Below are 69,414 nucleotides of genomic sequence, written 5' to 3' on the forward strand. Positions count from 1 at the left end.
TCCAACACTAGCAGATTCCAGGGCCGGAATTCTTTTGCCTCGTAGGAGAGCAGATAAGGGTTTTTGTTGTAGGGAGCTGCTTGCCCGTTCCCAATTTGTAGGAGGAGGGCTCACTTATTCGTTCCCAGCTGCCCAGCTAGTTTAGAACCAAAATAGTCACAAAGAGCTGTATTAATTAAAACACTGCTTGGCCCACTAGCTCTAACTTCTTATTGGCTAACTTTTACATCTTAATTTAACCCATTTCTAGTCATCTGTATATCACCACAAGGTCACGGCCTACCAGCAAAGTTTCAGCATGTCTATCTCCAGCAGTGGCTCCATAGTGTCCCTTGACTCCGCCCTTCTTTCTCCCAGCATTCAGTTCAGTCCTCCTGCTACCTGAGTTCTGCCCTATCAACAGGCCAAGGCAGTTTCTTTATTCATTAATGATAATCACAGCCCACAGAGGGGACTCCCACATCAGGTTTTCACACACACACACACACACACACACACACACACACACACACACACACAGATCCATGGGAGTGGCTAGTACATGTCCAGTGAAATCCTTAATGGAGAAAGTTAGTTAAAGGAATTAAATCATCAGGGAATTCTAGAGGGGAAGGTTAGTGTGCTACACTTCATTTTTAGGTGGTTAGAAAGGTTTATTTTCAGCAAAATTATGAATAGGGCATGGATTGTATTTTAAATCAGTGTGCCACATTTTTCCTCTCCCAGCATGCCTAGAATCTGGTAACCAAGCAACCTACATAAACAGTCAGGGAGAAGCCAGGAAGAAGCTCTTGATCAGATAGTGTGTACACTGGCTGCTGCAGTTTCTATGGGCCTAAATCTGGAGTTTTGCTCTAGGCAGTAGAAACAAGGAAGGGATCCAGGCCTCTGAATTGTCAGTTCTGGGGTGCGTTGTTATCAGATGTTCTGATAGTGGTCAGTCTGAGTCTGTGGCCAGTGTCTCTTCTGCTGTCCTTGAGAGTAAAACACAAGCAGTAAATTTCCTGAACTAAAATCATCAGTAAATTGAGGAGAAAGTGAGCATAAGGAGTTAAGAATTCTTTAAGTGGGGTAAAACCAGAGCAGCAGCGTGGGCAGGTAGTAATTCTATGTCCTTGGATATCTGGAATATCTTAGATGGGATGTTCTAGCCTGGACCCTAAGCACTGACTAAATGCCTGCTGATAAAGATAGTTGCAGGAAGGCAGATCTCTGCATTTACATAGGAGAGAGGAACAAGCCCTGGCACTGGGAAACAGCTTTCACATAGCTAAGGACAAACAATACAGAACTGTGGAAATTATCCCCCCCCCCCCCGCAAAAAAAACCCTGTCTCAAAAAACAAAAAGACTCTCAAATCTCAAAAAAAAAAAAAAAAAAAGAGCAAAAAAGCAATAAGAATTGAATTCACCATGTAAAAGGTAAGGCAAAAGAATGTCAAAAGCATTATTTAAAGACGGCTCAGCTATTATGCACGAATGGCTCTTCAAGAGAACCTGAATTTTATACCTAGCACTCACAACTTCTGTTAACTAAACTCTGTGGGACCTTACTCCCTCTTCTGGCCTGTGCAAGTACTGCATCATGTTGCACAACTCACACCCAAGGCACTTATATATACACATAGTAATTAAAAAGAAAAATCTTAGCCAGGCATAGTTGCAATGATTCAGCTACACAACATGGCTAACACTTCCAGGTTCCAGGACCACGCATGTGCAGATAAGCCCTCAGGCAGAAGTGCCTAATGGCTCCGGGAATCTTAAAGGACCTCACATGACCCATGTGCAGCACGGCTACATCATCTGCATATGATGTAGCTGCGTGACACCTTGCACGCATGTGTGAGCTCCATCATCTGTGTATGACATAACCATGCCATCCCCTTGTGCACATGTGCTAGGCGGCCCTTAAAAGCTGGAGGCACCATCTTCAGCCTTCTCTCTCTCTCTCTCTGCACACCGACCTTCACCAGGCCTGTACACGCCCCCCAGTAAACTCCTAAGTGGGTTTGTTGCGTGCTCCGTGTTTCCTTCTCACTTGCACCAGGTAATTTCAGTGGTGGTGCACACTGTTAGTCCCAGCACTCAGGAGGCAGAGGCAGGTGGATCTCTGAGTTCAAGGCCAGCCTGGTCTGCAAGGAGAGTTACAAGACAGACAGGGCTACACAGAGAAACCTTGCTACATACACACACACACTCCACAAATGTTAAGGAAAAAGGTATTTGGGCAAGGTAGTCATAAATGGAGGCTCAAGGAGTAGGTGGAAGTCTGCAGAAAACCAAAATAGCAAATAATGTTAAAGTGTGTCCAGGCAAGACATCTTATTAAAAAAATGGGCGGGGGTCTTTTTTTTTTCTTTTTTTCTTTCTTTCTCTCTCTTTCTTTCTTTCTTTCTTTCTTCCGAGACAGAGTTTCTCTGTAGCTTTTAGAGCCTGTCCCGGAACTAGCTCCTGTAGACCAGGCTGGCCTCGAACTCACAGAGATCCTCCTGCCTCTACCTCCCAAGTGCTGGGATTAAAGGCCTCCATCACCACCACCCGGATTTTTTTTTCTTTTTGGCATTTTTAGACAGGGTTTCACTGCGTGTCCCTGCTTGTCCTGAAACTCACAGAGATCCGCCTGCCTCTGCCTCCCAAGTGATGGGATTAAAGGTGTGCGCCACTACTGCTGGGCTTAGGTTGATTTTCAATAACTAGAAATAAACAAGTCTAGACTGGAACTCACTGAAAAGAAGATTGCTCTGAACTCCAGTCTTTGGGAATTGGTTTAACTTGTATGTGGGCTTGAAATAAGAAAAAAATGCTTATTTTTATTTTCTGTGTATGGACGTTTTGCCTGCATATGTTCAGTGTGTGCATGCAGAGCCAGAGGAGACAAAAAGAGGGCGTTGGATCCTCCTGATTTGGCATTACAGACAGTTTTGAGACACCATATGGTTTCTGGGACCAGAACCCAGGTCCTCTGTGAGAGCAGCCAGTGTTCTTTGTCACCAAGTTAGGAGCAGTGGGACATGGGAGAATCGAATAGATAAATGGGGCAGACTAAAGTCTCATGCAAGGGGCTGGAGAGATGGCTCAGTGGTTAAGAGCATTGCCTGCTGCTCTTCCAAAGGTCCTGAGTTCAATTTCCGGCAACCACATGGTGGCTCACAACCATCTGTAAAGAGGTCTGGTGCCCTCTTCTGGCCTGCAGGCATACACACAGACAGAATATTGTATACATAATAAATAAATAAAATAAATATTAAAAAAATAAAGTCTCATGCAATAGCCAACTTTATTCAGAGCCCCAGACAATTCATACCCTGAGGGGCCAGAATGGCCACTTGAGTAAAGTTCTCATGGATTCAGGCTATATACAACTACAAGGACAAGCTGCACGTGGCAAAAACGTGGCAAAAAAAGGATAGTCTAAACATTTGCTTGAAGAACACCAGCAAGCAATAAGGAGCAATCGGAAGTAAACTTCCTATTTGCTGCACCTGGAGGAGCACGGAAACACATTCCAAGAACAAGTCGTGTTTTGAAGAAACCGAGGTCACAAGACTCTTGTCTTGTTTTCTTGGAGTGTTCTCACAAGCACTCAGGATTCTCACCTGACTCCATTCCAGGACCATATTCTGTTTTTTGTTTGTTTGTTTGTTTTTGTTTTGTTTTTTAATGTACATTGGTGTTTTGCCATGGGTGTCGGGTCCCCTGGAACTGGAAGATCCAGACAGTTGTGAGGTTGTGAGCTGCCATGTGGTTGTAGGAATTGAAACTGGGTCCTCTGGAAGAGCAGTCAGTGCTCTTAACCACTGAGCCATCCCTCCAGGCCCTTGGCCATCGATTTTTATCAATGTTCAACTGTCTTGTTCTTCAGAACTATCCCCTAGGGCCTCAGTGGTCTTCCAAGGGAATCTCTGCATGGACGAAACCCCTGAAGGGACTTGGCAGAGCATGAACAAGTGACCACATGGACACAGGAGATCTTGGACTTATTCTTGGAACATCTTTAAGTTTGAGGTTCTCTGCAAGGGCAAAGCTAAAGAGAGGTGGAATAAAAATCACACTCTGGTGTAGATTTTAGAGCTTCACAGGACACATTAAGAATAGCTGCTCAGAGACTGTGTTATTGACACTATGGAGTTGGGAACCTGGGAAGGATGGGTGTTAGGTTATGAAGGCAGGAACTCAAGGCTGTACCCAGACTTCTTGACCCACCCCTTCTGAGTGCAGGAGGGGAGATGGCTCTTTCCCTTCCCTCCTTCCTACTTTTTTTCTTTTTTTCTTCTGTATAATTTTTATTCCATGTATGTATGTATGTGGTTTCATACATCACAGCACACATGTGGAGGTTAGAGGACAACTTTCAGGACTGGGATTTCTTCTGTTTGGGTACTGGGGATCCAGCTCAGGTCATCAGGCCTGGTGGCCATCATCTTTACCAGCTGAGCTCCTCCTTTTCTTCCTTTCTCTTCCTCTCCTTCCTTCCACCCCTTCCTTCCCTCCACTTCCTCCCCACTCCTCTGTCTGTTTGTTTATTTTTTTTTTAAAAAAAAACACGCTATTTTTATTTTATGTGTCTGGGTGTTTCCCCTGCCTGTCATCTGTGCAGCACACTCAGTGCCCCCAGAGGCTGGAAGAGGATGTTGGCTTCCCTGGAACTGGAGTTACAGATGGCTGTGAGCCACCATGTAGGTGCTGGGAACTGAATTTGGGTCCTTTGGATAAGCAGCCTGTGCTGTTAACCACTGAGCTGTCTCTCCAGTGCCATCCTGCCCCCGCCCCCATTTCTTGAGACGAAGTCTCACTATGCAGCCCTGACTGACCTGGGAGTAGTGTGCAATCCTTGTGCCTCTGCCTCCAGAGTTCGGGTTTTACAGGCACATGCCACTAAGCTCGTCCTCTCTCCCTCCTCCTCACCTCTCCTTTTCCTCCCTCTCTCCCCCTCCTTTCCCTTTAAAATAAATGATTTCTTTTATTTCTAATTGTTTGCATGCTTTTGTGTGTGTGTGTGTGTGTGTGTGTGTGCGTGTGTACATGTGCGTACAGGTCCCCTGAAGAGCCAGAAGGGGTGTCAGATTCTTGAGCTTCATTATAGAGTTTGTGTGTGTGTGTGTGTGTGTGTGCGTGTGTATGTGTGTGTGTGTATGTGCGTGTGTATGTGTGTGTGTGCGTATGTGTGTGTTTGTGTGCGTGTGTGTGTGTGCGTGTGTGTGTACATGTGTGCGTACAGGCCCCCTGAAGAACCAGAAGGGGTGTCAGATTCTTGAGCTTCATTATAGAGTTTTGGGAGCTGCTGGACTGGATTTTGGGAGCCAAGATAGGGGTCTTCTGAAGAGCAGCAATCATCCCTTCTGAACCTTCTCTCTGTCCCACCCCACCGTTTTCTCTTGGCTCGATTCCAGGTAGCCAAGGATGACCTTGAACTTGAACTTTTTGCATCGTTTTGTTTTCTTTTTTCTTTTTCTTTTCTTTTTTTTTTTTTTGGTTTTTTCGAGACAGGGTTTCTCTGTAGCTTTGGAGCCTGTCCTGGAACTAGCTCTGTAGACCAGGCTGGTCTCGAACTCACAGAGATCCGCCTGCCTCTGCCTCCTGAGTGCTGGGATTACAGGCATACGCCACCACCGCCCGGCCATCGTTTTGTTTTCAAAAAAAGGGGCTTTATTAAGTAGTTTTGACTGGCCTGCTACTGCTGTGTAGACCAGGTTGGCTTGAAGTTTACCTTCCTCTGCCTGAGTGCTGGCATTAAAGGCTCAGGCCTTGTCTTGTGCTGACCTTGAACTTCTGAACTTCTGATCCTCTGGCATTCACCTCCTAAGTATCAGGTTGATAGAGCTTGTGCCCATGTTTTCTTTCTTTTTCTAAACTTAATTGCATCTATCTATCTATCTATCTATCTATCTATCTATTTTTATCATCTATTTTGGTTGTGATACTAGCCTTTAACAGCTGAGCCATCTCTCCATCTATGTATGTATGTATGTATCTATCATCTATTTATGGTGTGTGTGATGGATGTGTAGACGTGTGCCATTGCATGTGTAGAGGTCCAGCTACAACCTTTGGGCATTGGTTCTCTTATTTCACTATGTTGGTTCCTGGGACAAACTCAGCTCATCAGGGTTGGCAGCATAAGCCTCTACCGACAGAACCATCTCCCTGGCCTTCCTGCTGCTTCTTACTCAACAACAACATCTTGAAGTATCCCTTTCAGGCATGCGGGTCACAAAAAAGCCATCTTCATTATTTTCCTCCTGATGACTTTCAATGTTCGCCTCTTGTTTTCTTCCTCTCACTCTGTACCAAGGACATACAGTTGGGTGCCCATAAGTTAAATATATGTATGCCACAACACTCTTGCATTATTAGATGAAGAAAAGCAGGTTACAGAGCAGCCTATATATAGGAAGACTGCTTTGTGGGGGGGAAATGTATTTGCATGAGGAAAATTCTGGAAGGAAGCATAAAAATGCAAATGGAACTTGACTGGCTGATGCTCACTTGGCCCTCCCCTCGCTTCCCTGGCTCTCATCTGTTCCTCTCACAATCACCACCATTGTCAGGGCACATTTGGCTGCCAGGAATGGGAGCCCAATCAAGAGAGGCTTGTGGGAGAATTCAGGAACTTCCGAGGGCCATTTACTCCTCGAGAACAGGGACTTATTTGTGCTGCTCACTCCATTTTGTTGAATAAATCTTCGGGTTGGCACAACAAAAATATGAATCCAAGCTGGCTCCTTTGAGTCCCCAGGGAGGGCTAGCTGACTGTTGCCTTTCCTTCATACCATCCCTGCCCCTTCCGTACTTTTCCCCAACAGTCCAGTCCATATTCCTTCTCTTCCTCCTTCCCCCATTTCCTCTCCTGTCATTTCTGGGTCTTGCTATGTAGCCGTGGCTAGACTGGTATTCACTATGCATGTGTACATACATTTATGTGTGTGTGTAGCATGCACATGTGTTCATGTGTGTGTGTGTGTTTGTGTGGAAACCAGATCTCAACCCCACAGTGTCCTTCCTCAGGAGCTGTCCACTGGAGCTTGGGGATTAAGCTAGTCCCCACCTTTCCAGTGTCCCCGTCCCTGGCTCTGTGTATACATGTAGGAGATTCAGCTCATGATCCAAGCTTGGGAGTGGAACACTTTACTGACGGTGCTGTGTTCTCGGTCAACTTTATTATATGTTTGTTTATTTATTTATCTATTTGTTTATTTTTTGTTTTGTTTTTGTCTTTTTGAGACAGGATTTGTCTGTGTAGTTCTGGCACCCGTCCTGGAACTTGCTCTGTAGAACAGGCTGGCCTTGAACTCACAGAGATCCCCTTGCCTCTTCCTCCTGAATGCTGGTATTAAATTACATTTTAATTAAAATCGGCTCTCATGTAGCATAGGCTAGTGTTGAATCCCTGATCTTTCCATCTCTGCTTCATAAATACTGAAGTCGCCGGGCGGTGGTGGTGCTCGCCTTTTTTTTTTTCCTCGAGACAGGGTTTCTCTGTAGCTTTGGTGCCCGTCCCGGAACTAGCTCTTGTAGACCAGGCTGGCCTCGAACTCCCAGAGATCCGCCTGCCTCTGCCTCCTGAGTGCTGAGATTAAAGGCGTGCGCCACCACCGCCCGGCTTTCTTTTGTTTTTGTTTTTAATATTTATTTATTTATTTATTTATTAGGTATACATTATTCTGTTTGCTTGTATGCCTGCAGGCCAGAAGAGGGCACCAGACCTCATTACAGATGGTTGTGAGCCACCATGTGGTTGCTGGGAATTGAACTCAGGACCTTTGGAAGGGCAGGCAATGCTATTAACCACTGAGCCATCTCTCCAGCCCGGTGGCACATGCCTTTAATCCCAGCAGAGGCAGGCGGATCTCTGTGAGTTCAAGGCTAGCTAGTTCCAGGACAGGCTCCAAAGCCACAGAGAAACCTGTCTCGAAAAACAAACAAATAAATAAATAAAACACTGAAGTTAAAGGCACATGCCACACTTGTCTTGGCTTTCCCTTTTGATCCCGAGTGCTGGGATTACAGGCATATATTTGCCCCAGCCCATCTCTACTCTTCTTTCCCTCCATCTCGGCTTGCAGGAGGATTTGCACATTCAAACTTTGAGGTGAAAGCTTACATTGCAGAGATAGACACATAGTGATGCCTTTAAATTTTTACATCTATTTATTTACTACTATTTCTTTATTTACTGAGTTTTATGTGATGTATTGCCTTCATGTATGTGTGTGAAGGTACCAGATGCCCTGGAACTGAAGTTACAAAGAAATGTGAACTGCTATGTGGGTGCTGGGAATTGAACCCAGGTACTCTGGAAGAGCAGCCAGTGCTCTTTTTTTTTTAAATTTATTTTATTTAAATACCTTTTAAAATTTAATTTACATACCGACTTCAGTTTCCTCTCCCTCCTCTCTTCTCAGCTCCACCTTCCCACCTACCCCCTTCCCTTCTACTCCTCCACCTTCTCCCTTCAGGCCTCCCGTGGGCCTGAACAAAGCTTGGCACTTCAAGTTGAGGTAGGACTGAGCTCCTGCCAGTGCTTCAAAGCTGGGCAAGGTAATCCAGCATGGGGGAACAGGTCCCCAAAGGCAACTGAGCGCCAGGGACAGGTCCTGCTCTCACTGCTAGGAACTGTCACTCACATGCAGAGAGCCTAGGTTGGTCCCATGAGGTCAGGTCAGCTGTTTCTGTGGATCCTCCAACCCCCTTCTCCCCCCTCATCATGACCCCCCCCCCCCCCGCAGCCAGTGCTCGTAACCGCTGAGCCATCTCCCTATCTCCCTATCTATCTATCTATTTATCTATCTACCTATCTATCTATCTATCTATCTATCTATCTATCTATCTGTGTGTGTGCGCGCACAAGTGTGTATCACTCATACAGGTGAATAATGGACACCCGAGGACCATTTGCAAATGTTGGTTCTCTCCTTCCACCTTGTGGCTCCCAGGGATTGAACTCAGGTCAGCGGCTTGACTGCAAGTGTTTTTACTTGCCCAGCTACCTCACAGGTCCCAAAGCTTTCTCAGAGTTCACAAGTAGATTCACGAAGGCACCTCCCCCAACAGAGAAATAATTGTGTCCATTGCCACACACCGCTTTGTCCTGGTTAGCTTCAGCTGTCGTCTTGACATCCTTGGAAAGGCAAATCCTCAGCTGAGGGATTGCCTCAGTGGGACTGGCCTGGGGCCGTGTCTGTGAGGCATTCTCTTTCTTTTTAATTTACTATTTTTTATTACAGTTTTTTCATTTATTTTACATACCAACCACAGTTTCCCTTCCTCCTTTCCTCTCATTTCCCTCCCCCATGTCTACCTGCACCGCATTCCCTCCTCCTTCATTCCGGAAGGGGCGGGCCTCTTGTAGCCAGGTAACAAGGAGCACCCTAAGAGGGACTATGGGTTTCCCTGGGAAGGGAAAGTAGATGAGATCTCCTGGGTAAACTGGGGCCAGGGCGGGGTGGGGTGGGGAATTGGAACATGAGGCATTTTCTGTGGTGATATTTTGTTTGTGTTTTAACAAATGAAACTTGCCTGAAAATCAGAGTGCGGAGCTAAGCCACTAGAGGCCAGGCAGTGGTGGCACACACCTTTAGTCCCAGGACTCGGGAGACAGAGGCTGGTGGATCTCTGTTAGTTCAAGGCCACCCTAGGCTACGCGAAATTGATTCAGTCTAAAAGAGAAACAGAGCACACAAAAGTGATCCCAGCACTTGGATCATATGCCTTTAATCCCAGCACTAGGGAGGTGGAGACAGGAGTCCTATGGCTGTGTGGAGAGAGGAAGATAAGGCAGGAGGAGACAGGAGCTCAGTACAATCGGGAAGAGGCAGTCTGAGGACAGGGTCACCCCTTTGGTCTGAGCATTGGTAGAGGTAATAACTCTAGTGACTGGCTGCTCTGCTTCTCCGAGCCTTCAGCTTTTACCCCTTGATAGCTGACTCTGGGTTTTTATTAAGACCAAAAAGAATTATATATATATATATATATATAATATATATATTAAGGTTTATTACTTATTATGTCTACAGTGTTCTGTCTGTATGTGTGTCTGCTTGCCAGAAGAGGGCACCAGATCTCATTACAGATCTCATTACCTCTGGCCCATCTTTCCAGCCTCTTATTTGGTTTTTTGAGACAGGGTTTCTCTGCAGCTTTAGAGCCTGTCCTGGAACTCACTCTGTAGACCAGGCTGACCTTGAACTAACAGAGATCTGCCTGTCTCTGCCTTCCGAGTGCTGGGATTAAAGGTGTCTGTCACCACTGCATGCCCCCCCCCCCCCAAAAAAAAAAAACTCTTAAAAAAAAAGAAAAGAAAAATGTGGAAATACAGCTCACTGGTACAATGCCCGTTTAGTATGCATGAGGCCCTACATTCAGCCCTTACTATTACACACACATACACGCGGTAGATAAATATAGTATTAAAAACTAAAGGAACTGGAGAGGTGAAGTAGTTGTTAAGAGCACTAGTTGATCTTGCAGAGGACCAAGTATGATACCAAGCATCACATGATGGCTCATGCCTATCTGTAACTCCAGTTCCAGGGGACCTGACACCCTCATCTGAACTTTGAGGGTACCAAATACATACATGCTACACAAACATGCATGCAGGCAAAATAACCATATATGTATATATAGATGGTGGTATGTATGTAATTATATACTTTTATATTTCACCTTATATATTTTTATTATATGTATATTATATATCATATATAATAAAAATTTAATAGAAGAAACAAAGCAAAACCATGAGTAAATAGCACATTAAAATGCCCCTTTCAGCTGGGCAGTGGTGGCACACACCTTTAATCCCAGCACTCAGGAGGCAGAGGCAGGCTGATCTATGAGTTCAGGGTCAGCCTGCTCTACAAAGTGAGTTCCAAGACAGCAGAAACCCTGTCTCAGAAAAGAAAAGAAACAACAGCAGCAGCAGCAGCAGCAACAACAACAACAACAAAAATAACTCCCCTTCTTTCTCTGACTCCTCAGCTTCATGGGACACAAGGCGATGGGCATCTCTGAGCTTTCTGGAAACACCTTTAGAAGGTGCCTTTAGAAGTTTCTCCCTTGACAAATATCATTTTGCCTTTGGCCAAGCCTCTATCTACTACAAAAGGGGAGGAGGTCCCCAATTTCCCAGTGAAAACCTGGAGACTGGAGATCAGGAAAAACAGCTGTTTATTCCAAAACAAAAACCACCCCCCACTGAGCGCCAGCTCTTCTCGCTGTCCTCACCAGGAAGTCGAAGGTGGGTTCAGCACAGGAAGGAAGAGTAGGGGACGGGAGAGAGGCTGGGATTCAGAGGTGTGGAGGGTCCTCCGGTGGAGCACTTCAATCTGACATCCCCTCTGCAAGCCCCAGTCAGAAGGGGAAGCTGCTTTCCTGCACGGCTGTGCATGCCCCGTTCATGTGTGTTTGTGTGTTTACTGGGGAACAGTGGGGAAGACTCAGAAGGCCAGGTCCCAGCTCTGGAAGCATCGTGGTGCTAGTGGGGTGGGGGGGGTGAGACCTCTCCCCACTATGGCTTTATTGAGATAAGAGGTCAAGGCTCCTGGGTCAGGAGGGTGAATGGAGGGTTAGAGGCTGGGGGGCGGGGAAGGCAGATCCCAGGAAGGAATCCAAGTTAGGAAGGATGGAGAGAGAGACTGAGAGAAGGGGGCAAACAAAAGCCGAAAGCTCCCGCACCCCTGCGATGCTGGGGGCTGAAGAAAGCTGTGTGTTCAGTGGGAGTGTTAAGCGCGCTTGAAGGGAGGCCCTAGAATGGAAGGGGAGCCCACGGAACTTCTATTAGCCGGGAGACTGAAAACCTGGCGCTGGAGTTTAGGAGGATTGGTGGTGACATCCTACCTTCCTCGATGGTGAGACCCTGGCACCATCTATCCCATCCAGGCTCTTGGCGAGATAGGATGAGCACAGAGGCCAATATTTGGTGGGGTAAGAGGGTATAAGAGGGAGAGGGCGGCCTAGAGGAGGGAGAAGAGCCCCCTCCTCGCCTTGGGGGCTGGGAGGGGGACATGTAGCCCTTTAAGAGTGGGGAATGGCCGCCCCCCTGAAGCATGGCTATATGTACAGAGAACTGTGTGGAGGGTCAAATTGTGCACTGGGTGTTAGGGACTCCCTGGTGTGTTACGGGAAGGGGTGAAGGAGCACCCTTCTTGGCCTTTGCAGGTGAAGGTAGCAGTGGCCAATGCTCTCAGGTATCCCCACCCCGGGAACTGGCCAAACTGGTGGTTTGCCAGCTGTGGCATCTTCCCACAGACCAAGATTCTAAAGAGAGTTTGGCCCGAGCTAGTGAGTTCTGATCTGGTGGTGGGGTCCAATTAACAGGGTTTGAGTGGGGTAGGGCAGTGATGCCGCCCAAGGGCTGGGAAGCCCCACCTCTGCTACTGCTGTGAAGTCACTGGGTTGACCCTGTCACCGATCTGATGGCTGGGTGAGGGACAATGGTGACACAAGGAAGAGTTTGGATGCACTCACCAGTGGGTGAAGGAGGCTGGACCCAGGTATGTATTCTGATAGGAGCGAGGCAGTGACATAATCAAGAAGGGCCAGAGTGGGGGAGGGGGACACTATCTGAAGGAGATAGCTGGCTCCACCCTAGTCCTGCGGAAGGAATGGGAAATGGCCTGTTGTGCTGGTTCCCCTGAAGGGAGGAACTGTAAATGCCATGAGACCCCAGAGGACCCTAAGATGGTGGATCCTGGCAGATGGCACACAAGTGCCATGGGTCCTGGAAGATGAGGACACAGTTTTAACGTGGATTCTGGGAGGCAGCGACACCATGACTGAAGTGAACTTGGGAAATGATGGCATTATTTGTTGTCATGGATCCAGGAGGTGATGACACCATGGTTATGGGAGGCCCCAAGGATAATGATATCACTGGGTCTCAGGGACCCTAGGTCACGGAGACACTGGGGTTCGAGTGGGTCCTGGGAGATGAAGACACCATTGGCAATTATGGCTGATTGGAGGTGATGCACCATGGTTACAGTGACTCCTGATGAGTCATGACAGGACACGTTTGGAGTGGGGCCTGGAGGTGGTGACACCATGGCTCTCGTGGATTCCTGTGGATTATGACTGTGACACTCAGATGGATCCGGGATGTGGCGATGCATGGCTGCATGAATCCAAGGACACCACAGTTGCCGTGGATCTTATGAAGTGGTGACATCATAGCTCTGGTGTCTGAGACATGAGACGTGGTGGAAGTAGATTGTGGGAGATGGCAACACTGTGATGATGAGAAACATCGGCACTATCCGTCCTAACAAGTCCTCTTGGAGAGTGCCACCACGAGGCATAATGGATTTTGGAAGATAAGGACATCATTGGTCATGGCACAACTAGGGAGACAAGAACATCATGGTTGTAGTGGCTCCTGAGAGATGAGGACAGCATGGTTCTGATGGCTCCTGGGAGATGATGGGGACCGTATGGCTGTAGTGAATGCTGGGGGATGATGGGGACCTATGGCTGTAGTGAGTGCTGGGAGATGATGGGGACAGCATGGTTCTGATGGCTCCTGGGAGATGATGGGGACCTATGGCTGTAGTGAGTGCTGGGAGATGATGGGGACAGCATGGTTCTGATGGCTCCTGGGAGATGATGGGGACCATATGGCTGTAGTGAATGCTGGGAGATGATGGGGACCGCATGGCTGTAGTGAATGCTGGGAGATGATGGGGACTGTATGGCTGTAGTGAATGCTGGGAGATGATGGGGACCGCATGGCTGTAGTGAATGCTGGGAGATGATGGGGACCGCATGGCTGTAGTGAATGCTGGGAGATGATGGGGACAGCATGGTTCTGATGGCTCCTGGGAGATGATGGGGACCATATGGCTGTAGTGAATGCTGGGAGATGATGGGGACCGCATGGCTGTAGTGAATGCTGGGAGATGATGGGGACCGCATGGCTGTAGTGAATGCTGGGAGATGATGGGGACAGCATGGTTCTGATGGCTCCTGGGAGATGATGGGGACCATATGGCTGTAGTGAATGCTGGGAGATGATGGGGACCGCATGGCTGTAGTGAATGCTGGGAGATGATGGGGACCGCATGGCTGTAGTGAATGCTGGGAGATGATGGGGACAGCATGGTTCTGATGGCTCCTGGGAGATGATGGGGACCATATGGCTGTAGTGAATGCTGGGAGATGATGGGGACCGCATGGCTGTAGTGAATGCTGGGAGATGATGGGGACCGTATGGCTGTAGTGAATGCTGGGAGATGATGGGGATCTATGGCTGTAGTGAATGCTGGGAGATGATGGGGACAGCATGGTTCTGATGGCTCCTGGGAGATGATGAGGTGAGCATATTGTGATGGATTCTGGGAGGTGATGAGAACATGCTGTGGCGGCTCATAGGAGATGGTGATGATGGCATGTTATGTGGATCCTGGGAGGTGGTGACATCTTGGTTGAGAGGAATGTTGGGAGACAGTGGTGACATCATTAGTGGTGACAATTCCTGGTATATGATGATGTGCTAGTTGAGGTGAGTCTTATGGAATCCTGGGAAATGACATGATTAATACTGGATCCCAACTGCTATGCCATCATGAAATGAGTACACTGGGTAGCATTGATGGTATCATTGGCAAGGTCAGCAGCACACACACTCCAACCCTCTCCCTCCAATAGGAGATGGGGGCTCTGTTGACAGAGCTGATGTCTTTAGATATGGCAGAAAGAAGTAATGCCAGCCTTTGGCCCACCTATGAGTCCCAGGATTTAGAAGCCTCATGGATCAAAGTGGCCTCCTTGGAGCTGAAGCTCATCCATGGGTGCCATCCCCAAGGACTCACTGCACAGGCCCAACCTCCCTTTAGAGGCGCTGGTAGACATCCTGTTGGCCATGTCCTTGGGGTCATGGGAAGAAGCCATGGAGCTAAGTTATAGGGAAGCAAGACAAGGACTCTGATGACAATCACTACTGGTGGCCATTGAGAGTGGGGACTGTCTCAGAAGGAAATCCTTTATGATGATGTCCAGGCGATGGAGGGCATCATCGCCAGCCTCCTACAGACAGGTCACTGTCTTGGCATCCCCAGTGCCGACACCCTCATAGTACATCTCAGGAAAAGCTGCTTTCTCTGGCATCTTCCCAAAATGATCTTGGGCTGGACACGCCCAACTTTATCACAACCCAGCACAACAACAGAGGTGTCCCCGGGTGTCATTTCCAAGCAGGTGGTAACTGGTGGTCACACCACATCAGGGCCTCCTCCTGGAGAGGTCCCTGGGACAGGTGGTCATTACTGGTAATGACATCGCTTGAAGAGGCACGGTCCCTGTGATGGCGCCATCGGGCAAGGCACCTATTCTGGTGATGGCATCACAGGAGGGAGGCAAAATCCTGTGACAGCACTGTGGGAAGGAGGCCTAATCTTTAGTGAGGACACATGACAGGGCACGGTCCCCTGCAGTGTGTCCCAGGAAAATGGCTTAGTCTGTAGTCATGGCATTGTGGGGCAGAGGCATCTTCTCCACAGCAGAGAAACATCTGGACAGTTTCAAGAGGCCTTGGTGCTCAGGATGATATCAAGAAGTCTCAAGAAGCGGGAGACTTGTCTCTGCAGTGACATCACAGAAGAAATCTTTGTTTCTAGGGATGATGGGATGGGACAAGGCATTGTCTGTGGTGACATCACAGGGAAGGAGTCTCTGGTGATGTCATGCAAAATGGACAGCCTCTAGTGATGACCTCACGGGCAGGCCTCTTCCTCTGTGGTGACCTCATAGGAAGGTTTAGTTCCTGCAATGACGTCATAGAACACAGACATATTTGCTAGCGATGACCTCATGTACAGGCCTCTTCCTCTGCGATGACATCATGGGAAGGAGGCCTTGGTTCAAACAGTGACAAAGTAGGAGGAGAGATCTCATCTACTGTGACATCCCAAAACGAGGCGTGGTCTCCGATCCAAGGGCCCATCTGGTCTCAGACCCTTGGTGTGTATGATAAGCCTGTGATGGAGATCTGGGCTGGGAGGAGGGGGCCTCAGAAGCCGCAGCCCCCAGCGCTCTACCCTGGCCTCAGACAGTCACTTCATTCTTGCTGGCAGTGCGCAGGTGCTGTGGCAGGTGGTGCCCAGGAATGAACTGAAGCTGCTCCAGGGTTCCCTGGCGCTGGAAGGGTGGCCGGCGGGCCAGTGTGCCCCCACCCCCACCTGCATCGGACATCCAGGCTGGCTGAGGAGAGCCATGAAGGGCGTGGTGATGGTGGGCATGCAGGCCTGATGGAGGCAACCCATGCAGTGGTGTGGGAGGCCCCCCAGGCCCCAGCAGCAGGTTGGAGTGTGACGCAGCCAGGCTGGCCCGGGTGGTGGGGTCTGGAGGCAGTGCAGGACTTCGTGGTGGTGACAGCAGGTGCTCTCGACTCTGGCGGAGGGCCTCTGGTGAGGACAGCAGCAGGTGTTCCTGAGACACCAGCCGCGCTCGAGGCAATGTGAACTCATAGCGGGAAGCTCGGCCATCACCCAGCAGATGCTCCTGGGACATAACTCTCCGGGGGTTGGGTGCCGGTGCCAGGCCCAGCTCCTCAGGACCACCCCAGCCATCCATGCGGTAGCCACCTCCAGTACCAGGCCGCCGCAGTGCATGCAAAGGCAGGGTTCCACGGGGCATCTCTAGATGTCTGCGCTTCAGGTAGGCTTCATCTAGATCTTTCTCAGCTGGAGGAGAAGAAAAGACAGATCCCATGACAACCCAGAGCATCCTTCCTCAACCGTATCGCACTCCACCCAGGAGGTTCTGCCTGCATGTATGCCTGCAGGCCAGAAGAGGGCACCAGATCTCATTAGAGATGGCTGTGATGGTTGCTGGAAATTGAACTCAGGACCTCTGGAAGAGCAGCCAATGCTCTTAACCTCTGAACCATCTCTCCAGTCACGGCACCCAGGAGGCCTTAATGTCTGAGCAACAAGAGTCAGCAAGCTAAGCGGGGCATGGTGGTTCATATCTGCAATCCCAACTCTAGGGAAGCTGGGTTTGAGGTCAGCCTGTGCTACACAGTGTGTTCCAGGACAAAGTGGGTTACAAGGCGAAGACTCAGTCTCAGAACAATAAATTAAATACAAATAAACAAAAACCCAACCCAAAATATTTCAGGTAAAACTAGGAAAAAACTAGGTAGGAAGGTTGGAACTTTTTGAGCTCCCCACCACCCCACTGCTGTCCTTGGAACTCAACACACCTTCCCACCCCACCCCCACCATAGGCTAAGTTCCCCTTCCTCAAACTCACCCAATCTCTTGAGAGAGGAGTAGCGATTCAGTTCTGATTTCACAGCAGCCTCATAGGATGGGGGAAGATGCGAGAGGTTGTGGAAGGATCGAGAGCAGGACAGCGTGGAGTAGTGCAGGGAGGGGCTGGGTGGTGGCATGGCTCGCCAGTCTGTGGCGGGGGAAGACCAGGTTAGTGCAGCCCTTCTTCCTCAGAGCCAGGTTCCAGAGCCTCACCCTCCTTCCCTCAGACCCAGGGACCCAGCGCCCAGCCCTCTTCCCTCAGACCCAGGTTCCCAAAGCCAAACCCTCCCTCAGAACCAAGAGTCCAGAGACCAACCCTCCTCCCCCAGGCCCGGGAGTCCAGACCCCAGTCCTCCTCCCTCAAGCCCAAAGGCCAGATTCCATCCCTCCCTCTGATATAGGAATCCAGGTCTTACCCCTCCTCCCTGAGACCCAGGGTCCAGTAGCTCTTTGCCCTCCTCCTTTAGACCCAGGAGATCCCGCCACCCCTGCCCCGCGCAGACTCAAGAGTCTGAGGAAGGAATCCAACCCTTCTCCCTTAGACCTAGGATTTCAGACCCCAGCCCGCCTTTCTCAGACCCAGGGGTCCATGCTCTAACCATTCTCCCTCGGACCCAAGATTAAAGGCTCCAGCCTTCCTCCTTCAGAGGTCTGGGGCTTGGGAGGTGAGAGATCTGGGGTTCTAGCCTGCGAGAGCTCCAACCTTTAGGAGCCCCTCGTTTCCCACCACAGTGGACAGGGTTGTGGTTGAGGATGAAATCACATTCCAGGTTGGGGACCGCTGGCATTTGTCAGCACCCACTGAATCCTGGCCCCAGCTGGGGATGCATTCCACGCATCTTCCCAAAACTTGACGGGAAGGAGATCACCACTTCCGGTGTCCTCTCGAGGACACTGCAGCTGCCTTGGTGGCCAGCCCCACGTGAGCATCGGCTCACGGGGGTCTTACTGGGGCTCCACCCAGCACCAGGCTGGGGCTGCCCACAATGAGGGTTTGAAGGACCCCGACTCCCAGGGCGCCTCGGCCCTCTGCGTACCCAGTGTGGCAGCGCGGTGCTTGGGACTGTTGACGTTGTAGTGCAGGTTATCTGAGGGACCGAGAAGGGAGGTGACGTCACTGCCATCGCCATCCCAATTGTCACTTGCCCGGAAGTGTGTCACTTCTGGCTCCCAGTTCCATGCCGCTCCCACCCCCTCATTAGAGCCCCACAGGTTGACTTATTCTATCGGTCCAATAGAGGAAACAGAGAATGGGGGCTCAGGATTATGGCTGAGGATGAGATGTCCCTCTTTTTCACCCCGATACCCAGGCCAGAACTCTGTTGGTCTCCGTATTACCTCTTGGTCTCTAACCACTCAGACCTGGTGGCCGCTCCTGACTCCGCATCTGTGCCTTGACAGACACCCTCTCTCTGAATCATCAGAAGTGCTAGTTTGAGGTGGGAAGCCCCGTAGCGGCTATCCCTCGGGCACTCAGATGCCTTCTGTGGTTCACCATCCCCCCAACAGGAAAAGTGGACCATGTGGGCGGTGCCCGAGGCTTGCCACAGGGCTGTTGCACATTCTGTAATACTGGTCTCAAGGCTTCGAATCTCTTCCTTCCCCTCTTTGCCTGAAGAGTGAAACCTCCCTCAAGATCTAGCTCGAGCCTTCACAAAGTGGCTCATGACTGCAGCCCCAGTACATAGGAGGCTGAGACGGAAGAACTGCCATGAATTCAGGGTCGGCCCAGGCTACAGAAGCTCCCGACAGCCTGCGGTACAGTGTGATACCTTATATTAGGAAAAAAAATTAAACCTGATGCTGTAATCCTGTAATCCTAACATTTGAAAGACGTAGGAAGGAGGATCAGAAGTTCAAGTTCAGCCAGGTGGTGATAGCTCACGCCTTTAATCCCATTTAATTCCAGCACCCCAGAGGCAGAAGCAGGCAAATCTCTGTGAGTTTGAAGCCAGCTTTGTCTACAGAGTGAGTTCCAGGACAGCCAAGGTTACCCAGAGAAACCCTGTCTCGAAAAACCTATCTCCTCCTTGCACCCCTGACCGGGCCCAGACCCTCTTCTATCACTGCATGGGCTGTAACCCCAGCCTCCAGAGCCTCGTTCATCTCATTTCTTCCCTTAACATAGGTTGCAGATTCCAGAACATAGTTCTTTTACCTCATCTTTATTTTCTTTTTCTTTATTTCTTTTTTTCTTTTCCTCTTTTCAAGACAAGGTTTCTCTGTAATTTCAGAGCCTGTCCTGGAACTCACTCTGTAGACTACTCTGGCCTCGACCTCACAGAGATCTGCCTGCCTCTGCTTCCCAAGCACTGACATTAAAGGTGTGTGCCACCACCGCCTGGTATCATCTTTTTTTTTTTTTAAGGTTTCACTGTGTAACCCTGAGTGGTCTTGACCTCACAGAGATTCACCTTCTTCTGACACCTGAGTGCTGAGATCAAAAGCATGAACCACCAAACCTGACTTCCATTTTATGTTTTTCCAGGCTGGAGATGGGAGCCAGATTGCGTGCTAAGTAAACACTCTATCACTGAACTACATCCCCAAATCCCTTCCTTTTGGGTGCTAAGCAAGTGGTCTACCCATGGGTCCCACTTCCAGCTCCTCACTGGTCCATTCTACCCCTGAGCTGCATTCCTACCCCTTGGTTTTCTGGGATAGGTTCCTGCTATTTAATCCAGGCTGCTCTCCACCTCTTGATCCTTCTGTCTCAGCCCTCACTGAGAGTTCTGAGATTACAACTGACTTCTTACTTCTTTGTTTCCTGCTTGAAACACCTCAGTGATTTCCCACTGATTTCAGAGCAGGGTACCTGAGCTCAGCCTGACACCAAAGAAGCCATGATGTCTGCGGTCTCAGGCCTGAGAGCCCCATAAGTTCTGCTCCAGCCACCCGGAGTTCCTGCAGCTAAAGTTACTCTTCTCTCTGGGAAAAGCCCGCCCCACCACCCTCTCACCGCCCTCCCCCATTTTCCTGCTTCAAACAAGACTGGAATTTTTCTTGTCCACTATGGCCCCTGGGATTTCTCTTAGGATGAGTAGAATGGGCGGTGAAGGGAGAAACGAGAGGGCCAAGGCTTATGGATGGAGACCAGAGTGGGGCCAGGGAACCAAGCGGGAGAGGGGTGGCACGTGGGGAAGAAGGGCAGAACCACAGGGCTGAGGGCGTGACCAGAGATGAGATTGCTTCTGTCACTTGCACTCACCGAGGTTGGAGGGCTTCATAGTGTTGTAAAGGTTCTTGGGTGTCCTGGGAGGCATGCTTTCTGGGCCTCCTAGCCCTGGGGTCAGAGAGCTGCTTCGGGCCCGGTCTGGGCGGGTTGTAGGTCCTGCTTGATGCCTCAGAATGTCCACCAGAGCTCTGAAAATGGTGGATGGATGGATGGGTAGTCGGGGACTGGGGTGGGAGGGAGATGGAGAAGCCCAGGCTTCATTCCCCCTCCCTATTCTCTTCTGTAGGGAGTCTGCAGGGCAGAGATGTGGTCCATTTTTGACTAGGCACTTTTTTTTTTTTTTTTGGTTTTTCGAGACAAGGTTTCTCTGTAGCTTTGGAGCCTGTCCTGGAACTAGCTCTTGTAGACCAGGCTGGCCTCAAACTCACAGAGACCTGCCTGCCTCTGCCTCCTGAGTGCTGGGATTAAAGGCGTGAGCCACCACCATCTGGCTAAGCCTTCTAAGGTCCACCTTTCTCAGCCACACTTCCTGACTGACATATTCCTCCTAGAACTCTTTCTGTGGTCCATCCACGTACATGTTCCCATGTTGTCTTGCCCCACCATGAACCTTATTACTGTTTCTAGGGTGGCCTTCCTGTTTGCAATAAAAGATGCCCTACTCTTTCACTTAGGCGGACCTCAAACCTTTTGGAACCTTTCCCCTTTCCAGTCCTCCAAAGTAGACCTCCACAATACATCGCCATCAGTTCACTGCTCAGCGCCTCTCCCACCCGGAAATCACGGTCGGCCCTCACACAGGATGTCTAGGTATTGCAATGGTCTCTGTCCACCTCTAGTGGCTCTTCATAGCACACAGAAGAAAAGCAGCCCCTTTCTGCTCCGCCTCAGACACCACGTGCACCCAGGACACCTCTGGAATGTGTCTGTGCCCTCTGCCTGGAACAACCTCACACAGTAGCTGCTTGACTCTTATCTCTAATTCCTTCAGGGTCCTGCTCAGACTCTTTCCAATCTTCAACTAAACAAACCTCTCCCTGAAACCAACACTCCTTCTCTTAACTCTTTACATTGTACATTGGTTTTGTTCCCCCATAGCGGTTGTCAACGTCTAGAGTTACGTGGCATATAGGCTTTCTGGGTCTACCACAAATATTTTATGAACACTTACTCAGCTAGGACTCTATATGAATCAGCTCAGTTATTCTTTAGAATCCGAACAAACGGAGGTCTGTTCTTAGCCCTACTGTCTATGCGAGGAACCCTAGGCACAGAGACCCCCACATCACATAGATCACAAGCAGAATGCTTGGGCTTGGGTCACAGGTTTATTCAGGAGGGCAGGGCTTTTGTCCCATTCTGTATCCCCAGCTACTGCTCCACAGAAAGTTTTTTTTTTTTTAAGGAAATATTGGTTGAATGAATGAACTCTCCCATCCCAATTCTTCTCTATAGCCAGGCCCCAGTTATTTCCCACCACTAACTTAGACCCCATCCATCCGTGTAGCCACACCTTAAAGCTTCCACCTCCCACAGCGCAGGCCCCGCCCCCAGGAGCCACCCCTATCGCCCAGGCCACACACCCCCCCCCCCCAGTCAGGTTGCAGGGTCTCTCGATGCCCAGCTTCACCTCCCAGCATTAAGGCACCGCCTACATCAGATTGCTTGGCCTCCCAGTGCCCTGGCTGCGTGCTCCCTCCTGTCCCTCCAGCCCCTCCGCATACCTACCTGGGCACGTTGATCTCCCGGTGCGCTCTGGGCGCACGCGACGCCTTGCTGAAGGCCACTTTGGCACCGACGCCCACCGCCAGGGCGAAGCTGATGACTCCGCACACTACGTAGGCTGTGCTGCCCCCGGGGCCCTCGCCCCCACGACCCCCAGCGCCCCCGGCCCGACCCCCTTCCAGCCACCCTGCCTGGCCCGGTCCCGGGCCCCCGCCCGCACCCCCAGCGCCCCCGGCGCCTCCGGCTAGAGGCGGAGGCGTGGTGGCCCAGCGTGGCGTGTCATAGTTGGAGCAAGAGGCCTGCGCCAGGCGCATGTGGCGGTGCTCGCAGCAAAAGCGGTAGTGGCAGGTGCCGCAGCAGAAGCGGTAAGAGCCGGTGCTGCAGTTGAAGGTGGCGTCGTACTGGCCCATGACATCGTAGTAGCCGTGGCAGAGCTCGGCCGGAGGGGGCGCCCGTGCCGCTGCACCCGCGCCACCCGTGGGGCTGGTCTTGGTGGCGTTAGCGCCGGTGCCCGCCGGGCTCCCGCCGCCCGACAGAGCCCCGGTTAGGCGCCGCAGGTGCGCGAGGAGCGCAGGCAGCGGGCCCGGGGCCACTGCGCTCGTATCGTTGGATGGGCGCGCCCTGGCTGGACCCGCGGCGGAGGCCAGCAGCGCGATGCTCCCGAGCAGCAGCAGGGCCCGCATGGTGTGCACCGGGACGCCAGGCTGCGGATCTCGGAGCTGAACTGCAGGGGTGGAAGGGGAGGGCAAAGAGAGCAATGAGAAGGGAGTGAAACGGGAGAAAAGAAAGGTCGTCAGGGATGGAGGAGGGGCTTGCAGAAGTTATAACGAAGGGAGCACTTGACAGAGAAGGAAGGTGTGAAGGCAGAAGGCGGAGGGGGAGTTGAGGAAGATGTGTGGGAAGGGGTGGTGAGCGGCAGCCAGGGACCCGCAGAGTCCAGGAAGGAGGGAAAGAAATAAGAGAGGGAAGGAAAGAGAAGGGAGGGCAGAAAGAGGGATAGGGAAGAGATGATGTGGGGCAGCAAGGCAGTAGAGGAAGCAGATGTGAGGAGGGGAGGAGGGAGGGAGAAAGAGAGAGAAGGAACGAGAATATGAAAATTAGTTCAGAGCCAAGCGACGAGCTAAGCCCTCAACATGGGTGCAGGAACATATAGTGAAGTGGGGAGTCATCATACAGTCTTGTCCTATGAACCTGTAGAACAGCAGACAGACATGCAGGTGATGTCCCTGTGTGACAACCTGAGATGCCTCCTGGTACTGGGGAAGAAAAAAAAAAGAGCCTGGTATGGTGACACATGCCTGTAACCCCAGCACTCTGGAGGCGGAGGCAGGAGGATTATCTGAAGTTTGAGGCCAACCTGAGCTATAGAGTTAAGTTTCAGGCCAACCAAAGAGACATACGGAGACAAACAAACCTACAAAGGAAAGTTGTCTTGGTAATGGGGATACAGTAGAGTTGGGAACTACTGGCTTACAGCTATTTGGTTCTCAATTCTCCATACATTCCCTAACTCTTTCACACACGCGCACACGCACGTGCATGCGCACGATTTCATATACAAAAGTGTCACTGCTGTTCACAGTTAGGGAAAAAACATATTCGATGTGGGGGTGATAAGAAGAGAAATGTAACTGGGGAGGTGGGTCAGAAGGGCAGGTCTTTTAGCTGTCTCCATGGCAACGGTCCAGGCAGGTCAGGAACAGACCAGAGTGGGCAGGAGAAGTTATGGGGGTGTAGAGACAGTCTGGCAGGGAGCTGGGAGAGCAGAGCTCTACCACAAGGCAGGATAAGCAGCTCAGAGCTGGGGCCGCAGGCAGAGGCAGGCTCTGGGTGGTTCCCCTCAGAATCTCCCCCTCTTCTCGAATGGCATCTTGACAAACCCCAGAGAGACCAGCTGCCCAGGAGCTTCCTTCCACAGACTCAGCAAGAAGGCTGTGCCTAGTGCGTGGGACAGGGACTCCTGGAAACAACCCTTGGATCCATGCCTGAGGATCCTGACCATCCTCCCCGAGCTGTCAGGAGCATCCAGGCTGGAGCCTCGAATAAAGCAAGCGCACAGTTTCCTGGGGGTCTAGGGTTGACCTTCCAGAGAGATGAGGGAGCGGCTAGACAGAACTGTCACGTGTGTTCAGACAACTGAGAAGAAACATTGAGAAGTGACAGACCCAGAGGGAACTAAAACAGCAGATGGGGGGATGTATTAAAGAAAAAATCATTAGGTGATTTTATAATGTGTTCTGTCCACTGTGCATGCCTGCATGCCTCTCTCTCTCTCTCTCTCTCTCTCTCTCTCTCTCTCTCGCTGTGTGTGTGTGTGTGTGTAACTACTGTCAACCAAAGCGCTAGACAGTTAGTATGGGAGATGGTTTTGGGGTACTGGGGTTTCCTAAGATTTGGCTCCAACTCTTCTATCACATGGAGTCTCAACTTTTCTTCTTTTAAACCACTGAGTCTCACTCTAATCCAGGCTGACCTGTAACTCACTATGTAGCCCAGGCTAGCTGAAAGCTGGAAACCAGTAAATCATTCTGCCTTAGCTTCCCAAGAATTGAGATTACAGGTGCATGAATGCATTCTCTCTCTCCCTCTCCCTCTCTCTCTCTCTCTCTCTCCCTCCCTTCCTCCTTTTTTCCTTCCATCTCTTCCACTCCTTCCAGCCACTTCCTCTGCCTTCCTGTCCTTCCTTCTTCTTACTTTTTGCTTGATTTTATTGTAATAAAGTCCATGGAGCCCATGCTGGCTTCAAGCTCACTATGTAACTAAGGCTAACATTGAACTCCAATCCTGCCTCTACCTCCTGAGTGCATGTCTGGCATCCAACTTAGCTTTAGGTTAGACCTCTTCCCTAAACTCTAGCCTAGAATATTTCACGGCTTACTGGGTGTTCTCATATGGGTGTTTATAGGTACTTTAGAAGTGGCTTGGTTCACTTGGTTGAAAAGTTTGGTGACGCATAAAAAAATTAAACAGATCTGGTGGCCATCCAGTCTGCTTGAGATGCTGAGGCAGAAAGTTTGCAAACTCAAGACCTGCCCGAGTACATAGTGAGTTCAAGGCTAGCCCAGTTTAGCAAGACCCTGACTCAAAAAGCGAGCTGGGCATATAGCTCAGTGATAGAGCACTTGCGTAGCATGCTGGAGGCTGGGGGTTTAATCCTAAATACCACACACATATTAATTGTAAGTTACCATAGAAACCAGCAATTCCACTTCTTTGTGTTCACCCCCAAAGAACTAAATACATATGAGTCTACAAAATGCATGCACCAAAGTCCATAGTATTTCTATGCATTATAAAGAGAAAGCAGAACTGACTCAGGGAAACAGACAGCTGGATAAACTGATATGATCCATCCATACAGTAGACTATTACTCAGCCTTCAAGAGGAGTTACACCCAGAATGACGGATGCTACAACACAGATGCATCTCAAAGCTGTGTGCTAAGGAAAAGTAGCCAGAAATGAAACGTTACACGGTATATAAGCTCACTTACATGAAATGCCAACAGTAGTCAAGCCCATGCAGATAGAAATCCTATTACTTATATATTATAGCTGGAAGGGAGGGCTTCATACACAGGGGGCTTCCTTTTGCAGTGGCGAGAATGTTCTGGAACTAGAGCAGGCAAGGTGACTCGGTGGGTAAAACTGCTTACTGTTAAGCTGGCAACCTTGATTGGATCCCCTGGGTTTCAGATGGAAGAAGGGGAAAAGGGGATTCCTAAAAGTTGTTCTCTGACCTCTGTATGTGAACCATGGTGCACATGCGTGCGTGTGCATGAGCACACACACACACAATTAAAATAAAATTGATCATCACACAACATAGGGAATATGCCAGATATTACTGAGTTGTACATTTTAAGGTGCTAAATGTAAATTTAAATTTTTTTCCAATTTTTAATTAACAATTAATTATTTTTTGTCCACTCCAGTTTCCTCTCCCTGCCTCCTTCCCTCCGTGTCCCTCCTGTCATCCTCTCTTTTTCCCCTCACCCTCTCCTCCCTCCTCTGTTTATCTTCAGGAAAGGGCAGGCCTCCCATGTATATATCAGCCAGCCATGGCATTATCAAGTTGCAGTGAGACTACACACCTCTTCTATTATGTCTGGACAAGGCGGCCCAAGAGCAGGAAAGGGTCCCAAAAGTAGGTAACAGAGTCAAAAACAGCTCAGGCTGTCACTGTGAGGAGCCCCACAAGAAGACCAAGTTACACAACTGTAACGTGCAGAGGGCCTAGGTCAGCAAACTCTCTGGATGGTGGCTCAGACTCTGTGAGCCCCTACGAACCCAGGTTAGTTGATTCTGTGGGTTTTCTTGTGGTGTTCCCTCCTCTCTGGCTTCCTCCCCCTCTCTGGCAGGATTCCTGGAGGACTGTTTGGCTATGGGTCTCCGCATCTGTTTCCATCACTTTTCTGAGCATTTTTATTGTTTTGTCTTTTGAAACAGTGCTTGGAACTCACTATCTAGACCAGGTCGGCTTGAACTCACAGAGATCCACCTGCCTCTGCGTTCAAGTGCTGGGATTAAAGGTGTGTGCCTCCACATCCAACCACATCTTGCCCAATTTCTTTAAAAATGGAGGCAGGCATGATAGCGCCAGCTATCATGGGAGGTAGAGGCAGGAGGGTCAGAGTTCAAAGCAAGCTTAATCATGACTACATGAGACCCTGTCTTAAAAACAAACAGCAGGTGGCACACACTTTAATCTGACACTTGGGAGGCACAGACAGGCAGATTTGTGAGTTTGAGGGGCAGCCTGGTCTACAGAGTGAGTTCCAGGACAGCCAGGACTGTTTCACAGAGAAACCCTGTCTCAAAAAAGCAAAAACAAAAACCCAAAATGGGTAGATGACATCAACAACTTCCCTGTTGAGACTGTCTTGACTTCTTGCCTCAGTCTACCTGAAGCACCGGAAGTATTTGCCCTTTCATTTTCCTCTAGGCCAGCGCTTCTCAGCCTTCCTAACACCGCGACCCTTTAATACAGCCCCTCCTGTTGTGGTGACCCCCAGCCATAAAACTATTTTCATAGTTCATAAGTTCATAACTGTAATTTCGCTACTGTTATTAATTATATGTAAATATCTACTTTCCAACAATCTTAGGCAACCTCCCGAGAGCCCAAAGGGGTTGAGAATTGTTTCTCTAGGCCATTCTAGGGTCATGCCCAAGAACTCTCTACTTTCTTGCCCTTAGTGCTTGCTGCTGCCTGTGTGACAGATCTCAGCCTGCCAGCCACCCCCTTTCCCCCGTTCAGCACCTCTCACCAAGCATCCCAGCCAGTCCCCAAGCAGCCCCAGACCCGCTGGAGTTCCTGGTCCTGCTGGGTGTCTTCTAGAGTTCTTGTGCGTTTGTCACGGGATGCACACCTTGTCTTGTTATGCATCTTTCACGCCTAGATTAGAACGTCCATGAAGGCGGATGGTTGGATCTACATCTCTGCTTTTCTACGGCACTCAGAATCAGTGTCTGGTACATGTAAATGCTCAGGAGAACATTTATAACTCGGAAAATTTTGAAGCAGGTATGAGAGGCGGATATTCATATCCCACCCACCCCCCCAGATGAGAAAAAAATTTTAAGAGCTTCTATCGGTTGCCTATGCCCCACAGTACCCGGACTTGGGGCTAGTCTGTAAACCTGGGTCTCCAGGTAGTAGTCTAGATGGCTTTATCCCACACACAGAAGAGGGAGGGGAGACACCTCGAGAGTCAGTCTTTCTGAGAGTGGAAGACACAGCCCTATAGATCCCTTCATCCTTTGAGCACTGACATATACAATGAGAATTTGGCTGAAAGAATGAAAGCCATCTGGACTGATGGGGCGGAAGGCAGCTGTCTCCCTTGCTCAAAGGCTGGGAGTTGACAGAGGACAACCATCTGCAGATGCAGCAGCCAGTGCAGACACTGGAGACAGGGGGACTGGTTCTGTTTCCCTCACACAACACTGCTCAGACTCATAACAGGATCGATACACAACAGACCACAGGACACCTAAGCAGTGGCCCCAAAGCAAGGACACTCAGTGTCATTCTGGGGATGCACCAATACATCCTTCCAGAGCATGTGTGTGACTGTGTGCACACACACATCACTCTACACGGACATACAAACATGTGCACGCATTTTAGCCTTTAGTACCCAAGACTCAGATGTCAAGGCACACCAGAGACATTACCACCCGAGGCCAGCTCCCTGCGCTGGCGCAGGCAGGCAGGCAGGCAGGCATCCACGCTCATCCTATCTCTGTCATGCAGCCTTCTAGGTGCAAGCACACTCCGGGTCAGCTGTGCAGAATCTGCAACTGGCTTGTGCGAACTCCTGTGGAGCCTACATACCCGCCCCATTCCCTACTCCGCCCCCAGCCCTAGACCGCCCCCAACCTCTAGTTCTCACTCACAAGTCAATGTCCTCCTCCACAGCCAGAGGGGGCGGGTGGAAAGGGAGGCCCAAACCCAGGTTCTTCCAGCTGCTGCACCTTGCTTGGTTCTCAAATCCAGCCCAGGACTTGAGAGACGCAAGGTACAGAGAAAGAAAGCCAGATTGGAGAGAGGAAGGCCCCCAACAAGTCCTATCCCATCCCTGCTAGCTGGGGGTGGAAAATCTTGGCTAGGATGGCGGAAGTGGGTTGGGCTGGGAAGAGCGGAGAGCCTCCTGAGGGTCCTGGAAGAGAACAGCAGCAGGTGGGGGGGAGGCTGGTGAAGGGACAGAGGAACAGGATCCAGGAAGAGGGGAACATAGAAACAAAGAGGAAGACAGAGCCAGCCAGCTTGGAAAGAGATAGAAACCCACGGAAGGTGGTACCGGAAGGATGGATAGTGATGGGAAGAAGACAGAGAAAGAAAGAGAGTGGGAGACCCAGAGAGGGAGGAACAGAGATGCCGGGGAGTGGGGGGGGGGTGGGCAAGAGAGCGAGAGAAGTGAGACCCAGAGAGGGAGGGCATAACCAACAAGGACCAAAGCCTCTAAAATGGCCTAAGTGGGGTCTGCAGGTGGCAGTGGTGGAGGAGGTAGCGGGAGAGCAGATCAGGGCAGGGGTTGGAGAGCAAGTGGAGGGGGTTCCTAGGAATCTCGGGGATTGGGAAAACAGTTTGAGGTAGGAATGCGGAAATCAGGCAAAACTGAAGACCTGTGGAAGAAGCAGAGGGAGGGAAGCGGAGCCGGTCCTGGCTACAGGGAAAGATCCCCCAAAACCTTGCCAGAGGAAAGAGTGGGTCTCCCCCAGCATTACATGCAGCTCTACTCTATCTGGGCTGTCTGAGGTCCCTGCCTAGATAGACACTCAGTGCATCCTCTTGTCAGGACCCCTGCCTCCATTCAACCGGCTGTTTTCTCTCTCCTTTTAACCCGACTCTGCCACTGGGCCCTTGCTTCGGGCCCTCTGCATCTCTGCGTCTGTCTGGGGCTCTGTCCCGGATCTCTGTCTGGGGCCTCCATCTCCAGCCTCCCCCGCCTGGAGCTGTATCCTCCCTGTAGTCTCCACACCCAGTACTTCAGTCAGGGGCTCTCAATCTCTGCACGCCTGTCCCAGGCTTCTGTCTGATTCCCATCACGGCATTGCCTCCCCATCCCAGCCCTTTGAGACCCCTACTCTTAAGCAGGGTGGGTGGGGGGCGCTGCGGAGGGAGCTGTGTGTTCCCGGCGCAAAATAGACTCCCGTTGCCATGGCGACGCGAGCGCGGCCTCGAGACGCAGGCTTCGGGCTGGGTGTGCGGAGGGGACACCTGGATCCGGAAGGCGGGGGCCGGGGCTCCGACGCCCGTGTCCCAAAGGGCTCTGGAGGATGGCTGGTACTCCTAGGTCCCCGGGGAGGGTATGCTGGACTAGGGGTGACAGGCTTTTGGGAGGGGGCTGGGCTGCCAGGATCCGCGGTGGTGGTAGGGTGAGTCTGATTGTCAATGGGATCGGACTGGTTCGTGCATCCTTGGCGGACACAGGATGCCTTCTAAGGGCTTCCAAGACTGGGGAAGGAATCTGTAAATCTTGGGTAAGGGTTTGACGCGGTGGAGGTTGAGGGGGGGCATCTGTAGAGTTTCAACACTCTGATCTCCTTAGGGGCTGCAGAATTCTGCGTCTTGGGCGAGTACGAACCACTGATCAGCAGCTGTCCATCCCATCTATCCATCCATTCATACACTTGTCCATTCCTCCCTATTCCCCTCTTTACCCCGTGCCTCAGTTTCCCCCTTCTCACCAGGTACAGATGCGCTCACCTCACTTTCCGGATGCGGGACCCTCGGGGAATCGGGGGTGGTAGCGTGGGGGCCAGCCAAGGGAGGCAGCGCGAACGCGTGTCTGCCAGCCAGCGGGGCTGGGCGCGCGCGCGCGCCGATGGGGGTGGGGGCGGCAGGCAGCGTGGCGGGGACCCTGGCCGGCAGCTCTTTCTCGTGCAGATGCGTACCGGCCCCCCCAGTGCAGATGTGGCCGCCGCCAGCCCTCGCCTGTGTCTCGCCGGCTTGGAGCTCAGAAGAGGCGCCTCCCCCACCCCACTTGCAGGAGACCCCACTTTCTTCCTCCCACAGACCCTTGTAGCCCCTATGATGCCCCCCAAACCCAATAATGGTTCGGTCCTCAGCCACATCAATGTTTATTCTCTGAGACCTGGTCCCAGTTGTGACATTCCTTCCCCCTCCTTTTCCCGCTCCGTGAAGTGGCCCGGGGCCCAGCCCCGCCTCCACCTTTTCCTTAGCCAATTCCCACCCAGCAACAGGAGTCTCATTTGCATTTCCGGGACCAACTGTCCAATAAGAAGGCAAAACCACGCCTCCTCCCCCACGGGGGCAGTTCTCCTGGCGGACTGCACCACTCTTGGGATCCATGGATGAAGGAAAAGACATCCATCAACGTCTGGGTGAGAAGGAGGGTGGGTCCTTCCTTCAAGTCAGGGCCTGGAGTTTAGCAACAGGGGGTTGTTCTTGCCTTGGAAGAAGCTTAGAAGTCCGATGTCTGGGACTGGCTCCTTAATGATCTTCTGAATCTGCAGGCAGAGGAGGTCAAGAAGTCAAGAACCGTCCTCCCCATCTCCATGATACAGAATCCGAGGAGCACCTCTTCATCTTCATCCCCTTATTATTCCGACAGCATCACTTCTCCGGTCAACCACTTGGAAGTTTTCTTGGTGGCCTCTTCCTCACACTCGCCAGGTTGAGCTACACCCAACCCCCATGTTGGTCTGCTCTGTTGCCTTGGACCACTAAGGGTGGACGAGTGTACTTTGGGCTCTCTTGCCAACACTGCCCTCTTCTTCACCAATCTCAACCTTCCCGTCATTCCTTTAAGCCCTCAGTTCCCACACAGACCCACACTGTGAGCATGGACTCTCAATTCACTCACACAAGGGTCTCTTGGTTGAACAGGAGGAACGAATCCCATTACCGTCAACCAGCCAGTTCAGTCAAGTGTATCTCCAGAATACTAAACAAACCCCGCAAATCCCTCATTTCCACTGCCTCTTCCTAGTTAAGTCCCACTACTGACCGGAGGAGGCGTGAAAGCTGGCCTCTCTTCTCTTCCAGGCCACCAGTGAAATCCCTTGGCTATTCCAATTCCATGGTGGCCAGCTCCTTTTTTTTGTTTGTTGTTTGTTTTTGTTTTTCGAGACAGGGTTTCTTGAAAAACAAAACCCTACAGGGTAGCTTTGGAGCCTGTCCTGGAACTAGCTCTTGTAGGCCAGGCTGGCCTTGAACTCATAGAGATCCACCTGCATCTGCGTGCCCCACCACCGCCCGGCCAGCTCCTATTCTTTTCTTTTTTTCTTTTAAATGAAGCATAGTTAAAGTTTATTAAGATATCTTAAAATAGATTTTAGGAACAAAGAGAGTTGTTTTTTCTCTTCCTGCAGCCCCAGTAGCCTCTGGGATTCCCTAGTAGGAAGAAGATAAACCCCAAAGCATGCATGCAGTCTTACCAAGAGGGAGCTGACTCCTACCCTATCCACTCTGGGGCTCTATGGACCAGGCAAACACTCCCTACACAGGCTTTCTTTACTTCTTGTAAAGAAATAAATGTTGGTGTTGCTGGGATAGAGCGTAGGGCCTTGCCAAGGCTAGACAGCTACCTGATAGCAGCCACATCCATGACCTGCTCTGAGGCACCCCATTAGCTGGGCTATTGTGCAACCCCAAATCTTTCCTAAGAGTTTCCCTCTCCTCCCCAACCTGCCAGTGTTGGCCACACTCAGCTACACACAATTCTTGGAAGAAGGCAAACTCAGCCCTAGCTCTTGACCTTGGCTCCAGCTACCTCCTGGAACAGTCTCCTGGTCTCGGGCTCAAGGTTCCCCATTCCCATTCTTTCACTCCTCTTCACAGTCCTGCTCCAGATTATATTGTTAATGAGCATGAGGTGACCTTTTTCTTTTGGGGTAGGAAACAGGGTCCAACATAGCACCACTCAAACTTACCAAGAAGCCAAGGATGACCCTGCTTGCCTGCACCTCAGGAGTGCCACAACGGGGTGGTGGAGCACACTTCTAACCCCAGACCTCGGGAGTGCCACAACGGGGGTGGTGCACACCTCTAACCCCAGACCTCGGAACGGGGTGGTGGTGAAGCACACTTCTAACCCCAGACCTCGGGAGTGCCACAACAGGGGGTGGTGGAGCACACCTCTAACCCCAGACCTCAGGAGGCAGAGGCAGGCGGATCCCCATGAGGATGGCCTGGTCTCCACATTAAGTTCCAAAGGACAGTCTACATAGTGAGACCCTATCTCAAAAGCAAAGCAACAGCAGGGTGGTGGTGGCACACGCCTTTAATCCCAGCACTTGGGGAGGCAGAAGCAGGTGGATTTCTGTCAGTTTGAAGCCAGCCTGGTCTACAGAGAAGTTCCAGGACTGCCAGGGTTATACAGAGAAACCTTGTCTCGAGAAATCAAAAACCAAACTAAAACAAACAAAAGACAGAGGGCCAGCCAGATGCCTCATCAAGTGGAAGTGCTTGCGATGCTAGCCGAACCTGAGTCCAATCCCCCAGAGCCCAGGAGGTAGGAAAAAAACTGACCACTAAAAGTTGTTCTGTCTGCACACACCACCAGCATGTAGTGCGTGCCGCACATGCCCGTACTATCAGAAGAAAGAAACAGCCAGTTGTCGTGGCACACGCCAGTACGATTTGCTGAAGGAGGCGGAGGCAGGAGGATCACGAGTTTGAGGCCAGCCTGGGCTAGACAGCCTGGAGAGATGGCTCAAAGGTTAAGAGCACTGGCTGCTCCTTCAAAGGGCCTGAGTTCAATTCCCAGCAACCACATGGTGGCTCACGACCATCTATAATGAGGTCTGGTACATTCTTCTGGTGTGCAGGCATACATGCAGGCAGAACACTTTATACATAAATAAATAATAAATAAATCTTTATAAAAAAATAAAACAAACAAATAAATAGGGCTGGAGATACAGCTCAATCAGTAGGGTATTTCCCTAGCAGGCTTAAAGCCCTAGGTTCCATCACCACCACATTAAAAATAAAAAAAAAAAGAGCAGCTGGGTGGTGATGGTTCACGCCTTACGCCTTTATTCCTAGCACTTAGGAGGCAGAGGCAGGAGGATCTCAGTGAGTTTGAGACCAGCCTAGTATACAGTGCAAGCTCCAGGACAGCCAGGGCTACACAGAGAAACTCCCATCCAAATAAACGAACAGAAACAAACAAACAAACAAAAAATGTGGGCTGGTTTCTTGGCTCAGCAGTTAAGAGTAGTGGCTGCTTGTCCAGAGGTTCCGGATTTGATTTCCAATACCCACTTGATGGCTCACAGTCGTCTTTAACTCTAGTTCAGGGAACCCAATGAGGGCACCAAGCGCCAGGCACACAAGTAGGGCACAGACAGACATACAGGCAAACGAGCAGTAAGACAAAATAAAAGTGAAAAAGAAATGGAGGGCGGGAACTATTTCTCTACGCCCGGGTGACTGAGAAGGGTCTTTACCTCCTTGAACCGTGGGTGGGTAGAGTCCTTTACCAACTGCAGAATCAGCGCTTCGCTGGTGGACAGGAAGACACCGCTCTGTCGCATCCGATCCAGGCTCACCAGCCGGTTCATCTCGCTGGGGAGAACAGAGCAGGAGGAGAGGGCAGGTTTTAGTTTTCACGCCGTGCCACATCTGTGTTGTGGGACAGTTTCCTCTCAATGGAAACATCCCTTCCAGACAGGAGGGGGAGGCTCATGAGACTCAGGAGGTAAACAAGAGGCCACACGTGGAGCTGAAGGGATGGCTCAGCAGTTAGGAACACTGGCTGCTCTTGCAGAGGACCTGGGTTCAATTCCCAGCACCCACATGGCAACTCACAACCATCTGAACTCCAGTTCCAGCAGATCTGACACCCTCATACTAACGCATATAAAAATGAAGAAAGTCACTGTTTGACTTTGGTGCAATGGTTACAGTTAGGTTCCCCTCTAGGGAGAGTAGATGTCTGAGTGCTGGGGTTCCTAAGGAAATATCTGTGTCCCAGATGTCCACTCACCACAGAGTGACCGTCTCACCTTTGAGAAGAACAGGCATCCACCGCCACATGGACCTGTAGCCCTCGGTCCAGGAGGTCCAGGGCCGTGTTCTAAGGGCAGAGAAAGGTCAGTGAGCCTCACAGCAGTGGGCTGGTAGCAGCGAGGGCACAAGAACCCTAGAGCAGAACAGAGGACTGAAATAGCTGAGAGAGGCTCACAGCAAAGCTGGGACCCAGGGTAGGAGAGAGGGCTAGCGGGAAGATTAGGGACCCCTGAGGACAAGGAGTCTCACCAAGATGCAGGCTTGGGTCTCAATGCCACAGAGAAGCACCGACTGCAGGTGAGGTCGTCTGTCCAGCTCCTGCTGCAGTGGGGGCACCATGCTGAAGCACGTTTTGCTCACGGCCTGTATGCCCTGAGCGCCCAGCTCAGGAACTGTGGGACCCAGGCCTTGTGGGTACTGCTCCGTCAACAAGACAGGGACATCCAACATCTGAGCCACCTGTATGGGAGGGAAAGCATTGTGCTGGGACCCACGGATGAGGGCTGAGGACAAGACTCCTGGGTCTGAGGGAGGAAGACAGGCCCGGACTCCTGGGTCTGAGGGAGGAAGACAGGCCCGGACTCCTGGGTCTGAGGGAGGAAGACAGGCCCGGACTCCTGGGTCAGAGGGAGGAAGACAGGCCCGGACTCCTGGGTCTGAGGGAGGAAGACAGGCCTGGACTCCTGGGTCTGAGGGAGGAAGACAGGCCCGGACTCCTGGGTCTGAGGGAGGAAGACAGGCCCGGACTCCTGGGTCAGAGGGAGGAAGACAGGCCCGGACTCCTGGGTCTGAGGGAGGAAGACAGGCCTGGACTCCTGGGTCTGAGGGAGGAAGACAGGCCCGGAATCCTGGGTCTGAGGGTTTTGGTCTCCACTCTTAGGAAAAAAGTTGGCATGTACCTTAAGCATCCGAGCGGCCACTGACACGATCTGTGGGAAGTAGAGGATTCTGTCTCGAAGTTTCTCCTGCATGTCGCAGAGGAACAGGATGGAGGACTCTGGGAGGATCCTGCCCAGGCCAGCCCTGGCTGCTGCCATTGCCTGGGGGTGGAGAGAGGGACAGTAGGCAGCGTGAGGTAGGGATGAAGGTTCACGGATTCATCCCGGATCTGTGCACTCGGCTCTGTGGCCCATGCCTTTCATCTTCCCGTTTCTACCTCTGGGTCTTTTCACCTGTTGTTGTTTGGCCTGGGATTCGCCCCGACCCGTTTTTTCTTCCTGCCCAGTTAGTTCATGGGTGAGGACACTTGCCCCCAAAGCCTTATCTGATCATGTCTACCTTATTCCTGGGGCCAGTGTCAGCCACCCTTGTCCCCATGACTGCACCTTCCTTTTCTCCTATCCAAAGACTACAGTGTTCGCAAGTCATGCTGTGACCTCTTCCTTTTTCTTTCTTTCTTTTTTGGTTTTTCAAGACAGGGTTTCTCTGTGTAGCTTTGAAGCCTGTCCTGGAACTCACTCTGTAGACCAGGCTGGCCTCGAATTCACAAAGATCTGTCTACCTCTGCCTCCCAAGTGCTGGGATTAAAGGCGTGCGCCACCACCGCCCAGCTTCTGTGACCTCTTTCTACCTGTCTCCGCTCACTCAGGCCTCCACTCCCTGGGAATACTGATGCTTAAGCAATAAGGTAACTCACTCAGGGACGTACAGATCTTAGATATTGTCTTTGAGATAAAAAGTGCCACAGGGGATGGCTCAGAGGTTAAGAGCACTGGCTGCTCTTCCAGAGGTCCTGAGTTCAATTTCCATCACCCATATGGTGGCTCACAAATTACCATCTGTAATTTTTTTTTTTTTTTTGGTTTTTTCGAGACAGGGTTTCTCTGTGGCTTTGGAGCCTGTCCTGGAACTAGCTCTGTAGACCAGGCTGGTCTCGAACTCACAGAGATCCGCCTACCTCTGCCTCCCGAGTGCTGGGATTAAAGGCGTGCGCCACCATCGCCCGGCTACCATCTGTAATTTGATTAGCTTCCCTCTTCTGGCATGCAGACAGAATATACATGATAAATAAATAAATTAAAAAAAAGTGCCACAGGGGGCTGGAGAGATAGCTCAGTTATTAACAACTAGGCTCACGACCAAAAATTATAAGAAAACGTGCCACAAGGTCTTGCTATGTAGCCCAGGCTGGCTTTAAACTTACAATCTTCTTGCTTTAGCCTCCTGAGGTCTAGAAGAACATACATCTGCCACCATCCCAGAGTCTTTGAGATCCTTTTAAAGCCTACTTTCCCAGCTTGCCCAATGCTTCCTTTTAGCCTCAGTTTACCCATGAGCAAAACACTGTGGCTGAACTTTCTGGGTCTGGTAAAGAAAGGGTGGTGTACCCACAGAACGGGTGTTAATAAGCCACAGGAAGTAACAAAAGCCTAACACGTGCTACGGCATAGTACCCCAAAATGTTATGCTTAGTTAAAGAGAGCATGACCCATACATTCCTTCGAAATGGCCAGAACGAGCCACATGTGGTGGCTCACACGGTGATCCTAGTGCCCAGAACAGCAAGACTTGCTGAGTTTTCAAGGATGGCTTGATCTACATGAGTTCTAAGGTAGCCTGGGCTGTAGAGTTTCGAAAAGCCAAAAACAGAGCCAACAAGATGGCTCAGTGGGTAAAAGGGCCCACCACTGAACCCAAGGACCCATGGCTGACTGGCTCTGGTGGAAAAAAATAACCAACACCCCACAGTTGTCCTCTGACCTCCATATGTCTCTCTTTCATACACCCCCATATGTTGTGAAATATTATTTTAACTAGGCATTTGTTTATGCTACGGAATATGACTTAAACTGTGTAAAGGTGTGTTACATTTGTTTAACGATGAAAGGATGTTTGTTTATGTAAAGGTGTGTTACATTTGTTTAACGATGAAAGGATGTTTGTTTATGTAAAGGTGTGTTACATTTGTTTAACGATGAAAGGATGTTTGTTTATGTAAAGATGTGTTGCATCTGTTTCACCTTGCCTGCCTAAGGCATCTGATTGGTCTAGTGAAGAGCTGAACAGACAATAGCTAGTCAGGAGAGGGATAAGTGGGGCTGGCAGGCAGAGAGAGGGGTAATCTAGAGACGAAGAGAAGAGAAGAGAAGAGAAGAGGAGACACCCAGGGCCCAAAGCCAGGCAGCCTCCAGCTAGACATGAGAAGCAAGAAAGTAAGCAATAAAAAAATGGGGTACAGACCTAAACGGAGAACTCTCTTAACAGTCAAATCTTAAATGGCTGAAAGACACTTAAGGAAATGCTCAATATCCTTAGCCATCAGAGAAATGCAAATCAAAACAACTCTGAGATTCCATCTTACGTCAGAATGGCCAAGATAAAAACACTGATGACAACTTACGTGGAGAGGTTGTGTGGTAAAGGGAACACTCCTCCATTGCTGGTGGGAATGCAAACTGATACAGCCGCTTTGGTAATCAGTATGGTGATTTCTCATAAAATTAGGAAACAACCTTCCTCAAGACCTAGCTGTTGAGTATATACCCAAGGGATGCTCAATCATACCACAAGGACATGTACTCAATTATGTTCATAGCAGTATTGTTTGTAACAGCCAGAAACTAGAAACAACCCAGATGTCCCTCAACTGAATAATGGATAAAGAAAATGTGGTACATTTACACAATGGAGTACTACTCAGCAGTAAAAAACAATGACATCTTGAAATTTACAGGCAAATGGATGAAGATAGAAAAAACCATACTGAGTGATGTAACCCAGACCCAGAAAGACAACGATAATATGTATTCACTCATAAGTGGCTTCTAGACATAAAGCAAAAAAAACCCCAAAAAACAAAAACCCTACAGTTCACAACCCCAGGATCTACATAGGAAGGAGAAAAAGATAAGATCTCCTGAGTAAATTGGGGGCATGGGGGGGGTCACAGGAGAGGGTAGAAGTGTGGGGGGAAGTAAAGGAAGGGAGGGGAGAAAAATGTATAGCCCAATAAAAGCAATAAAATTGTGTAAAAAAAGAAAGTGAGACAGAAGGAAAGAAAGAAAGAAAGGTAAAACGACCAAGGCAAAACATAGATGAAGAGAAACAGATTAAGTTATAAGAGCTAGTAAGAAACAAGCGTAAGCTAAGGCTGAGCATTCATAACTAAAAGTGAAGGGGAATCTCTGTCAGCCAATGACCTGTAAGGGGTTGGACCGGGTTAGCATCAAGTCTCCGTGTCATGATTTGGGAGCTGGCTGGTGACCCAAAAAAAGAAAGCCTGGTGTACACACACACACACACACACACTGATAAAATAAGCACACAGGGTCTGGAGAGATGGCTCAGTGGTTAAGAGCGCTTGTTGCTCTTGCAGAAGACCAGGGTTTGATTCCCAGAACCCATATGGTGACTCACAACTGTCTTCAACCCTAGTTCCAGGGGATCCAATGACCTTTTCTGAATTCTTTGGGCACCAGGTTTGTCTGCAGGCAACACACACACACACACACACACTCACACTCACACACACACATGCACACACACACTCACACACATGCACACACACACATGCACACACACACATGCACACACACACACTCACACACATGTACACACACACACTCACACACACACACGCACACACTCACACACACACACATGCACACACACTCACACACACACATGCACACACACTCACACACACACACTCACACACATGCACACACACACACTCACACACATGCACACTCACACACACACACATGCACACACACACATGCACACACACACACACACACACACACACATGCACACACACACTGAAGAGTCCTGAGGTAGGTAGGAAGGGGCTTGTCTAAGATTATACGACTTGCACCTCAGGCCTGGAAGAACTCATGGGGGAGAAGTCGCCCACTTATTTTGGGAGGCTGGGGATGTAGCTCAGTTGGTAGAGTGCTTGCTTAGCATGCACAAACGTCTCGGTTCCATGCCTCACACCACAAAAACTGTGTGGTGGCACAGGCTTGGAACCCCAGAACTCTGGAGGTGGCGGCAGGAGGTTCAGAAGTTCAAAGTCATTCTCCATTACTAGTGGATTCTAAGCAGCCTGGGCTACACATGACCTTCTCAGGGAGAGGTCTGTAGACCTGCTAAAACAAGGCCAGGCTTTGTGAGCTGTCTCCCAGTATTTGTCAAAGTGCAATTAACCAGCTCACTGGGGTCTTAAGAAAGGCTTCTTTCTTTCTTTCTCTCTCTCTCTCTCTCTCTTTCTTTCTTTCTTTCTTTCTTTCTTTTGGAGGCAGCTTTTCTCTGTGTAGCCCTGGGTCCTGGAACTCACTCTATAGACCAGGCTGGTCTTGAACTCAGAGATCCACCTGCCTCTGCCTCCCAGGATTAAAAGCGTGTGCCACCACTGCTCAGCCTTCACTTTTGATTTTTAAGACTTTTTTTTTAATTTTATGTGTATGCGTGTATCATGTATGTCCGTGGCCATGTGAATGCAGTACCCACAGAGGCCAGAAGAGGGTATCAAGTCCCCTGGAGCTGGAGTTACAGCTATTACCCACCCCATGGGGGCTGGTCCAGCTTCCCTCTTTTTTTTTTTTTAATTGAAATAGAGTGCTATAAAACGAGAATAAATGTGTGAGGCACAGCACTTGGGAGACTGAGCTGTGTAGCTGTCTAGAGCTGGAGGCCCGCCAGGGCTGCATAGTGACCTTGCCCCCAAAAAGCTGAGCAATAAGAAATTTAAGATTGCACAATGTATAACAGGTTGTCAGTGAAGAATAAACACAAACTTTGTAATAAAGTCAACAGCCTGCAAAAAAAGCCGTGGGATGAGGTCCAAAAGTGACAGACACCTCCCTCTGACCCCAGCCATCTCCCAGTCCTGAGAACAGAGATGCAAGCCCTGCCCACAGGGCCACAAGGCTCTGGATTCAGAGCCCCAGCCGTAGCCCACTCCACAGCCCCTGCGCCCCATTTCCTGGAGGACCGGTGAGTGCCTGTGTGTGAGCATGTGCAAGAGAGCCCACATGTGCTGATCAGAGCACAACCTCAGGTGTTCCACCCTGAGGCAAGTCTCCTGCTGGCTGCTACTTCAAGGGCCAAGCCAGCTAGCTGGCCGGGGAACTTCCGGGGTGTCTCCCATCTCTACCTCCCACCCCCCAGCATGAGTTTTGGAATTATAGTTATGTCTGGCTTTACATGGGTGCTGAGGATCCTGAACTCAACTCCTCATGCTTGCATGGCAAACACTTGACCCACTGAGCAAGCTACCCAGTCCCTGGAGGACCCTTCTCACCCCCAGGGCAGTCTTCTAGTCCCGGGCACAAGGGACACACCGGCAGCAAGAAGCCCCAGAGGGTCGAAACTGGAGGCTCAGAATGTCTCATAGCGTGACAGGTGTCGGAACCTGAAGAGTATGGTCAGCGCCCTCACGACAGGGACACAAATCTCCTATCCAGAGATCTGTCCCTAAGTATTATCTGACAGGGACCAGGTTATTAATCACAGGACTCTTTGACAGGCCTCCAGTGACAAAGGGTCAAGCATAAATACAGACATGCCCAGACTACGGACCCTCGCAGCCTGGCCCACATGGTGCTCCACGATAGATGTCTTACACAATCATTTAGGGACTGACTCCTAATAAGCCACGGTATTTTATCCATTCTCATCCACATAGCTGTACAGCAGACAGCCTCTCATGTAGTCAAGGCAGCCTCGGACTCCTGGCAATCCTCCTGTTTACAGGTACAGAGAGAGTCACCGTGCTGTGATAATCGTTTTCTTTTGCTTTTCCACTACGTGGCTAAGGACGACCCTGAACTTCGGGTCCTCCAGCCTCCACCCTGAGTGTTAGAATTATCAGCCGGCATCAACAAACAGTTTCTGCATTCGGTGCTATGTATCAGGTTCAGCACTGTTGACTTTGAGACAGAACCTTGCTAAATTGCCCAGGGGGGTCCTGGAATTCAATCTGCAATTTTCCTGCTGAGGCTGCAGAGCAGCTGGGATCACAAGCCTGCACAGGACCCAGTTCTCACCGTGAATTTTCTGTAGCAGGAAACGACAGCAAGGAAGGTCTTCGACACCTCGAAAAGCGCTCAATAGACGTGAAAAGAGAAAGCATGGTATGGAATACTCCCGCCTGTGCCCCCGCCTCCCGTGAAGTGGCAAATGGAGGTTTTTACTTTTCTTAAAAATTTCCATTTATGCCAGGTGGTGGTGGTGCACACCTTTAATCCCAGCAGGCGGGAGGCAGAGGCAGGCGGATCTCTGTGAGTTTGAGGCCAGCCTGGTCTGCAAGAGCTAGTTCCAGGACAGGCTCCAAGGCTACACAGAGAAACCTTGTCTCAAAACACAAAGCAAAGCAACAAAACAATCCATTTATTTGTTTAACTTATTTTTGGGAGAGGGCACACCATGGTGCACACACGGGGGTCAGAGGACAACCTGAGGCAGTGAGTTCTCTCCTTCCAGCATGTGGGTCTCCAGGGAGCACAAATGTGTGTGTTTATTAGGTCTATTTTGTATGACTGTTTGGCGGGACATTGATGCATGCATTGTCTGTGGAGGCCAGAAAAGGACATTAGATCCCTTGGGCCTGGAGTTACAGGTGGTTGTGAGCCACCGTGTGGGTTCTGGGAAGTCCTCTGCAAGAGCAACAAGAGCTCTTAACCACTGAGTTCAGTCTACACACGGGCGCATGTACACACCACATACACACACACACACACACACACACTATCTTGGCTTGGGAACCATTTCTGGTAGGCACAGTGTGAAGGAAAATTGACTTCGGTTGTGTCTTCTCTTTTAATTAGTTAACGGCTGGCAGGGTATCTTGTATCCTATGTTGACCAGAACTTGCTATCCAGTTGAGTCTGGTTTGAACCCGTGATCCTCCTGCCTTTATCCCCCACACGCTAACGGACCTTGACTGTGTTCTCTTTTATTCATTCATTTATTTTAATCAGGGTGTCACGCATCCTGGGTTGACAGAGACCTTACAATGTAGCTGAGCCCGGCTTTGAATACCTGACCCTTCTGCCTCTACCCCGTGTCCTAGGAACTCCAGGTATGTAACTTCACTCTCAGGTTGAAGCTCCACTTCCTCATTAGAACAACTGGGAGTTCACTCGGTAACAATTCACCTGACTTCCGTCCTAGTGTGGCGTGCTACTTGTGGCATATGTCTTCTTGAACAGGGGAGAAGGGGCCGGGGCTGTAGTTCAGGGATAACTTGCCTGGCATTCTTGACGCCCTAGGCTCAGTTCTCCAGTACTGCCAGACGTGATGGAGATGGACTGGGGACAAAAGTTGGGAGAAGTCGGGAGTGCTTTGTGTGCACTCCCTGGGTGAGTTTCGCTTCCTCTCTGGGCCTCTTTTCCCTCCTGGGTTATCCCACTCGCGGAGCTGATGCAAAAGTTGGCTCTGGAGAGGCTTGGAGTCCTTTCCCGAGGGTCTATCCTGAGACCAATAGGAATGCCATCCCAAATCCCGGCCCACGCCCCTCAAGACTTCCATTTCTCGGTGAGACAGTGGCTTTACAAGCAGAGTGCGCTCAGCGAATAGGGCTTACCCTGAATGTCCCAGGTTCGAATCCGGTCGCTTTCCACCTATGACTTTTCTCCTCTGGATTCCCACGGACTCCGGACTGGGTCTCCTTTTTGCCCTGTAGGGACACGTGAGGTCCTTGGGTCACTGTCCTGCCCTTCCGTGCCGAGCCACCCAATCGGTGCTTGCCGCACTCAGTCCCACTCTTCAGGCCTATGCATAGACGCCTCTAGTACGCTTTCATTTCTGTTAATCTGATTGGTCTGTAGAAGCTCAAGAAGGCGGAGATACAGTAAAGATGACCAATGGGAATGCACAGAGGGCGTGCCCCTGACTGAGAGCTCATCGTCTAACCCGGAATCTGGGTGGATGCTGCCAGAAGCTGCAGGCTCTGCCGAGGCTAGTGTAAAGAGTTGGGGCCTCCTCACCCCCTCAGGGCGTGCAGCGGTAACGCTCTCCTGTAAACCTGGCTGTGGGCAGGCTGAAGCAAGAGGGACTGCTAGTTCAAGACCAGGCAGGATTACCCAGTGAGAACCTGTCATCAAGAACCAGAACAACAAAAGAACATTTTGCCCCCCTGCTAGCGGGTTTGTTTTTGCCTTTCTCCTAGTATTCAACACTTGCCTCTTTGAGTGGTCTATTAAACTGACGCTAGGCTTAGAAGTGGGGGTTAAAAGAGACAGAGTTTTCCGTCCAAATGCACAAGCCTGGTGTGGAGGCTCCTTTCTGTAATCCCAGCTGGAGGAGTCTTAAATTCAAGCCATGGGGGCGGGGGCTGAGTATGGTGCTTCCTGTTCATGATCCCAAGTGCTCAGAAACGAAGGCAGGAGGATTTCTTTGATTTCAAGATCTGAAAAGAAGGCTAGGCATGGTGGGTAACTGTAAACTCAGCACTTGGGAGGCTGAGGTAGGGGATCATTTTTGGGGAGAGCTTGAGGCCAGTCAGAGTTATATTATTATACATTAGAGTTCTGGGTTAGCTTGGGCTACAGCGAGTGACACTGTCCAGCAAACAAAAGAGACAAGGCTGGTGTAATAAAAACCCAGAGACAGATACTGGGGCCCAAGAAGGAGATCAGAAAAGCAAAGCAGCCGAGCCACTAGAGAGTTCTTACTCTACCAAGGTTAGGACAGGCAAAGGGGCGATCCTGCCCTCATCGTGACTGCAGACTGAGATGCTCCTCACCAAACCTCAGGCTCCTTCAGCTCTAGTCTCCTGCCCTATACACCTCTCTTGCCTCAGCGTCTCCGCCTCCTCAGTGCTGGGACTAAAGGTGTGTGTCACCACTCCCTGGCCTCTAGTGGCTTAGCTCTGAACTCTGATCCACATGCAAGCTTTATTTATTAAAACACAAATAAAATGTCGCTGTATTTTCCTTTTCGTCTAAAATAAAAAGAGAACTCAAGGCACCCTGGGCTACATGAGATTGTCTCTGTCTAAAAGGAAGAACTAGAACTCACACAAAGGTGGTCCCAGCACTCGGGGTCCCACGCAGCTGCAGTCTGGGGTTTGGTGGGGAGCATTGCAGTCTGCAGTCACACTGAGGGCAGGATCGCCTCTTTGTCTGAGCCTTGGTAGAGTAAGAACTCTCTAGTGGCTCGGCTGCTTTGCTTTTCTGATCTTCAGCTTGAGCCCCAATGTCTGTCTCTGGGTTTTTATTGTTGTCTGTGCTACAGGCTGGGATGTAGTTCAGTGGTAGAGTGCTTGCCTGGCACCCGTGAAGCCTTGGCTTCAGTATCCAGCACTGTATACATACAGGGAAGTGGAACCCAACGGGACCGGACTGTAATTCCAGCACCTGGAAAGTGGGAGGGAATCGTAGCAGAAGTTCAAGGTTAGTCTCTCCAGTATAGTGAACTCGCGTGCATCCAAACCCCAACAAACCAACTAGTCAACCAAACAAGACAAAATAGCAAGAAAAACACAGTCCAAATTTCTTCCCATCCTGTCTGGTCTGCGCTCCAGCCACACTGGCCTCCCAGGGTCTGTGTGCTGTTCCTGGCTCTTGAACACCATGCTTCCCCAGAGCCTGCTTCCGCTCGGCCTTCCAGGTCTTCTCTGACCATGCGATGTAGTAGGTCAGTCAGCACACTTTATTTACAGACCAGCACTCATCCCCATCAGAAATTGAAATTTTCATCTTGCTGTCCAAAGCTCTCTGCAGATTCTTGTGTATTAGTGTGTGTGAGTGTGTGTGTGTATATATGTGCGCGCGTGCACGCGCACGTGCGCGTGTGATCTCACACGCACCTACTTGAGCTCCACGAGGTGGGGTTCTTGTCTACTTTGCTTCAAAGTCCTAACACCTAGTGTAGCATGAATTCTAAATGGTCTTAATAATTAAAACTCAGAGTCAGGTATTAGGGGATAGAATCTGAAGGATCAGAGAAGCAGAGCAGCCGGCCACTAGAGTTCTTACCTCTATCGATGCCAAAGGGGCGACCTTGTCCTTAGGAACCCTCAGACTGCACCTCAGACTGAATCCTCAGACTGCAGCCGAGCTCCTGTCTCCTGGGCCAGGTCCATAGCAGTGCTCAGTGGAACTGGGGCACTGTTGAGTGAGAGCAGACACCAGGCAGAGAAGAGTGAGGTGGGGAGGGGAGCAGTGTGAGCTGGGATAGCCCCCGGCCCTGAGTCGAGAAGGCTCTGGGGCTGTGGTCCAGTACCGGAGTCTGGGCTGAGCTCATTTTCCCAGGTTTATTTTTGTACAGATTTCTGTGGTGCTGAGGTTGAACTCAGGGTTTCAGGCGTCCTGGGCAAGTGTTCACTAACAGAGTTAATACCACAGCTCTGCCAGGGAGGGAGTACGTGGTGGGAACTCCTGAGAGGTTGCCTTGGGCTTTTCTGGGGCCCTGCCTGTGATGTGAGGATTTCTTTTCTTTTCTTTTTTTTTTTTTAAAGATTTATTTATTTATTATATGTACAGTGTTCTGTCTGTCTATATGCTTGCTGGCCAGAAGAGGGCACCAGATCTCATTACAGATGTCTGTGAGCCACCATGTGGTTGCTGGGAATTGAATTCAGGACCCCTGGAAGAGCAGTCAGTGCTTTTAACCACCCAGCCATCTCTCCAGCCCCGATGTGAGGGTTTCATGAGCCCTCCACCCCACTTCTCAAGGATCTCCTGAAATGCCAGGCACAAGGTGCCTCCTAATCATCCATTTCACCCCAGGCAAGAGCCACGGGCTCGGTGCTGTGGCTACAGGCTTGCCTTATTGCACCTAGCATGAACATCTATCAAGGGAGCTAAAGCCAGCATGGATCAATTGACTTTGTAGACTTTTTAACACTGTAGTGATGTTAGTCTTGTCTTTTCTCCTCCTGCTTCTCCCTCTAGACAGGGCTCAATGTGTAGCCCTAGCTGTTCTGGAACTCACTCCGTAGACCAGAGTGACCAGGCTAACTCAAAGAGACCCGCCTGCCTCTGCTTCCCAAGTGCTGGGGTTAAAGGCGGGCGCCACCACATCCTGACTAAGTTTTACTTCTTTTTCTAAATGTTTTGCCTGCATGTTTGTGTGAGGGTGTCGAATCCTCTGGAGGTGGAGTCAGCAGATAGATTTGAGACACCATGGGGGTGCTGGAAATTGAACCAGGGTCCTCTGGAAGAGCAGCCAGTGCTCTTAACCCCTGAGCCAGCTCTCCAGCCCCAGACCCTCTTTTCCTAAACAAACAAACAAACAAACAAACAAACAATCTCTTTTGCGTTTGTGTGTGTGTGTTTGTGACCACTGTGGTGCTGGTACCCACGTGGACGTTAGCGGATAATGCTAGAGATGCTTCTCTCTCTACCATGCAGGTCCTTGATATCACTTAGGTCATCAGTCTTGGCAGTAAACCCCTTTACCCACAGAGCCCTAGCGCTCTGGCAACTTTTATGTTGTTATTTAATTAGCATAGACATTAATTCGCATAGAAATATGAAAATTATGGCATTTCCACGCACACCGACTCTAGGTTGATTTCCTATTCCACTTGTTCCTCTCCGCCCTGTCTTCCTGCCACTTCCCCGCCTGTACCCTTTCCACCCACAGTCCTCCCCTTTCCACTTCCACACCACAGGTGTTCCGTTACCCTCCCCATTCTCTTCCTCACAGCGTCTTCTCCTCCTGGGTCCCTCTCTAGTTTCCCGGCCTCCACCCACACGCATTCCCACACAATACACATATATTAAGGAGTGAAAGCCAGAATCCACGTTGGAGAAAGAACATGCAGTGTTTGCTTTCCCGAGCCAGAGTTACTCTGTTTGATATATTTTCCCAATTCCATCTACCTTCCCATCATCCTGAAAGAGCAGTTACTGCCATCTCTCTAGCTGCTCCTCCCCCCTTTGAAACAAGAATGACTTTCATTTTATTTGCGTGTCTAAGTGATTGTATGTGCTCACACACATATGTTCTCTCTCTCTCTCCCCCCCCCCAAACAGGGCCATATGTATCCTAGGCTGGCCTCAAACTCATTATGTAGCTGACCCTGTCCTTGAGCTCCCAATCTTCCTGCTTCCACCTTGTGAAGGTAGGATTATAGGTGTGTGATGCACCAGGCTTCAAAGCTTTTTCTTCCCCCACCTGGGGATTTCAGTTAACGGGGGAGAAGGGTTACAAGTTTGAAGTCAGCCTGGGGGGACTTATTAACAAGTAGGAGCCTAGCTGGGCATTGGTGGTGCACACCTTTAATCCCAGCACTGGGGAGGCAGAGGCAGGGGGACCTTTGTGAGTTTGAGACCAGCCTGGTCTACAGCGTTCCAGGACAGTCTCCAAAGCTACAGAGAAACCCTGTCTTGAAAACAAACAAAAGTAGTAGCCAAAAGCTTGGCGAAGTGTTGTAAGCCTTTAATACTAGCACTTGGGAGGCAGAGGCAGGGGGATTTCTGTCAGTTCAAGGCCAGCCTGGTCTACAAAGAGAGTTCCAGGACAGGACAACCAGGGCTGTTACACAAAGAAACCCCATGTCACCAAACCAAAAAAACAAAAACAAAACAAAAAAAAAACCCACCAAAATAAAGCAAAAAAGTTGGGGCCAAGGGTGTAGCTCAGTGGGTAGAGTGCTTGCCTAGAATGTACAAAAAGCCTGTATGCTCGCTACTTTCCTGTTGTGGAGATTAAGCACCCCGACTAAGACAATTTCTAGAAGAAAGGTGACTCTGGCTTCCAGGATAATAGTCTATGATGGTGGAACAGAGGCAGCAAGCAGCAGACATGGCGGCTGGGAGGGGAGCTGAGTGCTTACATCCTTCACAGTAAGTGTGAAGGTAGAGAGAGTGAGCTGGAAACTTGAGTCTTTAAATAACTCTCAAAGCGTGCCTCCAGTGATATGCTTCCTCTAACAAGGCCATGCCTCCTAACTTCCCACACAGCTCCATTGGCTGGAGAACAAGTGTTCAAAAGCCCAACGGCTCATTTAGTCCACCACCACTGGGCTGGACTCCCCAGCTCTGTATAGCACACAGCATGATGGGCCCTGCCTGTCATCCCAGAACTCTGCAGGTAAAAGCAGAGGATCAGGGGTTCAAAGACTTCCAGGACAGCCTTGTCTTTAAAGAAAGGTAGTGGGAGGCTAGAGGGGTGGACCGGTAGTTAGATCAAGTACTACTCTCGCAGAAGACCCGAGTTCAGTTCCCAGCACTCACGTGACAGCTCCCAGTCACTTGTGACTCAACTTCCAGGCGTCCACGTAAACTGCTGCAGGCACACACGTATGCACATATGATACGGTGGTGGGGCACACCTTTAATCCCAGCATCGGGAGGCAGAGGCCAGTGGATCTCTGTGAGTTCAAGGCCAGCCCGGTCTACAGAGGGAGTTCTAGAACAGACTCCAAAGCTGCAGAGAAACCCTTTCTCAAAAAAAAAAAAAAAAAAAAAAAAAAAACAAGAAAAAATGTATATATTTTTCAAATAGAGGAGGAGAGGCTGTCAAGCTGGCTCAGCAAGTACAGGCTTTTGCAGCCAAACCTGGTCACCTGAGTTCAGTTCCCAGGGCACACATGGTAGGACAGAACAAATACCCCCAAATCATCCTCTGATCCCCACATACAGTCTGTGGCATGTCCAAAAATGCTTGAGCACACTTGTGTGCACACACATGCATGCACAGATAAATAAAGGTAATTTTAAAGCCCTTTGAACAGCTCTGGGAAGCAGCTCCTGGCACAGTGCTTGCTAGGCATTCAGGAAGGCCTGGAACCCACCCTTATGACATTACAAGATGTGGTGGTACATACTGTAATTCCAGCACTTGCGAGTGAAGGCAGAAGGATCAGGAGTTCTAGGTCATCCCCAGTTATATACTGGGTTTGAGGCTAGTCTAGGGTATGTGAGATCCTGTCTCAAAAGCTCCAGAATCATGAAATTCTATCTCACAAAATAGGAGGGAAGTAAGGGAGAAAGGGAGGGAGGGAAGGAGGGAGGGAGGGAAGGAGGGAGGGAGGGAAAGGGAAGAAAGGAAGAGAAAGGAAGGAAGAAAGGAAGGAAGACACTTAGGTCCACGCCCACACTGGGATGAGGACTATCCTTTCCAAAAGCTCCTCCTTCTATGAACATCTAAGCCTAAATCTCTGCTAAAAATCTCTTCTCAACAAACTCCAACTTTGTTTCCTACCGACTCTTCCTAAAATTTGTTCTGTTGCAAAGTCAAGCATCCCAGCTTACTCAAGTGGAATTCTCAGAGAACAACTCAGATTTCAGTAGGAAGCAGCGTGGAGCTGAGTCCCCCGCATCTCTGCCACTGACGAGACCTGGGCACACATGGGAAGACAGAGGGTCCTGGCTGGGCCTCTCTCTCGCTCTCTCTCTCTCTCTCTCTCTCTCTTTCTCTCTCTCTCTCTCTCTCTCTCACACACACACACACACACACACGATCTCATGTAGCTCAGGCTGGAACTCAATGTGTCGCCAAGGATGACCTTGAACTGGCTCTGCCTCCCCTCATTTTTTTTTTTTTTTTTTGAGATCCATTCCATCAGACGATGGTCTGAACTTTTCTGCAAGTTTGAAATGTTTCATAATAAGATGACAAAAATTTATAACAGAGATGCAGGGTAATCCCTAGGGGAGCAGGGCCTGAGGGGAACCTGCAGCTAGGATGCAGCATTGTGTGGGAAAATGCTGAGGATATTCTGACCTAGATAGTTTAGGTTGAGACAGAGCCCATGGGAAAGTGCTTTTTGCTACCTGGGCTGCCCTAAAGGCTTATATGTGGGAGGCCTGGAACCCTGGGGAGCAGAGGCAGAGCCCAGCATAGGGTGGATATGCTCGGAATTCTGGGACAGAGAGCTTTCCCTTTTGGAAAAATTAGTGTTACTGTGTGTGCAGGTGGGTATGAGCGCCCCCTGCTGGGCATGTGTGGAGGTCAGTGATCAACTCTATGAAGTTGCTGCTCTCTTTCCTCCTTTACATAGGTCACGGGGATTGAACTCAGGTCACCAGAGTTTGTGGCAATTAACTTTTTATATAACATGCACTGGGTGGGCCCTGGATTCCGTGGTGGCACATGCCTGCAATCCCGGAACTTGGGAGGCAGGAGCAAAGCAGGAAGCTTAAGAGTTCAAGGTTATCCTTAAATATAGGGAATAGGAGACCACCCTGGGATACCTGAGACCTTTTTCAAACAAACAAACAAACAAAAAACCCAGAATAATCCTCTTGATGAAATAAGTACTCATGCCCCAAGAATTGACACACCGCTATGTAGTCATATAGACTTCCGCTGCTCAGCCTTCCTGCCCTTTGCATTTCTCCTTTTCCAACTGTTTTTTCTCAGATCGCCAATATAGTTTTCAAGTGCCTCTCTGATTCTGCTTTAATTTAATTGTTGAGGCCAAGAACCTGCAAAAGGTTCCAGTGTCCCCAGAACAGGAGTGGGGTGAGGAGAACATTCAAATCATCTGAGAGGTTGTGGAGGGTGACTGGGGTGATTCAGGAAACCTGTTTTCCTCTTGACCAGTAGGAGAGGATGATGACATAGGCAGGGCTGGGCGTCCTGGGAGAAGCAGGGCTTGGGGTATTGGACTGCCATTTCCTGAGGGAAGATTTTGGGCTTGCTGGGACAGACACCTGTTTAAAGAAAAGTAGGTTCTGAGTCAAGCCCCTTTACTTCTCTGTGCCTCAGTTTCCTCATCTGAAGTGAGGATTAATTAGCAACTGCCTTCCAGGGTTAGTGGGGAGCTTATGGAGCTGGTACCCATCGCGAGGGAGTGCTAACTCATTATAAACCAATGTTAAAGGGCTTAGTCCTATGTCAGACTCATGGTCACACTACTGTAGGTACCACTATATCACCACCATCACCACCAGTGCTACAGTGATCAGCATAATCACCTCCATCACTATCACCATCAGCACTACCATCACCATCACCATCATTATCATCATCACTAATACCAATATCAGCACCATCACCATCACTATAATCATCACCACCATCACCACCATCATCACCACCATCACCACCATCACCACCATCACCACCAGTGCTACAGTGATCAGCATAATCACCTCCATCACTATCACCATCAGCACTACCATCACCATCACCATCATTATCATCATCACTAATACCAATATCAGCACCATCACCATCACTATAATCATCACCACCATCACCACCATCATCACCACCATCACCACCATCACCACCATCACCACCAGTGCTACAGTGATCAGCATAATCACCTCCATCACTATCACCATCAGCACTACCATCACCATCATCATCATCACCATCACTATAATCATCACCACCATCACCATCACTATAATCATCACCACCATCACCACCATCATCATCACCATCACCATCACCACCATCACCACCATCATCACCATCACCACCAACCCCATCATCATCATTACCATCATTATCCTATCGGTATCATCATTACCACCTGTTGTGTGTGGTTTTCTGTCCTGCCCGGTTCCTGCAGTCCTTAAGTCCCAAAGAAATCACACAGAAGTCTATATTAATGATAAACTGATTGGCTCATTAGCTCAGGCTTCTTATTAACTCTTATAACTTTTTTTTTTGTTTTTTCGAGACAGGGTTTCTCTGTAGCTTTGGTGCCCGTCCCGGAACTAGCTCTTGTAGACCAGGCTGTCCTCGAACTCCCAGAGATCCGCCTGTCTCTGCCTCCCAAGTGCTGGGATTAAAGGCATGCGCCACCACCACCCAGCCAACTCTTATAACTTATATAGGCCATTATTCTTGTCTATTTAGCCACGTGGCTCGGTACCTTATTTGGCGGAGCAGTCACATCTTTATTGCTCTGTGGCTGGATCAGGACTGCGGACTGCATCCTGTTCTGAGAATTCTCTTCTTCTTATTGCCCTGCCTATACTTCCTGCCTGGCTACTGGCCAATCAATGTTTATTTAAAATATAATTGACAGGATACAGACCATTGTCCCACAGCAACCACCATTACTATCATCATCATCATCACCACCATCATCATCACCATCAGCACTACTCATCATCACCATCACTACCATCATTACTCTATCAGTATCATCATCATCACCATCACAACCATCATCACCATCATCATCATCACCATCAGCACTACTCATCATCACCATCACTACCATCATTACTCTATCAGTATCATCATCATCACCATCACTACCATCATTACTCTATCAGTATCATCACCACCACCATCACAACCATCATCACCACCATCATCATCACCACCACCATCACAACCATCATCACCATCATCATCATCACCATCAGCACTACTCATCATCACCATCACCACCATCATCATCACCATCAGCACTACTCATCATCATCATCACCATCATCATCATCACCATCAGCACTACTCATCATCACCATCACTACCATCATCACCATCATCATCATCACCATCAGCACTACTCATCATCACCATCACTACCATCATTACTCTATCAGTATCATCATCACCACCATCACTACCATCATCACCATCATCATCATCACCATCAGCACTACTCATCATCACCATCACTACCATCATTACTCTATCAGTATCATCATCACCACCATCACTACCATCATCACCATCATCATCATCACCATCAGCACTACTCATCATCATCATCACCACCATCATCATCACCATCAGCACTACTCATCATCACCATCACTACCATCATTACTCTATCAGTATCATCATCATCACCATCACTACCATCATTACTCTATCAGTATCATCACCACCACCATCACAACCATCATCACCACCATCATCATCACCATCAGCACTACTCATCATCACCATCACTACCATCATTACTCTATCAGTATCATCATCATCACCATCCCTACCATCATCAGCATCATCATTATCACCATCACTGTCATCTCCCTCCTCCACCACCACCACCACTACCATCATTACTCTATCAGTATCATCATCATCACCATCCCTACCATCATCACCATCATCATCATCACCATCAGCACTACTCATCATCATCATCACCACCATCATCATCACCATCAGCACTACTCATCATCACCATCACTACCATCATTACTCTATCAGTATCATCATCATCACCATCACTACCATCATCACCATCATCATTACCACCATCAGCACTACTCATCATCACCATCACTACCATCATTACTCTATCAGTATCATCATCATCACCATCACAACCATCATCACCACCATCATCATCACCATCAGCACTACTCATCATCACCATCACTACCATCATTACTCTATCAGTATCATCATCATCACCATCACTACCATCATCAGCATCATCATTATCACCATCACTGTCATCTCCCTCCTCCACCACCACCACTACCATCACTACCACCACTACCATCACCACTGAATGAAAAGGAAAATAAAAAGGGAAAGGAAAGGAAATACTGCTCTTAGGTATGGTGGAGGGGAAAGGTTTATTACAGATATGCGGGAAAGCATGGCCAGACGCAGGAACATCTGGGAAAGTCCAGAGTGGACATGGTCAAACTGAGCTGTGCCATGTGAGGAGAGGGAGCCAACAGACCCCAAAGTACAATGAGAGCAGGTAACCAAAACGTCTGGAAGAGCAGCCCAGCCCCGTTTCAGTGTTTCTTTCTCAGTCGTGTGTTTCTGCCACAACTTCATGTGGTCATGTGGTCTGTGGTCTCAGGAGATGACAGAGCAAACCCGTGGAAGGTAAGTGAAGGGCAAGTTCACTTATGCAGCCATGGGGAGTCGTCATTGGCTGAGACGTGGTGACAGGGAGGCTGTTTGGGATCACCCGAGGTCCTGCAAGGACCCCTCCCTCTGCTCTATAAGTAGATTGAATCTTCGTGAAATTCTTACTTAGTCTTTCTTTGGAGCCTTATTTGGGAAGGGGGAACAGGTGTTTATCTCTCCCACATCCATCCCCCCCCCAAATTCATGCAACAATCGTCACCACTGTTACAACCATTACCCTAACTACCATTATCATCACCTTCATCCTTACCATCGCCTCGTCAACAATCTCTGCGGATTGACAGTTGGTAAGGAAAACGGGCTCTTAAGTTGGGCATAGTGGCCCACACCCACAGTTTTTTAAAAGATTTATTTACTTATTATGTATACAGCGTTCTGTCTGCATATATGCCTGTAGGCCAGAAGAGGGCACCAGATCCCATTATAAATGGTTGTGAGTCATCATGTGGTTGCTGGAAATTGAACTCAGTACCTCTGCAGAGAGCAGCCAGTGCTTAGCCATCTCTCCAGCCCCCACACCCCACACCCACAATTTTACCACTTAGCAAGCAGAGGCAGGAAGACCAGGAAGGAGCTAATCTCACCACTGAATAACAGTAAGGAAAGAGCCAGGCAGTGGTGGCGCATACCTTTAATCTCAGTACTTGGGAGGCAGAGGCAGCTGGATCTCTGTAAGTTTGAGGCCAGCCTGGTCTACAAGAGCTAGTTCCAGGACAGGCTCCAAAGTTACAGAGAAACCCTGTCTCTAAAAAACAAAACAACAACAACAACAACAATAAATAAATAAATAAAAAGTAAGGAAAGAGAAACGTCTCTGAACGCAAGCTCCTAAAGGTCATATCCACTGGCTACCTGTGGGGCCTGGACATTTCTTCAGCTGGATGTTCAGCCTGATGCCTGGATCTGGTTTTTATTGTGTAATCACTTCCCCTCTGTCTTCTTTTCGTGATGCATCCACACTGTGTTTTCCTTCCTTGTAGTTTACGTCATTGTTCTGATTGAGACAGGATCGTGGTGAGTAGCCTAGGCTGGTGTTATATTCCAAATAGACCTCCTGCCTCGGTGTCTAAGTGTTGAAATTACAGCCATGTTCTGTGACACATTTATTTGGGCCAGTTTTTTTTTTCATTTTACATACCAACCACAGTTTCCCCAACCCCCTCCCTCCTCAATCCCCCATCTACTCCTCAGAAAGGGTAATGCCACTCCTTATGGGGGTCATTTTTTTTCAAACCATCCCACCCTTCCCCTATCTCACCAGACAGATGGGTAGAGTCTGGACACTGGCTTGCTGGTTGAGGGGCTATTATAGAAAGGCAAAGTGCAGGCAGGGAGGGAGCGGGCTCCCCGGGTATCACATAGTTGGACCTGGGATACAAAACGGATGGTGTGGGTGGAAAGACAGAGAAAAGCTCCCGGAGATAGCCAATTAAGGGGACAAAAGCCTCTTTAGTGAAGCCAGTCCAGGCGCAGAGTCAACCTCAGCAATTAAGGTTGAGAGCCGTCAGGAGACTTGTGGAGGGGTTTGCGGGCTGTTGAAAGAAGGGTCTGGGCTCTGAGAGGGGTGCCTGCACCTCCAGGTGTGGGTCAAGTACTTCATCCCCAGGCTCACATCACCCCAGAGCTTCCTCTTTGCTCGAGGTCCAGAATCAATTTAGGGGAAACTGAGGCCCAAATGACTCAGGAAACAGAAATGGATGGCTTCTGTGAGGAGGTCGTTTACGGAATCCTGAGGTTCGTGCAGTGGAAGCCGGGGATAAGTCAGGGGTCAGAATAAGCAAATACTGCCCGGGTGTCCCTACGTTGTATTTATTTAATTTCATCTATTTATTCTGTGTCACCCGTTATTAATTCTGTAGTGTGTGTGTCTGTCTGTCTGCCTTTGCACTTGTGTGTGTGTGTGTGTGTGTGTGTGTGTGTGCGCGCGCGCGCGCGCGCGCGTGACAGGCTCTCACTAGGTAGCCCAAAAATGATCTTGAACTGGCATCCTCCTGCCTCAGCCTCTCCAAAGCTTGGATTACATGCGGGTGCTACCACCTTAGCATGTAATAGGAAAGCCTGTTAGGAACTCCAGATCTTCCAGCAGACTGGGCAAGGGCATAAAGCGCAGCGACCTGGCCAGGGCCACCTAGAGCGCTCCACCCGCATTCCCTGTTAGAATCAAGCCCTCACCGCCACTCACGCCCTTATCGGTTCTCCATTGGTCCGATACTCTATCTTCCCGCCCCATCGTGTTTCTGCGGACCAATAAGATCCCAGAAACTGACTCGCCTTAGCCGTCCCGCCCCTCGCAGGCCGCAGCAGAGGCGCGGGGCGGATTGGCTTGCTCGGGAGGGAGGGGCGGACAAGTAAGGCGCGCGGACCACGTGTCCAAAGCGGGCCAAACGGTGACTCAGTCCGGAACCTGTGAGGGTGTAGTGACGAAAGTGCGCAGAAGGCACCTGTTGGAGGGGTTGGCTGGACTCGAACCTGGTACCGCCGGGTAAGTCCAACCGCTGCTCCTTGCAGACCGGGAAACGGAAGCCTTGCCCGAAAGAGGCGGGACTCCAGTTGGTGTCAGGATGGACCGTCAGGGAGGGACTCGAACCCTCCCCGGAGCTAAGTTTTGTATCAGTCCCCGGGAGAGGGCGACTCTCACCCTTATTTCTTCCAGGAAGGAAAGGATTCCCAGAGAGGGGAGTGAAACTCACTCAAGGTCACACAGACTGGAAATCTGGGTTCCAGAAGTGTGTGCAGTGGCCACTTGCCGAATTAAGCAGCTTCATCGCGATCCTTCCGCAGGAGGTCACCCACCTCAGCCTAGGACAGGCTTCCCCCACAAAGGACTCCTTCCAGAACCTCCACAGTGCCCTCAAAACTCTATCCAGACATCCCCACTCCTTCTTACACGCTCTCCCCCGGTTCTTTTTCGCTGTCAAATTAGTCATTTTCTGTCCCAAACTCTCACCCAAGGCTTCGTCTTCAAATCATCAAACCCAGCTGGTTGGAACTTTTTTTTTTTTTTTAAATAAATGAACTACAAGTGTTATAAAGGTTAGGGCAGGGTGACACATGCTTGTAATGCCAGCACTTAAGTTTGCCAGGAGACTGAGCCAAGCCTTGGAGGCCAGCCAGGAGTACAAGGTTTGAAAGATCTTGTCTTTCAAACAAACAAACAAACAAGATTGCACTGAACAGGTGTTCAGTGAAGAATAAATAGAAGATTTGTATAGGGTCTCCAGGTAGCAAACCAGCCTGCGGTGGTGTGGGATTACAGATGTCCACGCCCACATTTATGTAGCCTCATTTTGTTTGTGTTTTTACAAATAAAGCTTGCCTGAAGATCAGAGTGCAGAGCTAAGCCACTAGAGGCCAGGCAGTGGTGGTGCACACCTTTGGTCCCAGGATTTGGGAGTCACACACCTTTAATCTCAGCACCAGGGAGGTGGAGACGTGGGGTGGGGTGGGGTGAGGTGAGGGGAGAGGACTATAACGTGGGAAGAGACAGGAGCTCAGCTGTAGTCTGAGACAGCAATCTGGAGCAGTCTGGATTTATAGAGACTGGCTTGCCCCTTTGTAGAGGTGAGAACACTCATGTGGCTGGCTGCGCTGCTTCTCTGACCTCCCAAATTTCACCCCGGATATCTGACTCTGGTTTTTATTATTAAGACCAGGTAGAATTCGCGTTACACATCTGGTTGAGCTTCACTCTTCTCATGCGCTAAGCGGTAACTGTAGATTGAACCCCACAACCCAGCCTTCTGTTTATTTATTTACTGGAGCAAAAATCTCACTGGGTTGTCCGGGCTAGCCTTGAACTTTGGATCCTCCGGCCTCAGCCTCCCAGGGAGTAGTTAGGCGATGACACAAAACCCATCTTATTGAAGTTGACATGTTTTACACATAGAATATATTACCTGAGGGGGTTGGAGAGATGGCTCAGTGGTTAAGAGCATTGCCTGTTCTTCCAAAGGTCCTAAGTTCAATTCTCAGCAACCACATGGTGGCTCACAACCACCTGTAAAGAGGTCTGGTGCCCTCTTCTGGCCTGCAGACATGCACACAGACAGAATATTGTATGCATAATAAATAAATAAATATTTAAAAAAAAGAATATATTACCTGAGACAGGGAGATGGCTCCGTTGGGAAAAGCCCGCACATGCTGAAAGCCAGGTAGAGCGGTCTGGCCAGACTATCTGAATCTATGTGCTTCAGCTGCAGTGAGAGACCCTGTCTCAAAAACAATAAGGTGGACAGCAGTAGTGGGGGACACTGACCTCTGACCTCCGCACACATGCACGTACACACAAACAGAACACATTTCTTTATAAGGTTCACTTAATATTTTTATTTATGCGTGTGTGTTTGCATGGATTTTATGCACAGTACGTGCACGCAGGTGCCCACGGAGGCCAGAGGGCATTGTCTCCTAGAACTGGAGTTGCAGGAGGTTTTCAGCCACCCTGATGTTGGTGCTAGGAACCAAACCCAAGTCCTCATCTCTCTAGCCCCATGGGAACATATTTCTTAGGATAGGCACATTGGCGGATTGTGGGGCAGGTGAGACCAAGTCTCATAGTGCCCAGGCTGGCCTAGAACTCAATATACAACTAAAGATACAAGTCTTCTCATCTCCTGCCTACATCTGCCTGGTGTACCAGCATGCCCAGTTTATGCATCCTTGGGGATGAGCCCCGGGTTCTGTGTATGTTAGGCAAGCCCTCCACCAACTGAACTACAGCCCCAGCCCCTGTCGTTGGTTTTGTTTGTTTGTTTGTTTTATTTTTGCTTTTTGAGACAAGATCTCTCTATGTAGCCTTGACTGTCTGTCCTGGAACCCACTGTGTAGACCAAGCTGTGGATCACAGAGATCTGCCTGTCTCTGCCCCGTAAGTGCTGGGACCAAAGGTCTACACCACTACACCTGGCCTGAGTTTTTGTAATAACAAATATCTGCATCCTTACCACATAGCTTAAAAAAATAGCCTGTCATTCAGCAACATCCCCCTTGGTGCCCCTCTCTGCTGGGTCCCCTCATCCCTCAGTGTCCCCCTCTGCTGGGTCCCCACCTCCCTCAGTGCCCCCCTCTGCTGGGTCCCCACCTCTCTCAGTGTCCCCTCTGCTGGGTTCCCACCTCCCTCAGTGCCCCCCTCTGCTAGGTCCCTGTGTCCCCACACTCCACTGAATGAATAGGTGGTGACTGAGGACAAACAAATCCACACAGAGATGGTGGGGAAAAGCTGCAGAGAAAGCCCAGTGGGAACCCCAGTTCTGCAGCAGTTAGAGGACCCAGCACCAACAGCCTCCTAGGAACACTGACTGACGCGTGTCATGGCTTGTGAAACCTCCAACCCCGTGGGTGTACAGACACTAGGGGGGAAGCCCTTTGGCACACAGGTTTCTCTCTTGTCAGAGTGTTACTGGGCAGGGGGCTTCACCTTATCTCTTCTTTGTTTTAAATTGTGGGAAAATACCTATAAAATGAACTTGTCCACTTGGCTGGGGAGATGGCTCATTCAGCCAAGTGCATGCCGTACAGACATGAACACCATGCAGAAAGCCAGCATGGGCCCAGTTGCATGTGCTTGTTGCCCCACAGTGGAAGGCAGAGAGACTCTGGTTTAGTGAGAGACCTTGTCTAAGGCAATAAAATGAAGAGCAGTGGAGGAAGATACTGGACATCCTGCTGCAGCCACACAGGCTTGCACATGCACTTGTGTGCAGGCGTGCACACACACACACACACACACACACACACACACGCGTGACAAAGTGAACAGCACCCGAGGAACATATCAGGTTGTCCTCTGGTCTGCACAAGTGCCATGTGTACACCCACATTGTCCCGGCGGGGGGCCGGACAGACAAAGCCACAGGCTCACACAGCCAGGGGTGGGGAGGGAGGGGTTTGAGGTGACTGCTAAAGGATGCAGCCATGAAGATGCCCTGTACCTAGGTTAATGGTGATGGGCACACACATAGATGTGCCCTCTGTGCATTTAACCTTCAATTTGGCTGTAAAATTTTATTAATTTTGTGTTAATAGTCTTCATTTTTATTTAAAATTATTACGTTATTTACGTGGTTTAACTGCATGTATGGCAGCATGACATCTGTGCTGGCGTCGAATCCCTCGGAACTGGAGTTACAGATGGCTGTGAGCTTCCACGTGGGTGCCGGGAATCAAACCCAAGTCCTCTGCAAGAGCAGTCAATGCTCTTAACTGCTGAGCCATCTCTCCAGCTCCTTCACTGGCTTTTTTTTTTTTAATTTATTTTTCGAGATAGGGTTTCTCTGTGGTTTTGGAGCCTGTCCTGGAACTAGCTCTTGTAGACCAGGCTGGCCTCGAACTCATAGAGATCCACCTGCCTCTGCCTCCCGAGTGCTGGGATTAAAGGCGTGCGCCACCACTGCCTGGTCTTCATTGGCTTTTTAAGATAAAGTCTTATTCCATATTCCTAGTTGGCCTGGAGCTCCCTTTTTAATCCCAGGCTGGCTTTGAGCACTCAGCCTCCTGAGTGCAGAAATTACAGCCATGGGTCGTTCAGGACATTTCCTGTGAGTACTCTCCTGGCCCTTCTTAGGGACCATTTACGCGGAATACCGCACTTTTGGGCTTCGCCAGAGTGTTCGTGCCTGGGAGAGCTTCATTGTGACTGGGTGGTGTGCCATTGTGTGGGTAGCTTTCCGAGTCCCAGCAGGACGTTCAGCAACAGTGGGGTTTTTTGTTGTTGTTGTTGGTGGTGGTGGTGGTTATTCATTTGTTTTGAGACAGGGATTAAAGACATTAAAGACATGTACCACCACTGCCCTCAGCAACAGTGTTTTGTACATGGGTAAACTGAGGCTGGCACTCAACCGTTGACCTTTCTGGAAGTCTGGCTTTAAGGGTCTCAAAGAGCCTGACATGGTGGCATGCGCTATTAGCCAGAGCTACATAGCTTGTTTTTAATCTCAAAGATAATGTCCCAGATCTGTGTGCTCCTGGGCAGGTTTCCCCAGGGGTGGAGGCCTCAGGGAGCTCCACTAGTGACAGGGGAGAGTGGGGAAGCCACTAGTTGTTGACATTGTACAACCTTTGTGCAGAAGGAGAGAGCTGGGGAGGGCGTCCTGGAGGGGGACATGGGGCTGAGGCAGGTATCTATGCTCGGATCTAAAACAGGGCGGAGGGAGAGAGGAAGGGAGGAAGGAGGGAGGGAGGGAGAAAAGGAGGGAAGAAAAAAGGGAGGGAGTGAGAAAAATAAGAAAAGGAGGGAGAAAGGGAGGGAGCGACTCTCAGGCCAAGGACAGCAAAGCAAAGGCCTGGAGGTGGGAGCAGGAGCACAAGGTGCAGGGGCCACAGAACCAAGTGAGGGAACCCTCATCCCCGGCTGCATCCTGCAAAGCTCCAGTGATTGACCTTACTGGAGCAGCAAGGGAATGAAGAAAAGGTAGATACAGGGATACCCGAACACGAACATGCGGCTGGGTGGCCTTCTAATGAAGAAGCTCCAGCATCACCCTGCCTCACAGCCTCCGGATCTTTATCATCTACAGCGGAACAGGGAGGCGGATATTAATACAGATAAACAAGGGGGTGGGGGATGTTGGCTACCGATGCACAAAGAGGCAGGTTTAGCTGGCTGGAGTAGGAGCAGTCTCCATAGGCAGGGGGGCAGTCCCTGTAGGTAGGGGGCAGTCCCTGTAGGCAGAGGACAGTCCCCATAGACAGGGGGCAGTCTCCGTAGGTGGGGGGGAGTCTCCGTAGGCAGGGGGCAGTCTCCATAGGCACGGGGCAGTCTCCATAGACAGGGGGCAGTCTCTGTAGGTAGGGGGGAGTCTCCGTAGGCAGGGGGCAGTCTCCATAGGCAGGGGCAGTTTTGTCCCAACCGGGGTAACAAAGCAGTGGTGGACATTTCTGTACACACTATCAGTATTCCCGCTCAGGCCTGAAGAAGGCTTTGTCCATTTCCCATGGGTCTGAGGGTTTGATTTTTGGTTGTGAGCATACCAACAATTCCCATTCACCGAAGACTTCCCTTGAATCCCTACAATCCCACCTGACCCTGCCTACTGTCCCTCCGTCCACCCCCAGACCATGGCAGCAGCCAGGGCTAGCCTGGGCCGAATCCTCCCAGAGTCCTCCATCCTGTTCCTGTGCGACATGCAGGAGAAGTTCCGTCCCAGCATAGCCTATTTCCCTCAGATTGTGTCGGTGGCCGCTCGGATGCTCAAGGTACCAACTACCTCCGTCTTGCAAGACCCAAGGGGTTCAGGCCCAAGCCCTCCTCCCCAGACCCAGGAATCCAGTCCACAGCCCTCATCCTTGGGATCCAGCCCTATGTGTCCTTTTTCATGTAGGTGGCCCGGCTGCTAGATGTCCCTGTCTTGCTGACGGAGCAGTACCCACAAGGCCTGGGTCCCACAGTTCCAGAGCTGGGCGCTCAGGGCATTAGGCCAGTGAGTAAGACGTGCTTCAGCATGGTGCCCACCTTACAGAAGGAGCTGGATGGCCGGCCGCAGCTGCGTTCGGTGTTGCTCTGTGGCATTGAGACCCAAGTCTGCATCTTGGTGAGACCCTGCCTGTCCCTTGGGCTCCCCATTCTCACCTCCTGGCCCTCCCTCCTTCCCTGGGGTGCTGGTTGAGCCTCCTCATCCCCAGTTCTGACTGGGGAGTCCCTCGCTGAGAGAGCTGTTTGTATGCTGGGTCTGGACCTGGACCTCTCTGCTCTTAGAACACGGCCCTGGATCTCCTGGAGCGGGGACTGCAGGTCCATGTGGTGGTGGACGCCTGCTCTTCTCGAAGGTGAGAGGGTCTCAGTGGGGTGGCCCCTGCCGTGTATGTCAGGCACACCACAGCATGGATGCCTGCCCTCTCTCTCTTTCCTGTAGCCAGGTCGACCGGCTGGTGGCGATGGCCCGCATGAGGCAGAGCGGGGCTTTCCTCTCCACCAGCGAGGCACTCATTCTGCAGCTTGTGAGGGATGCTGCCCACCCCCAGTTCAAGGAGGTAAAGGGCCCTTTGGGCTTCTGTGAATAGAAGGATACTTCCTATTTGAGAAAGGGTTTCCTGTGTGCCAGGCTCTCCTAGGACACACCGTGTGGTCAAGGGTGGCTTTAAACTCGCGCTGTTTGTATCTCTGCCTATTTTATTTATACTTGAGAGGAAGAGAGAGAGAGAACGCGCGCGCGCGTGTGTGTGTGTGTGTGTGTGTGTGTGTGTGTGTTCAGAGTTCTACGTGAGGGAGTCAGTTCTCTCCTTCACCCACTTTGGGTCCCAGGATAGTATGCAGATCACAGGTGCCCATGTTCACTGAAGCATTTTGCTAGCCCTGGCCCTTTCCGGTTGTTTGTTGCTGTTTCATTGGTTGCTCATGGGAATTTCCTGCCTCAGCCTCCTGCGCGCTAGGATTACGGCTGTGCTCATTATGCCATAATGAAAGAAGCATTTCTTCTCTTCTCTTTTCTTTCTTTCTTTATTTATTTTTGTTTGTTTTTAGAAACAGGGATTCTCTGTGTAGATTTGGAACCTGTCCTGGAACTCATTCTGTAGACTAGGCTGGCCTTGAGCTCAGAGATCCTCCTGCCTCTGCCTCCTGAGTGCTGGGATTAAAGGTGTGTGCCACCACCGCCCGGCAAGAAATATTATATCTTTGGGCTTTGGAAAAATCCAGGTATTGAGAGAGGCTGTTCATTCGCTCCCGGTGGGTAAAGGCTGAGATAGCAATATTATATTAGGGAGCACAGCGGAGTATGACCAGCCAGGAGGCCACTCAGGCGCCCTGGAATCAGTAGGAGGACTTAACTGGGACGCAGCAGTGGAGATGCGGGATTTGCGCTTTTTGGTCTAGTTATCCGGACAGAAATTGATGCCGGTTGGTTACTCCTGTTCACCCAAGAGGGACTTGTGTGAATGAAAGTGAGAATTCAAGGTCACATTTAGGCCAGTGTGGGGGCTGAAGGCTTAAAGGAACGGCAGCAGGAAAGTTGAGAATAGTGAAGAAGAGGAAGGTGTAGGCAAGAGGCCCTAAGACAGAGCTGTCCACCATTAGGGGTCCGGGGCAGCTGAGCAGACCAAGATGGCGGGTGACGAGTTCCTGTTTTTGTGGACCTGTGTGGAGAGTGGGTGGATGTGAGCATTCGCGTGTGTGCGGTGAGCATATATGTGTGTACACACATGTGGAGGCCTGAGGTTGGTGTCCAGAATCTTCCTTGATTGCTTTTCCACACGGAGGCAGGGTCTCCATGTCAGTCCTGCAGCTTGAGCCTGTGACTAGTCTCGCCAGATTGTTCTGGGGTTCCCGTCTCTGCCTCCAGCTAGTTTAGGTGGGTTCTTCATACGTGGACACCGAGTTACCCCCTCAGCCTATTTCCAGAGGAGCCTTTCTTTTTCCTTTATTATTATCTGTGTAGCTTTGGAACCTGTCCTGGAACTTGCTCTGTAGACCAGACTGGTCTTGACTTCTCAGAGATCCACCTGCCTCTGCCTCCCAAGTGTTGGGATTAAAGACATGCACCACCACCACCTGACCTATTTTGTTCTTTTTTTTTTTTTTAAGATTTAGTTATTAAGTATATAGTGTTCTGTCTGCATGTATACCTGTAGACCAGAAGAGGGCACAAGGTCCCATTATAGATGGTTGGGAGCTACCATGTGGTCGCTGAGAATTGAACTCAGGACCTCTGGAAGAGCAGCCAGTGCAATTAATCGCTGAGTCATCTCTCCTACCCCCAGGGAAACATTTTTAAGAGAGTGGTTAGCTGGGGGAAAGAGGCTGCCATGAGGACCAGGGAAAAGGGCAAATTATTATTATTATTATTATTATTATTATTATTTTGAGACAGGGTTTCTCTGTAGCTTTGGAGCCTGTCCTGGAACTAGCTCTTGTAGACCAGGCTATCCTCGAACTCACAGAGATCCATCTGCCTCTGCCTCTCGAGTGCTGGGATTAAAGGTGTGTGTCACCACTGCCCAGCAAGATGGGCGATTCTTGACTTCTGACCCAGACCTTCTCTGCCTACAGATCCAGAAGATCATTAAGGAGCCAGTCCCAGACAGTGGGCTGCTGGGCCTCTTCCAAGGCCAGAACCCCCTCTTGCTGAACTCCAGACCCTGACCTGAGGGGGAAGCATCCTTTCCCTCATCTCTGAATCCCAGGAGACCACCCTGAGGCCTGCCCAGTGGGAGGGGAGGGGTGGCTATGCCTCCTGCTTGAACAACTGGACTTGGAAATGCAGATGAGATTTCTGAGTGTGGAAGGGGTGGGGGCTTGATTGAGGAGAGGTGGACAAGGGTCTCAGCTCAGGTCCACCTCATGAGATGGAAAAATCAAAGAAAGGGCAAAGAAGCCTCACAGTCTGGGACCCCAGACTCCGAATAAACGTTGATGCGATTATGCACCAAACCATTGGGTTTGTGGGGCATCTCAGCGGCTCCTGGGGTGTGCAAGTGAGAGAAGAAAATGAGGCGAAGTGAGGAGAAGGGCTAGCCACTACCCCTGGCCAGTTTTGAGTCTGAGCCTGCCTTCCAACCATCCAGATATCTGGACCCCAGTCCCTGCAGCTCCTGTGGGAGGGAGGAATCCTAGGCCTCCCTTCTGGGCCTGAGAGCTGGAGGACTGGACAGCAACCCCACCCCCACCCCAGGCCATCTCCCGAACCCAAGAATGTGTGTCTTGGACAAAGAGACACACAGACATACACACAGGAAGGCAGGACCTGCTGTGGTCAGGACAAAAGACTGGGAGAGGGAGGCGAGAGCGAGGCATGATGGCACAGGCCTGCAAACCAAGCACTGCCTTAAAAAAAAATCTCGCTAGGCGGTGGTGGCGCACGCCTTTAATCCCAGCACTCGGGAGGCAGAGGCAGGCAGATCTCTGTGAGTTCGAGACCAGCCTGATCTACAGAGTGAGTTCCAGGACAGGCTCCGAACTTATACAGAGAAACCCTGTCTCAGAATCACCTCCGTGCCCCAAGATCCCCAAATAAAAACTAAGTCCAAATTCTCCCCAGCTCAGAGCCCCCAGTCACACTGGCCTGCCGTAGTCCCCAGAGTCCCACCTCGGTGGCTTTGCTGTTCCTGCTCCTGGATCCCGCGCCTTCCTACAACTTGCTTCCGCTCAGTGGCGGAGACCACACCCTGACCGGCCAATGTCCAGGAGCCAATCAGTCAGCGGCACATTTTATTTATATCCCAGCAGCTATTCTGATCAGAAGTTCGCATTTCATCTGGCTGTGGAAACTCTCTGAGGGTTCTCATGTATTCTCTCTCACCCCCCACATCCTGTTTGAGCACCACAAGGTGGGGCTCCTGTCCACCTTTGTCTACTGCAGGGTCATAACACCAAGAATTGGGGGACTATTGAAAGAGAGAGCAGACACCAGGGAGAGAAGAGTGGGGGAGGGAAGAGGAGGCAACCTGTGCTGGGAAGGGAGAAAGGAAAATTCATAGGCAGGGAGTGAACAGAGGGGCCCTGGGCCCAGGAGCAGAGCTCCTGGTGGTACCCAGTGAGCGTCTGGGATTGGTTTGTTGTACAGGTTTGTGGGTTCTGGGGCTGGAACCCTGGGATGCTTGCACATTGGGCACACAGTCTACCAGCTGAGTTGTACATCTCAGGACTGTCAAGAGGGGAGATTGGGTCGGGCCTGTGTCTCGAATAGGTTTCAAAGGGTCCCCCAGCCATCCAGAATTCCTCTAGGATCCCAGGCACAAGGTGCCTCCCAACTGTCCACCCAACCCCAGCCTAGAGCTGTAGGCTCTGGACTTTCCCCGTGGGCGTTCTGGGGAGGGGGCAGAGGACTGGAGAACCTTGGAGCCTTCACTGGGGTTGGGTCTCTCTGGTTTCCTGGGCCTGGAGCAGGAGAGATGAGTTCAGACGCCTCTTGGGGTGTCTGGCAGAAGTCTTCAGTAGCCACCAGGGGACATGCAGGAGTGAGCAGAATGTCATCAAAGAGGTCAAGTGTCGAGGTGTCCAGAGCAGCTAGACTTAGGCTGGGGCCATCGTCGTGGGGCACTTCCACGGGGGCCTCAGCACAGGCCACCCCCAGAAAGGGGGATGGAGGCAGTGGAGGTGGTCTTCTGGGTGGTGGTCTCTGGGGAGGTGCTTTTTGAGACAGGATGGACAGGGCCAGGTGCTGGGTGGCGGCTTCAATCTTGGCAAACTGCCTGGGGTGGGTGGGGGAAAGAGAGAAAGGGAGAGAGAGAGAGGGAGAGAGAATTTCAGCTTTGCCTGCAAAAGACCTCTCTTATAGTTACCCCGGCTTTACCCAGAGATACTGTTCCTTCTTTTCACCCACCCCCCCTTCTTTTTCCTCCAGGCTCATTTCCTGGCCCCCGCCTTCGTTTTCTTGAGTCTGGCAAGTCAATATGTCTTCTCAGGAAGGTTTTGATTGTTGTAGGGTTGTGCACTGCACATCTTGAAGGTGAAGATTTATTATCGCCGTATTCCAATATATAAAAACGAACTGTCTGGGGGAAGAGCGCCTTTCCAATCAATAACCGCTAAGGGAGCCGTGGGCCGGTGCGCGCCACCGTGTGGAGTGCAGCCCATTCCCTGTATCTCCTGACAGAAGCTAAGACAGTGGCGTCTCCTGGCACTTCCAGCCCTCAGCATCACATGGGTGGCTTCCTAAACAACTGGGGCAGAACTGTGCCCCCAAATTCTTTTGTTTCTATAAATTAAATTTTATGTAACTTAAAAAAAAACACCTATTTTATGTGTATGTTCCCTCCACCTCCTTCCTGCCCCTCTCTCCACACCACACACGAAGGTCAGAGGACTGCTTTATATGGATTTTGTTTAAAAAACGTCTTTAAGTGTGTATGTATTTATGGGAGTGTGCCTGGTTGCCTGTAGAGGCCAGTGGAGGGTTACAGGGGTGGCGAGCCACCTGGCATGTGCTGAGAGCTGCACCCAGCCCCTGGAAGAGCAGGAGGGTGTTTAACGAGAGCCATCTCTCCAACCCTGTTCTTCATAGTTGACTCAAGAAGTCAGGCTTGGCTGCAAGTGTCTCCACGCTGAGCTGTCTAGCTGGCCTATGGTGGCTGATCTGTATATATGTGTATTCTGTGAGTGTCGGTCCAGACGGGAAAGCTAGAAATGGACCGTGAGAGGAGAAATGCGGCTCTAAGGAAGGATGCTGAGGAAGGTAGCAACAGCAGAGATGCAGAAGGAGCAGGATGGTGAACGACTGTGGGTGGATGAGGCCAGCACAAACTGAGTGTGTGTGAAAATGCCACTGATGGGACTGGAGAGCCGGCTCAGGGGCTCACAGCGCAGGCTGCTCTGCTGGAGGACCTGGCTTCCATCCCCAGCACAGCCATCACAGATGGGGCGGGAGAGCTGGCTCAGGGGCTCACAGCGCAGGTTGCTCTGCTAGAGGACCTGGGTTCCATCCCCAGCACAACCATCACAGATGGGGCTGGAGAGCCGGCTCAGGGGCTCACAGCGCAGGCTGCTCTGCTAGAGGATCTGGGTTCCATCCCCAGCACAGCTATTACATGGAGGTTCACAGGCATTGGTAACCCCAGTCCCAAGGGAGATGACACCCTCTTTTGGCCTCTGAGGGCACTACATGGTGTGTGGTGCACAGACACACAAGCAGCAAAACACATAAAAAATAAAGCTTTAAAACCCCACAAGGAAACCAGTCACTTTGTATACTAATTTAATTTGTATACTATTTTTTGAAATTAAATTTTAAAAGAGAGGGGAATAGCCACACCTGTAATAAAGAGTCTACACACAAGACCAACTGATTCATACATTACGATGTTGCAGACAAACCATTCCATGCTATCTTAGTTGTGTTAATAACCATTCATAGCAGGTGCTGTGGCTCATGCCTGCAGTCCCAGCATTGGAAAAAATGGAGACAGAAGGATCAAGCATCCAGTGTCATCCTTGCTCACATATTGAATTTGGAGATAGCCTGGGCTATATGGAATCCCACATCAACAAAGAGATAGCCTGGGCTATATGGGATCCCACGTCAACAAAGTAAGAATTCCAGAGACAGAGAAGAGAGGGAGGATATTAAATAATAATCCAAACTCAGATGGGCACGGTGCTACAATATGTAATCTCAATCTTCTGGGAGGCTAAAG

The 69,414-nt window shown here is 50.3% G+C and overlaps 4 protein-coding genes and 1 long non-coding RNA gene across 9 annotated transcripts in view; 2 read left to right on the top strand and 3 right to left on the bottom strand.

Annotated features, from left to right (window-relative positions):
• Positions 1–11,154: 11,154 nt before the first annotated feature.
• Shisa7 (shisa family member 7) lies at positions 11,155–30,990 on the bottom strand. Of its 3 annotated transcripts, none has more exons than XM_041653509.1 (6): positions 30,372–30,990; positions 22,155–22,875; positions 20,460–20,614; positions 18,289–18,339; positions 17,250–17,399; positions 11,155–16,678 (listed from the first exon to the last, which is right to left on the bottom strand). In XM_041653509.1, the coding sequence occupies exons 1-6, from the start codon at positions 30,988–30,990 to the stop codon at positions 16,041–16,043; spliced, it is 2,334 nt and encodes a 777-aa protein (XP_041509443.1). In that variant the 3' UTR covers positions 11,155–16,040. The 3 variants fall into 3 exon arrangements, with proteins under 3 accessions (XP_041509443.1, XP_041509446.1, XP_041509444.1); XM_041653512.1 differs by having other exon boundaries at positions 30,367–30,499; XM_041653510.1 differs by lacking the exon at positions 18,289–18,339.
• On the top strand, positions 29,870–30,605 carry LOC121449219. Its single transcript, XR_005974506.1, has 3 exons — positions 29,870–29,966; positions 30,209–30,350; positions 30,547–30,605. It is a non-coding gene; the product is annotated as an uncharacterized LOC121449219 (long non-coding RNA).
• Isoc2 (isochorismatase domain containing 2) lies at positions 30,838–43,326 on the bottom strand. Of its 2 annotated transcripts, none has more exons than XM_041653514.1 (6): positions 42,831–42,912; positions 35,538–35,678; positions 34,888–35,097; positions 34,635–34,705; positions 34,077–34,194; positions 30,838–31,130 (listed from the first exon to the last, which is right to left on the bottom strand). In XM_041653514.1, the coding sequence occupies exons 2-6, from the start codon at positions 35,673–35,675 to the stop codon at positions 31,035–31,037; spliced, it is 633 nt and encodes a 210-aa protein (XP_041509448.1). In that variant the 5' UTR covers positions 35,676–35,678; positions 42,831–42,912; the 3' UTR covers positions 30,838–31,034. The 2 variants fall into 2 exon arrangements, with proteins under 2 accessions (XP_041509448.1, XP_041509447.1); XM_041653513.1 differs by lacking the exon at positions 42,831–42,912 and adding an exon at positions 43,166–43,326 and having other exon boundaries at positions 30,841–31,130.
• A 13,356-nt stretch (positions 43,327–56,682) lies between these two features.
• LOC121449589 (isochorismatase domain-containing protein 2A) lies at positions 56,683–65,545 on the top strand. 2 transcript variants are annotated; one of them, XM_041654130.1, is made up of 6 exons: positions 56,683–56,830; positions 62,404–62,544; positions 62,670–62,879; positions 63,044–63,114; positions 63,201–63,318; positions 65,333–65,545. In XM_041654130.1, the coding sequence occupies exons 2-6, from the start codon at positions 62,407–62,409 to the stop codon at positions 65,423–65,425; spliced, it is 630 nt and encodes a 209-aa protein (XP_041510064.1). In that variant the 5' UTR covers positions 56,683–56,830; positions 62,404–62,406; the 3' UTR covers positions 65,426–65,545. The 2 variants fall into 2 exon arrangements, with proteins under 2 accessions (XP_041510064.1, XP_041510065.1); XM_041654131.1 differs by having other exon boundaries at positions 62,670–62,829; positions 63,042–63,114.
• A 941-nt stretch (positions 65,546–66,486) lies between these two features.
• The window catches only part of CUNH19orf85 (chromosome unknown C19orf85 homolog), a 6,673-nt gene continuing 3,745 nt past the window's right edge, over positions 66,487–69,414 (bottom strand). Inside the window, exon 2 of the mRNA XM_041654671.1 lies at positions 66,487–67,473. Coding sequence (XP_041510605.1) covers positions 66,972–67,473 — 502 coding nt within the window. The 3' untranslated portion in view covers positions 66,487–66,971. The remainder of the gene's footprint in view (positions 67,474–69,414) is intronic.

Source organism: Microtus oregoni, unplaced genomic scaffold (assembly GCF_018167655.1).
Source record: "Microtus oregoni isolate MIOR12 unplaced genomic scaffold, Mior012 000006F_ref0000085, whole genome shotgun sequence".
Lineage (NCBI taxonomy): Eukaryota > Metazoa > Chordata > Mammalia > Rodentia > Cricetidae > Microtus > Microtus oregoni.

Bases quoted from the DNA above. Each gene is read 5' to 3' on its own strand.
- Shisa7 (XM_041653509.1), bottom strand. From the start codon at position 30,990: ATGTCTTTTCCTTCATCCATGGATCCCAAGAGTGGTGCAGTCCGCCAG. The intron at 22,876-30,371 runs GTGAGGTGAGCG...CCACCCCTGCAG, and splicing joins GAGGGTCCCGCATCCGGAAA to TTCAGCTCCGAGATCCGCAG. The intron at 16,679-17,249 runs GTGAGTTTGAGG...CTTCTCCTCCAG, and splicing joins CTCCTCTCTCAAGAGATTGG to CTGAGAAAGATCTAGATGAA.
- Isoc2 (XM_041653514.1), bottom strand. From the start codon at position 35,675: ATGGCAGCAGCCAGGGCTGGCCTGGGCAGGATCCTCCCAGAGTCCTCC. The intron at 35,098-35,537 runs GTACATGCCAAC...CCTCCCATACAG, and splicing joins TGGCCGCTCGGATGCTTAAG to GTGGCTCAGATGTTGGATGT. The intron at 34,706-34,887 runs GTGAGACTCCTT...CTCTGCCCTTAG, and splicing joins AGACCCAAGCCTGCATCTTG to AACACGGCCCTGGACCTCCT.
- LOC121449589 (XM_041654130.1), top strand. From the start codon at position 62,407: ATGGCAGCAGCCAGGGCTAGCCTGGGCCGAATCCTCCCAGAGTCCTCC. The intron at 62,880-63,043 runs GTGAGACCCTGC...CTCTGCTCTTAG, and splicing joins AGACCCAAGTCTGCATCTTG to AACACGGCCCTGGATCTCCT. The intron at 63,115-63,200 runs GTGAGAGGGTCT...TCTTTCCTGTAG, and splicing joins GACGCCTGCTCTTCTCGAAG to CCAGGTCGACCGGCTGGTGG.